General features: G+C 40.6%; 4 protein-coding genes and 1 long non-coding RNA gene across 13 annotated transcripts; 2 read left to right on the plus strand and 3 right to left on the minus strand.

Annotated features, from left to right (window-relative positions):
- Positions 1-9965: 9965 nt before the first annotated feature.
- Positions 9966-19244, plus strand: LOC120718399 (zinc finger protein 180-like). Of its 7 annotated transcripts, none has more exons than XM_040006949.1 (7): positions 9967-11252; positions 11333-11405; positions 11690-11822; positions 12045-12708; positions 15176-15439; positions 16563-17135; positions 17794-19244. In XM_040006949.1, exons 4-7 carry the CDS (start codon positions 12537-12539, stop codon positions 18447-18449), a joined length of 1665 nt encoding a protein of 554 aa, XP_039862883.1. In that variant the 5' UTR covers positions 9967-11252; positions 11333-11405; positions 11690-11822; positions 12045-12536; the 3' UTR covers positions 18450-19244. The 7 variants fall into 7 exon arrangements, with proteins under 7 accessions (XP_039862882.1, XP_039862883.1, XP_039862884.1 ...); XM_040006950.1 differs by having other exon boundaries at positions 11697-11822; XM_040006948.1 differs by having other exon boundaries at positions 9966-11405; positions 11690-12126; positions 12524-12708.
- A 3353-nt stretch (positions 19245-22597) lies between these two features.
- LOC120718394 (tripartite motif-containing protein 16-like) lies at positions 22598-25698 on the minus strand. Its single transcript, XM_040006942.1, has 2 exons — positions 25549-25698; positions 22598-24831 (listed from the first exon to the last, which is right to left on the minus strand). Exon 2 carries the CDS (start codon positions 24533-24535, stop codon positions 22862-22864), a length of 1674 nt encoding a protein of 557 aa, XP_039862876.1. The 5' UTR covers positions 24536-24831; positions 25549-25698; the 3' UTR covers positions 22598-22861.
- Positions 25699-29157: 3459 nt separating this feature from the next.
- On the minus strand, positions 29158-36786 carry LOC120718431. Its single transcript, XR_005692489.1, has 2 exons — positions 36697-36786; positions 29158-29187 (listed from the first exon to the last, which is right to left on the minus strand). It is a non-coding gene; the product is annotated as an uncharacterized LOC120718431 (long non-coding RNA).
- Positions 36787-37608: 822 nt separating this feature from the next.
- LOC120718397 (tripartite motif-containing protein 16-like) lies at positions 37609-41058 on the minus strand. The gene is made up of 2 exons (XM_040006945.1): positions 40886-41058; positions 37609-40167 (listed from the first exon to the last, which is right to left on the minus strand). Exon 2 carries the CDS (start codon positions 39869-39871, stop codon positions 38198-38200), a length of 1674 nt encoding a protein of 557 aa, XP_039862879.1. The 5' UTR covers positions 39872-40167; positions 40886-41058; the 3' UTR covers positions 37609-38197.
- Positions 41059-44490: 3432 nt separating this feature from the next.
- On the plus strand, positions 44491-55312 carry LOC120718410 (zinc finger protein 394-like). Of its 3 annotated transcripts, none has more exons than XM_040006966.1 (4): positions 44491-44810; positions 45803-45985; positions 46961-47215; positions 53573-55312. In XM_040006966.1, exons 2-4 carry the CDS (start codon positions 45814-45816, stop codon positions 54337-54339), a joined length of 1194 nt encoding a protein of 397 aa, XP_039862900.1. In that variant the 5' UTR covers positions 44491-44810; positions 45803-45813; the 3' UTR covers positions 54340-55312. The 3 variants fall into 3 exon arrangements, with proteins under 3 accessions (XP_039862900.1, XP_039862899.1, XP_039862901.1); XM_040006965.1 differs by having other exon boundaries at positions 44492-44810; positions 45797-45985; XM_040006967.1 differs by having other exon boundaries at positions 44493-44810; positions 45797-45985; positions 46982-47215.
- Positions 55313-60948: the final 5636 nt, after the last annotated feature.

Raw genomic sequence — 60948 nt, forward strand, 5'->3', positions numbered from 1 at the left:
TCCAGCAAAAACAAAAAAACAACTCAAGTGAGGGAACTTTACCTTAGTGCACAAAACAGATACTGACAACATTTAGATTTAAGGACATAATTTGCAGCTGGAAAAAAATGTGATAAATAGCAATATGCTCATATTGCAAAATGTTAAAAACTAATAGCAATAATATAGCATTGTGAGTGAAATATTGTGATGAAATTCGTTATTATGGCTGATAATGTGAGTTTAATTTATACTGGTATTTATATTCTTTAAATGTCTCAGCAGCAATCAAAATAATAATTATTATTATTTTAAAGAAATCTGAATCTGAACATATTTCAAAGCTTCAAAGTGAGTTCTTCATACATGATACGTGACAAACACTGACACACATTTCACTTAACATTAAGCCGCTGTGCTTAAATAACATGGATCTCACAACGACCAGCACTGTTAAAATAGAGCATGGAAAGGGCCAGTGTGCATCTAATGTGTTACATTTTTGCAGTCAAAGTATTTTACTGAATATATTTTAATGTATTGATTCTAATTATTTCAACTTTGTTTCATTTCTACTATATTTGTCTTGTATACATTGTAATTTGCACTCTCTAGTGGTGGAAAGATAAAGCTCCATGGAGCATTGAAACTTTTATCTATTTGCTTCGTTCATGGACTGAAGCTTTACGATGCTTTATTTGCTCTTTTGTGCCATCAAGTGGACAATAAATGTAAAACAGGCAGAGTGATTATAACGACACTCTGTGAGGTATCGTAATGAATAAATGAATGAATTATGTTTGTGATGCCAATATATAAATTGTGAACATATTAACTCTGTGTGTGTCTACATGGTACAATGGAGGGTTCAAAAGGGAAACTGAAACCAAAATGGCGGGAAGGTTTTGCACTTGTGCTACTAGGGACATAATGTAACACCTAAAATAAGAGCAGTATTTTAATCATTTCAAGCAACAAAAGTTTATACAAGTTGGAATTTACGTTTTTCTGTCCTTTCTAATACTCTAGATGTTTCTCTAGTCTTCCAGTGTTTGGTTGACCCAGCTATGTTTGAACCTCCACTGTTGTGTCCGCAGGTCTGCGGTATTCAAATGATGGGACAGTTTTCTACAATTACATTATTAGAATACATCAATTTACCTTGAGTCTGTGTGTGTGTGTGTGTGTGTGTGTGTGTGTGTGTGTGTGTGTGTGTGTGTGTGTGTGTGTGTGTGAGAGAGAGAGAGAGAGAGAGAGAGAGAGGTATCAGGAAGTGAAATAAGAACAGAAGTCGATGGCGGGAGAAAGAGCGGGGGTGAAAAAAGTTCGACAAGAGGCGAAAACACACACACACACACACACACACACACACGAGGGTCCACGAGAGGTTTGACCGGCAGGTCTGCGAAGGGACCGGAAACAGCAGAGCGACGTGACTCTTTCAGGAAGTGAAATAAGAACAGAAATCGATGGCGGGAGAGAAGAGCGGGGGTGAAAAAAAGGTCAAACAAGAGGGGAAAATACAAAAAAACCCCCAAACAAACAGTGAAAGTAAATCTGTAATGTGGATGAAACGGATAGTGAGCGCAATGTAACCGTGACAACGAGACACGAGGACGGATTTAAGTCGAGGTTAAAAAACTGTCTCCAGAAGAAAAAGTCTTCGGCTCGGTGAGTGGAACCAGTTTCAGCTACAACAGCGATAAATAAGCATGTAGGGAGGTTAAGAGTGATATAATACTGAGGAACGGCTCTCTGATGAGTGTTTGTAGGGATGTGGTTCAGCAAGGTAAAGACACACGACTGAGTCTAGTAAATGGAAAGGAGGTGCAGTTTGGGCAAAGTGTTCAAGCAGTAGGTAGAATGACAATGTGGTGGAAAAAGTGACAAGATGGTGATAAAGTGGCTGAAGTGATAACGAGCTCAGCATAGACAGGAAAACATGATAAAAACCTAACATCATGTGAAATCAGCTCATTGTTATTGTTATTAATATTTTTACTTCAGCTGGGGTAATTGATGGATGAAGGAAATAAGTTCCACTGAATTACAACAAGTAGATATAGGAAAATAAGATATGTGTTACTATATAAGCTATGGGACAGATTTATGAAGCAGGACAGATTATTGTGACGCAGCAGTTGCAGTGAGATTTAGAAACATTGTACTGTAATTTATTTAGAAGCGTGAAGCCAGTTCACTTGAGTAAAGAACAGCTCAAAAACCAACCGATCTGATGAGGGAAACAGTGATGGCCTACTAGCTAAATCAAGATGTGACCCTGTGAACGACTTCCCTAAACCTGCAGTCCAGCAGTTCATCTAAACAAAAGGCACCTAGACTAAAACAGATGTAGTTGTGTTTGCTATACCATAAAACAATAAAAGAAGGTACGAGCTCTTCTTGTGACTCCAGGATCTGAGTGTGAATGCCAGAACACTCTGGAAGACACACAGTCTTTGCAAACTACTAAGGATCACACATCCTATCACTACACAATCAATTATACACCTCTAAGCATATATGGTTTTATTTTTCTAAGCATAAATGACAATCAACAATATAAACCTGACAGACTTGAATGGCCCGCATTTGTGAGAAACACAAACTAAAGTATTGATCCCTTCACGTTAGTGTGGGTCTTATACCAATATGTCTGTATCATTTGTATCGATCCGCCCAGCCCTCAGCAGCAATGAGTTCAGCTCAGCAATCTGAGAGAGTTCATCAAGGAGAGACTAACTGCTGTTTGTGAAGAAATCTTCTCAGAGGTTCAAAAAAACCATCGTCCAGTATGAGATCAACCGTCAGCACAGACTGCTGGATATCAGCCGGAAACCCGACAGAAGTATAGCGCTTTTCTAGTCCATAGGACCCCAAAGCGCTTTACACTACATTCAGTCATTCACCCATTCACACACACACACACAGCCACAGCTGCCCTGGGGCGCACTGACAGACGGGGTTAGTATCTTGCCCAAGGATATTTGGCATGCAGCCAGGAGGCAGCCTGGGATCGAACCACCGACCTTTTGATTAGTGGCTGACCGGCTCTGCCACCTGAGCTACAGCCACCCTGATGGACTATGTTGGACTGGTGCAGGTCCATGGTCACTGCTAGATTAGGTGTTGTGCTGTTTGGAATAACACTACCCTCAGCCGTGATGAGAATATCCAGAATAAATCTAAACTATTTTATATCATTGCACAAAACCAGATTACAACAAATGATTAAATATGTTGACCGAAGTTTATTCTGCAGTTAAATTTAAATATAGTTAACGAAAAAAAAAAAAATTCACTATCTTGAATACACTGGCTGAGACGGTCATCCCTGTGTTTCGGTAGATTCACAGCCCTTTTCTTAATATAACTGCTTTAAACAAATTCCCTTTGGGGGGTTTGTCATGAAGGATATCTGGTGTAAAATCTTCACCAAATGTGGATAATTAAGAATTTGACCTCCGTACTGGATCGATCAGGGCCCCAGTTAACGACAGCCTTGAGTTCTTTTGGCCAACAAGGTGTTGGTGGAAACTGTGTTACTGTTGGCCAGAGACAAAAGAATCAGAGAGGGGGATGACATGTTAGGAGGCAGTAAGAGAGGAGGAAAGGCCACAGAGGAGGTTCATGGCTGTGGTGAAGGAGGACATGCAGAGAGATCGTGTGGTGGAGGCAGATGATCTCCTGTGGAGGCCACTAAAGAGGGCAACCTTTTAGGATGGCTGCCAAACGCACAAAGTGCTTTTTAAAAATAATTTTTTCACATTAATGACCTTTTTATTGTGTTTCTTTTCTCCTCAAGACCTCCCACAACAACATGTCTGTGAGGAAGAGGAGGGTCTGGATGAGCAGCAGGTCTGTAACCAGGAGAGGAACTCCAGTCTGAACCAGGAGGACCCAGAGCCTCCACAGATTAAAGAGGAACAGGAGGAGCTCTGCAGCAGTCAGGAGGGAGAGCAGCTTGGACTGAAGCAGGAGGCTGAAGGCATTATTGTCTGGACTGATGAAGAGCGACTCACACTGCTGGAGACCATCTGGAAACCAGAGTTAAAGTTGGATAGAATAGGTATGTAAAATTATTATTGCTTTTATATTATTAAAATGAATATGACTCATGTAGGATCCTAATCACAGGTTACAGGTTTTTTTTTCCTTTTTAGAAGCACAGAAAGAATTAAAAGTCCAATCAGCATGAATGCATCTCTTTTCTCTTAACATGTAACATTAAACCTCCACTTGGTATAAGTCAAAGAAACTGACTTGAGTCTGTATGTGTTTACAGTACCGTATCCATATGTTGGAGCTATTTGTTCTTTATTTTTTTCATTTTAAAATTTGTTTAAAGTTTGTTGTTAGTTGACTTATATTTGGGGTTTATTTACAAGTTTTATTTGTAGGTTAATATTTGTTTTAATGTTTGGTCTATTACACTGCCTCCTAGTGACACAACCTGAGGAGTTGTTTAAACATAGCAAAACAAACAGGGGTGAATGTACATGCAACAGGTGTTTGCCATGATTAGTTGTTTCATCATAAATGGATGGCGCAACATGCCGACTGGTGGGGATTGAAACCACCATCCTTGTGATTAACAGATGACCTGCTCTACCTCTTGCAAAGCCAGCTGTGTCTCCCCCTGATAGATTTTCTCATATAAAATTTGTAAGTATAGCTGTGTATTTGCAAATGATTTCTGTTGCACATTAAGCGTGTTTCATGACTGATTTCAATGCAGTGAAGCAGAGGCAGTGGCAACTTGTCAAGTGTGCTAATCTCCCTCACATATGATGCATTTTTCCACCGTTGTTGTCATTCTGACTACAAAAAATTTCATTTCAAAGATTCTATTGTAACAAGTGTCACCTGGCAGTTTGTTGCTCTCTGCCAGGTGATTGGTTGAAGAGCTGTGAAAAGGTAGTGGGTGTGTGGGGTGAAGTCAGCGGTCTTCTGGGAAAAAACCAGAGGCAATTAATTCACTCAGGTGCGAGTGGGTTACTGTCGGTAAGAGACTTTTGCCATTTTTGTTTGGATCGTTTGCTTGCATGTGCCTATTTTTAATGTGTCATTGGACTTTTTTAGTGTGACCACGATTTTAATGAAGAATTGATCAAGCCCTAGATCGACTGCGCGCAGGGAAACTGATCAATATTGTAGGTATATTGAGTGTTTGTTTTAGCTTCTATGATTTGAATGGTTTATAAAAATGCTTTTTATTGGGTAATATTTTAATTGATAATGTTGTTGTTTTTTTCAGCTGTGCTGTCTCTGCTGTCCTTTTTTTCGTTCTTTGATTGATTTGTATATTTTGTTTTGGTTAGTCCGTCCGCTGTAAAGGCGGTTATTGATTGAGAGTAAGTTGTGCAGGGCGGACTAACCTCCCTTTTGTTTTTTTTTGTTTATTGTTTGTGCCACTTCCCTTTTTCTCCCAGATCACCGGCCATGCCTAGCACTGTTCCCAGCTGCGCTGAGACCCGACTGTTTTGCAGTGTGTGCCACGATTGCAGTGTCGCTAAGCGGGGTGTGACGGGTTGCAGCGTTGTTATTTTCGCACAGTTTGGTTGTAAGTCTCATGTGCCAGCTGGGATATCAGCAGGATGTGTTGTAAGTCCTGTCTGGAAATGACTGGGAATTATTATGTCTAACTCATGTAATAAATAAACGATCCATTTATTTCTTTGCCCGTTTACTCATCCCTTGTCCTCGGTTACACTATTAAAGCTTTTATATGAAATAACTCTTTCTTCATTCCAGGATGTCACTCACTTTATTTTGTGTTAGCAGGAACTTCATGTTGAGCTCTGTGTGATTGACTTCAAATGTGGAGAAATCCTTACACACAACTGAACCAGCAGTAAACATTAAAGTGAGTACAGAGACTGAAAAAACAACTCTTCTTACTCATGGTTGTAGAAAAACTGTCACACAGAGCTGAAACGAGGGGGACACCTGGTGGGCAAGCATGACACGACACGAAGAATCACTAAAGCGCAGAGGAGCGACAAACAGCTGAAAACTTAAGAAAGGATTATCACGCACCATAAAAAGACTCAACTTACAAAGTCTACAGTCTTTTATTATCTGTCTTATAATGTGACCAACATGTAAATTAAAGACCGCGGCCCTATGGGACGGTTGGGATTGTCACGTGACTCGAAAGCGGGAACCGCTAGCTTAGACGACGTAAGCTTCATGTTTGATTTGCACTTAGCCGAGGATTTTGTTTGTTGATCTTATATGAAAATATTTCAGTTGTGAAGCAGCACATGAGTTCAGCTCAGTATCTGAGAGAGTTCATCAAGGAGAGACTAAACTGCTGTTGGTGAGGAAATCTTCTCAGAGGTTCAAAAACCATCGTCCAGTATGAGGAGGAGATCAACCGTCAGCACAGACTGCTGGATATCAGCCGGAAACCCGACAGAAACTCACACATCATAGGTATGGACATGTTTTAACTCTGTGCTGTTTCAAGCTCAGATTTTCAGTGTTGACTGACTTTACTAGAAGATGTTAAACTGGGTATTTATCAGTGCTGTGGGTCAGTGTCCAGTGATGGACTATGTTGGACTGGTGCCGGTCCATGGTCACGATAGATTATGGTGGAATAACACTACCCTCAGCCGTGGTGAGAATATCCAGAATAAATCTAACTAGTTTATATCATTGCACAAAACCAGATTACAATAATGATTAAATATGTTGACCGAAGTTTTCTGCAGTTAAATTTAAATATAGTTACGAAAAGCTCCTTTTTTGATTGACAATTTTTGATTCATTATTTAAAGTGTTGTCGACACGATTCCACTGAGTTCATCAAGTGTCGTTTTCCTCTCCAAGCACTGAGCGAGCAGAAAGATAAAGTAGATCTCCGATATACAATACCCATTTACAAGTTGTTACCGAAGTGGAATAATTTCTTTATTTAAAGGTACACTCAGTCATCTTTCACATTATTTAATAAGAAAAAGAACCTTGTTCTCATTCACATTTATTAGTGTCTTCTAACACAAGATTCTGTTAATGAATCCATTAGAAATAGGAGAATTGGTTGGTTTGTGGAATGTCCCTGAGCAGGGTGATATGACCAAAATATTATTCACAATATACATTTGAAAATTTGTCGGATAACGATCCAACTGACGATATAATTGACACACGACAAAATACTTTACAACTCCCCAACTTTGTGCCAGAAAAAACAGCATCAGTGTATTTTCACTTAAACAAGCAGCTGTTTTTTTTAGTGCATAAAGTTGTATAAAAATTAAGGTGCAAATGCAAATTCCTTGCTGACAGTTTAACCAAGACATTTCCAGTGGAAATCTAGACACTATCCTCGCCTAACCATTATAATCTCCACAAAACTAAAAAGAGGTTATACACACCACATACGGTGATATTATGTTGAAGCACAGTACGTATCACTCCACGAGGCCCTGCCTACGACACGTAATGCTCCACATCCATCAAGCGGTGCGGCTTCGTAGCTTAGCAAATTGTGCTAAAACTTGACAGATTTTCGAGCGCCGTGTCAACATAATCGTTTCGAGGTCAGTAAACACAACCAGAATTCATACATAAGGCCCATTGGATTATAAGGGGCGCTGTCGAAAGGATTGATTTTAAGTGTGCCGTATGTTCCAAAAAACCTCGGTAACAACAACAGCCTGCTAGCATGCTCTACCAAAAATGTGTGATAGGTTTAAGCTACAAACCTATTCGTTGGAACGTTCAAGACAATTTACTCCACAAGCAAAGCAACACACGAGTGGCAAAGTTCTTTGTTGCTCATGCATGACGGAGGCCTGCCTGGAGCCAAGTGTCGTTCCACCCACTTGACCTCCGTCAGACTCTCTCGCCAGGTTCCCCATAGCACTCCTTTTATTGTGGTTACATGATTATACATAGGTTCTAACATTGACATATACACAAAGATACTGTGTGTGTTGTGTGTGTGTGTGTGTGTCAGAGGTCTCCCACGACTACTAAGGATCAAACCTCTATCAATCTACAACTAATGTAAAACTCTAATGATATCGAGTAATATTTCTAAGCTAAATGACAATCAACAATACAAATCTAACATAGTGCTTTGTTGTGTTTTTGACCGACGAAAGCTAAACCGTTCCACACCACTGAAGTTGCAGCATTTTTACAAACCTTCTGGTTCATCCGTTTCATTCAACGATCCGCTTTTTTGCAATTTATCGCTACATGTTGTAGATGCTGTTCTGTGAAACAATGATTCAGATAAGCCCAGCACAATTTTAAACAAAGTTCCTTACTACACCAGGCGATCAGTAATTACGATCAACAGAACACAGGGTTCCAACTGTTTTTGGATTCAGTTGGCTTTGGTTTTTGCTCACAACCCACAAAGTTTGGTTGACATTTATAATTTCTAGTTCTACAACATCATCACAAGCATCAGTTCTACACTCTCAGCCAAAGGTAAACGCTGGCATAGCATTAGGTTCTAGTTTAAATTAATTAAAAAACATATATTGAAATGGAAAAAAAGACTAAATATGCTCTCCTCCTATATTAAAAAAAGTAACGTTTGTTATATTTTCATGGGCTTATTCTGACCAATCATAATAGTCCATTTCACATACATTTTAAAATAATTCTCTGTTGACAAGCGTCTGTCATCATCTATATGACAGAAATCACAGAATACGATTATTTATTTAATTACACTTCTAGTGATTCTAATGTTTAAGAAACTACATTTGTCTGCGCAATCTACAGCAAAGTAAGAGAGACAGTTTTCTTTTGCACATGCTCGTGTAATATGTCATTTTACAGAGTAATGCAAAAGTAATCAGTGTTGGGAAGGTTACTTTTAAAATGTATTTGACTACAGATTACTGAATACATGTCCCAAAATGTATTCCATTACGTTACTCTGAGTAACGTAATGGAATACATTGGATTACTTAATGTATTATCATGCTTTTTACAACTACATGAATGTACTCTTGCTGTGTGATTTTTTTTTTTTTTTTTTTTTTTTTTAAATTTTTTTTTTTTTTTACTATTACTGAAGGTTACTCGTTATACCAATACCAACTAGATTTTTAAATCCTAATATAAAATGAGTAACAGTAGGGTGGACATTAGGTAAGCCTGCACTTTTTGCAGTGATCTCGTATAGAAAACTATTCCGTGCGTATATAAACAGGTCCGCAGCTCCGAACCGTAGTAAAGGGACCTCTGGCTAATAGGTCGACTTCCGTGTCAGGCCGAAAACTATCTTTACTTGTTTGGGTCAACTTTGCCCAGCGAGACAGAGAGAGGCGTTGAAAGGCTGCTCCAAAAGAACTTATTGTCTCGAGAGAAAAAAACACGAGCGCAGCGTACAGTCGAGTCTTAATAGCTTACTTACAACTGGGCTTGTCAGGCTCTCTTCTTGGCTGCAGTGGTTATTATGATATTTACATGCTTCCATCTCCCGTTTCTGCTCGGTGACAACTCCTTTTTCTCCCTCCCTCGCTCACAGACACATAACGGGTATGGCAGTCCATTCTCCCTCAGCATGGACTACACTACCCATGAGGCCACATTCTTTAGAGCATTGCCTGTAACACTCTGCCTATTGCCTTCAATTAAAAATCAAAATTAAATATTTTTTGAATAATAATTTGTAAAAATATTTCATCAGGTCATTATGAGGGCCACAAGTAGAGGTGACATGAGCCACGAGATTGAGACACAGGCATACAGCCTCTTAATGCGTGTTTTGTTTGGTTTCCACCACCATGGAATTACCAAAAATAGAGAGGGTAGAGACTAACATATGAAACAGGAAAAGACCCTGTGTAATCCATTTATTTCAACAAAGTAACTGAATTCTGAATACCACCCTTTTAAACGGTAACTGTAACGGAATACAGTTACTCATATTCTGTATTTTAAATACGTAACACTGGTACATGTATTCCATTACTCCCCAACACTGAAAGTAATGTAATGAGAAGTGTAACAAATTACTTTCTCCTGGGAGAAGTTAAGTAATGTACTGCTTTACTTGTAAGAAAAATGTTCTGTGTAATATTTAAATGACATTATTTTTCTGAGTAATGACCCCAACACTGATCACAAGAATGAAGGGAAATGCGTCCAACATGCATAAACATTTGACCTGACAGCATGTAATTAATCGGCACAATGTATTTGATTTGATTTGCTGCTTGGTGATAGTGGTGACTCTCAAAGCAGAGCCAAGGAGATTTGATAAGAGAATCAAGAAGTGATGTTGGAATTCTGCCTTTATATCTCAAACCTTTAAACAGCACCGAGTCTGCACCAGAGAGCATAAGAACTCAAAGTGTCTGGAGCAGCTTAGCCTCATTTATTAGAGGCAATCAAGTCTTATTTTTAGATCCAGTTTAAAGTTTGCGCTTTTCCACTCTGAGCGCTCAAAGTGCTTTTTACAACTTGCCCCATTCACCCACTCAAGCAAGCTTTTTTTTTCTATGCTGTTCCTATGTAAGTACTTTCTAACATTCACACACAACTTTCACAAACACACACGCACTGATATTGTTTCATGCTTAAATTTCAGATGTACTGCTACACAATTTGCCTCACTGTTAGAAAAACCAAATGACAAACTGAGACTGAGCAGAGGCAGAAAGTTTGACCTTGTCTTGCCAGAGGTGTAAATGGGGAAGTCTGTTGTGCTTTTATACACTGCCTCCTAGTGACACAACCTGAGGAGTTGTTTAAACATAGCAAAACAAACAGGGGTGAATGTACATGCAACAGGTGTGTGCCATGATTAGTTGTTTCATCATAAATGGAATGGCGCAAACATGCAGACTGGTTGGGGATTGAACCACCATCCTTGTGATTAACAGATGACCTGCTCTACCTCTTGCAAAGCCAGCTGTGTCTCCCCTGATAGATTTTCTCATATAAAATTTGTAAGTATAGCTGTGTATTTGCAAATGATGGTCCTTGTTGCACATTAAGCGTGTTTCATGACTGATTTCAATGCAGTGAAAGCAGAGGCAGTGGCAACTTGTCAAGTGTGCTAATCTCCCTCAACATATGATGCATTTTTCCACCGTTGTTGTCATTCTGACTACAAAAATTTCATTTCAAAGATTCTATTGTAACAAGTGTCACCTGGCAGTTTGTTGCTCTCTGCCAGGTGATTGGCTGAAGAGCTGTGAAAAGGTAGTGGGTGTGTGGGGTGAAGTCAGCGCTCTTCTGTGGAAAAAACCAGAGGCAATTAATTCACTCAGGTGCGAGTGGGTATACTGTCGGTAAGAGACTTTTGCCATTTTTGTTTGGATCGTTTGCTATTGCATGTGCCTATTTTTAATGTGTCATTGGACTTTTTTAGTGTGACCACGAATTTTAATAGAAGAATTGATCAAGCCCTAGATCGACTGCGCGCAGGGAAACTGATCAATATTGTAGGTATATTGAGTGTTTGTTTTAGCTTCATGATTTTGAATGGTTTTATAAAATTGCTATTTTATTGGGTAATATTTTAATTGATAATGTTGTTTGTTTTTCAGCTGTGCTGTCTCTGCTGTCCTTTTTTTCGTTCTTTTGATTGATTTGTAATTTTGTTTTGGTTAGTCCGTCCAGCTGTAAAGGCGGTTATTGATTGAGAGTAAGTTGTGCAAGGGCGGACTAACCTCCCTTTTGTTTTTTTTTTGTTTAATTGTTTGTGCCACTTCCCTTTTTCTCCCAGATCACAGGCCATGCATAGCACTGATTCCCAGCTGCGCTGAGACCCGACTTGTTTGCAGTGTGTGCCACGATTGCAGTGTCGCTAAGCGGGGTGTGACGGGTTGCAGCGTTGTTATTTTCGCACAGTTTGTGTGGTAAGTCTCATGTGCAGCTGGGATATCAGCAGGATGTGTTGTAAGTCCTGTCTGGAAATGACTGGGAATTATTATGTCTAACTCATGTAATAAATAAACGATCAATTTATTTCTTTGCCCCGTTTACTCATCCCTTGTCCTCGGTTACACTATTAAAGCTTTTATATGAAATAAACTCTTTCTTCATTCCAGGATGTCACTCACTTTATTTTGTGTTAGCAGGAACTTCATGTTGAGCTCTGTGTGATTGACTTCAAATGTGAGAAAATCCTTACACACAACTGAACCAGCAGTAAACATTAAAGTGAGTACAGAGACTGAAAAACAAACTCTTCTTCATCATGGTTGTAGAAAACTGTCACACAGAGCTGAAACGAGGGGGACACCTGGTGGACAAGCATAGACACGACAAGAAGAATCACTAAAGCGCAGAGGAGCGACAAACAGCTGAAAATACTTAATGAAAAGGATTATCACGCACCATAAAAAGACTCAACTTACAAAGTCTAACAGTCTTTTATTATCTGTCTGTATAATGTGACCAACATGTAAATATAAAGACCGCGGCCCTATGGGACGGTTGAGGATTGATCACGTGACTCGAAAAGCGGGAACCGCTAGCTTAGACGACGTAAGCTTCATGTTTGATTTGCACTTAGCCGAGGATTTTAGTTTGGTGATCTTATATGAAAATATTTCAGTTGTGAAGCAGCAATGAGTTCAGCTCAGTATCTGAGAGAGTTCATCAAGGAGAGACTAACTGCTGTTGGTGAGGAAATCTTCTCAGAGGTTCAAAAAACCATCGTCCAGTATGAGGAGGAGATCAACCGTCAGCACAGACTGCTGGATATCAGCCGGAAACCCGACAGAAACTCACACATCATAGGTATGGACATGTTTTTAACTCTGTGCTGTTCAAGCTCAGATTCTTCAGTGTGACTGACTTTACTAGAAGATGTTAAACTGGGTATTTATCAGTGCTGTGGGTCAGTGTCCAGTGATGGACTATGTTGGACTGGTGCAGGTCCATGGTCACTGATAGATTAGGTGGAATAACACTACCCTCAGCCGTGGTGAGAATATCCAGAATAAATCTAAACTAGTTTATATCATTGCACAAAACCAGATTACAATAAATGATTAAATATGTTGACCGAAGTTTTCTGCAGTTAAATTTAAATATAGTTAACGAAAGCTCCTTTTTTGATTGACATATTTTGATTCATTTATTTAAAGTGTTTGTCGAACAGATTCCACTGAGTTCATCAAGTGTCAGTTTTCCTCTCCAAGCACTGAGACAGAGCAGTAAAGATAAAGGTAGATCTCAGATATACAATACACATTTAACAAGTTGTTACCAGAAGTGGAAATAATTCTTTATTTAAAGGTACACTCAGTCATCTTTTCAATTTATTTAATAAGAAAAAAGAACATTGTTCTCATTCACATTTATTAGTGTCTTCTAACAAACTGATTCAATGTAATGAATCCATTAGAAATAGGAGAATTGGTTGGTTTGTGGAATGTCACTAGAGCAGGGTGATATGACCAAAAATATTTATCACAATATACATTTGAAAATTTGCGATAACGATCCAACTGACGATATAATTGACACTAGACAAAATACTTTACAACTCCACAACTTTATTAGTGCAGAAAAACAGCATCAGTGTATTTTCACTTAAACAAGCAGCTGTTTTTTTTAAGTGCATTAAAGTTGTATAAAAATTTAAGAGTGCAAATGCAAATTCCTTGCTGACAGTTTAACCAAAAGACATTTCCAGTGGAAATTAGCCGACATATCCTCAGCATAACCATGTATAATATCCACAAAACTTAAAAAGAGGTTATACACACACAATACGGTGATATTATGTTGAAGCACAGTACGTATCACTCCACGAGGCTCCTGCCTACGATAGCCGTAATGCTCCGACAATCCATCAAGCGGTGCGGCTTCGTAGCTTAGCAAAGTCGTGCTAAAACTTGACAGATTTTCGAGCGCCGTGTACAACATAAAATCGTTTCGAGGTCAGTAAACACAACCAGAATTCATACATAAGGCCCATTGGATTATAAGGGGCGCTGTCGAAAGGATTGATTTTAAGTGTGCCGTATGTTCCAAAAACACGGTAACAACAACAGCCTGCTAGCATGCTCTACCAAAAATAGTGTGATAGGTTTAAGCTACAAACCTATTCGTTGGAACGTTCAAGACAATTTACTACACAGCAAAAAGCAACACACGAGTAGGCAAAGTTCTTTGTTGCTCATGCATGACGGAGGCCTGCCTGGAGCCAAGTGTCGTTCCACCCACTTGACCTCCGTCAGACTCTCAGCCAGGTTCCCCATAGCACTCCTTTTATTGTGGTTACATGATTATACATAGGTTCATTAACATATGACATATACACAAAGAGTACTGTGTGTGTGTGTGTGTGTGTGTGTGGTCAGAGTCTCCACAGACTACTAAGGATCAAACCTCTATCAATCTACAACTAATTGTAAAACTCTAAGCATATACGAGTAAATATTTCTAAGCATAAATGACAATCAACAATACAAATCTAACATAGTGCTTTGTTGTGTTTTTGACAGACGAAAGCTAAACCAGTTCCACACCACTGAAGTTGCAGCATTTTTACAAACCAATTCTGGTTCATCCGTTTCATTCAACGATCCGCTTTCGCCGCCATGCTTTTTCCGCCGTGTGCGTAGGAAAACAAAGGCACTGCGCATGTGCGTTTTACCCATATTCTATCACGATATTTCATTTTTCTATCGTTGACCAACATTATACCGGTATTAGCGTGAACGTGGGTAATAGGGCCCAGCCCTATTACCCACTATCTTGAATACACTGGCTGAGACGGTCATCCCTGTGTTTCGGTAGATTCACAGCCCTTTTCTTAATATCACTGCTTTAAACAAATTCCCTTTGGGGGGTTTGTCATGAAGGATATCTGGTGTAAAATCTTCACCAAATGTGGATAATTAAGAATTTGACCTCCGTACTGGATCGATCAGGGCCCCAGTTAACGACAGCCTTGAGTTCTTTTGGCCAACAAGGTGTTGGTGGAAACTGTGTTACTGTTGGCCAGAGACAAAAGAATCAGAGAGGGGGATGACATGTTAGGAGGCAGTAAGAGAGGAGGAAAGGCCACAGAGGAGGTTCATGGCTGTGGTGAAGGAGGACATGCAGAGAGATCGTGTGGTGGAGGCAGATGATCTCCTGTGGAGGCCACTAAAGAGGGCAACCTTTTAGGATGGCTGCCAAACGCACAAAGTGCTTTTTAAAAATAATTTTTTCACATTAATGACCTTTTTATTGTGTTTCTTTTCTCCTCAAGACCTCCCACAACAACATGTCTGTGAGGAAGAGGAGGGTCTGGATGAGCAGCAGGTCTGTAACCAGGAGAGGAACTCCAGTCTGAACCAGGAGGACCCAGAGCCTCCACAGATTAAAGAGGAACAGGAGGAGCTCTGCAGCAGTCAGGAGGGAGAGCAGCTTGGACTGAAGCAGGAGGCTGAAGGCATTATTGTCTGGACTGATGAAGAGCGACTCACACTGCTGGAGACCATCTGGAAACCAGAGTTAAAGTTGGATAGAATAGGTATGTAAAATTATTATTGCTTTTATATTATTAAAATGAATATGACTCATGTAGGATCCTAATCACAGGTTACAGGTTTTTTTTTCCTTTTTAGAAGCACAGAAAGAATTAAAAGTCCAATCAGCATGAATGCATCTCTTTTCTCTTAACATGTAACATTAAACCTCCACTTGGTATAAGTCAAAGAAACTGACTTGAGTCTGTATGTGTGTACAGTACCGTATCCTATATGTTGGAGCTATTTGTTCTTTATTTTTTTCATTTTAAAATTTGTTTAAAGTTTGTTGTTAGTTGACTTATATTTTGGGGTTTATTTACAAGTTTTATTTGTAGGTTAATATTTGTTTTAATGTTTGGTGTGGTTTTGGTGTTTACCTTGTTAAAGTCAGTCAGTAAGAGCTGTAGGGCCATTTGTTTGTATAAATATAGAGACTGGTATTGGACCAGCATGCACTGGCCTATGGGTTTTTTTTTTTTTTTGTTTTGTTTTGTTTTGTTTTTTACCAGAGCAGGCGAAGCAGCAGCAGGAAGTAATAAAAAATGAATCTTGCTATTACTTGCCAAACTGGACGAATAAGCCATAAAAACGCAACTTTCAAGTATGGATAGTGGACTGCTTTTGCCTGCGTACAAAATATTATCTCAGTGCAGTAGTAGCTTGTGGATTTGTAATTGTGGGATGCTTGGTTTGTCAAACAAAAGGAATTGCCACTACACTATATTTTAAAATACTTTGCACATATTTTATACTGTAGACAATAGCCCAGCAACCAGACCCTGAACTTCAACAGATAACAAACTGATAAGCAGTCAGGCCGAAGCCTCCATTTCTACCTGTTCATGTTTATAAAGTAAAATCACTATGACGACCACTTTAAAGTCTCTTTCTGTTGGTTTTCATTTTTAATTTGTGTTTTCGGCTTTGTGTTCATACCTTAATACTAAGAGAAAGATCATATGTGTGTCCTTATTAGGATAGGGATTTGTGTTGGTGTGTGGCTAATTAGTAGAAAATGGATTTCAGGTCATTTTCACAGAGAAATGTGAAAGTAATGAGAATATTCAGAGTTTACAAAATATTTTCGCCTGTTGTTCTATCATTTTTCTCTGTTTGTCTCTTCAGACCCCACACAGCAGCAGGTCTGTGACCAGGAGGACCCAGAGCCTCTACACATTAAACAGGAACAGGAGGAGCTCTGCAGCAGTCAGGAGGGAGAGCAGCTTGGACTGAAGCAGGAGACTGAACAAAAACTAAGCAGTGAGCAGCTCCTTTCTCACAGCTCTCCTGAAACAGAGAGCCAAGAAGATAAAACAGGTCACGATCAGAGAGTAGACAACACTCCTGCATCAGACAGTCAGAGTAAAACTGAAACAAAGACAAATGTTCTAACATGTGACAACTGTGGAAAAACGTTCAACTCTGAATCCGATCTGACTACACATCGGAGAGTTCACACACGTAAAAAATCATGTTGTTGTTGTTGGACCTGTAGGACAAACTTCTGTCAGTTCTTGAAACTTCACACAGGTAAGAAATCACATCCTTGTAGCACCTGTGGGAAGGAATTAGTTTCAAAGTCAGCACTAGAAGCTCACATAAGAACTCACACAGGTGAGAAGCCGTTTTCTTGCAGCACCTGTGGGAAAAGTTTCTGTCAGAAATCAGCACTGAAAAAACATACAAGAACTCACACAGGTGAGAAACCGTTTTCTTGTAGCACCTGTGGGAAAAGTTTCTGTCGGAAATCAGCACTGAAAACACATACAAGAACTCACACAGGTGAGAAACCGTATTCTTGTAGTACCTGTAAAAAAACATTCGGTCAGAACTGGACACTGCAAGCTCACGTAAGAACTCACACAGGTGAGAAACCGTATTCTTGTAGTACCTGTGGAAAGAAATTCAGTCTGAGCACACACTTAAAGAGACACATAAGAAAAAGTCATAATGCTTGAAATATTCATGCTTCCAAAGTGTGAGACAGCTTTGAGTCGTAGCAGTGTGTGGGTGGTAGAGCTCACTAACCAGAAGTCAAATCGCTGCACTGATTTAAATAAATGTAGAAACTGATGTTTTGACTCTTACAATCTTTTCACATTTGTGACCTTAATCTGGTCAGTCCTTGAGTATGGGTGCATAGTTTTATGTTTTATGATAAGTGTGGTTTGGATGATCCTGTGGCTGGACTCCAGAGTTGGATCAGTTTGGCAGCGACTGTAGTTGTAATGGCTCTGCTAACGTATCCAGAATTGAAGACGTGTTCCAGTTTTTTGTTCGATACTGAAATAAATATGTGTGTTTAGAAAATATTTTCGCCCGTTTTTCTATCATTTTTTTCCGTTCGTCTCTTCAGACCCCACACAGGAGCAGGTCTGTGACCAGGAGGACCCAGAGCCTCTACACATTAAACAGGAACAGGAGGAGCTCTGCAGCAGTCAGGAGGGAGAGCAGCTTGGACTGAAGCAGGAGACTGAACAAAAACTAAACGGTGAGCAGCTCCTTTCTCACAGCTCTCCTGAAGCAGAGAACCAAGATCAAGTAGAAAGCCAGCATGTGGACTCAGGATCAACTAGAAACATGGAGCTGAAGCAGAGAAGACATCACAGAAAGACAAGTCACAATCAGAGAGCAGACAACACTCCTGTGTCAGACAGTCAGAGTAAAACTGAAACAAAGACAAATGTTCTAAAATGTGACAGCTGTGGAAAAACTTTCAACTCTGAATCCGATCTGACTACACATCGGAGAGTTCACACACGTAATAAATCATGTTGCTGTTGTTGGACCTGTAGGACAAAATTCACTCAGTGCTTGAAAATTCACACAGGTAAGAAATCACATCCTTGTAGCACCTGTGGGAAGGAATTCATTTCGAAATCAACACTGAAAACTCACATAAGAACTCACACAGGTGAGAAGCCGTTTTCTTGCAAAACCTGTGGAAAGAAATTCAGTCAAAACACACTTAAAGAAACACATAAGAATTCATACTGGTTGAAATATTCATGAGACAGCTGTGAGTGATTTCAATGCAGTGAAAGCAGAGGCAGTGGCAGCTTGTCAAGAGTTCTAATCTCCACCAGTCTATTGGTGACCTCACTTAACATTAAGATAAATCCTTCTGTTGTGATTCTGTGATTTATAAAATGTAATTTTAATGAATATAATCAATGAAAATATGTTTGTTGTGAACAAAAAGCTTTTATATGAAATAAAACTTTGAACAAAATCTTTTCATCTTTCTTCATTCCAGGATGTCACTCACTTCTGAAAATGTGAAACTAATCTTTGGCTACGTTCACACTGCAGGCAAAAGCGCATCAAATCCGACTTTTTTGACCCTATGCGACCCATAGACTTTAGTGAGCAGGATTTGCAAAGGGGTTATATACAAAGTGTAAAAGTGTCTTTATGACTTTGCATTATTTTACCAACATTATAACCAATCCACTCCTTTTTGGCCACTTGAAATATGTTTACAGCCAGCTCGTGCTTAAAAAATACATTTTTAAAGTCAGTGAGGTTTTTTTGGCTGGATAAACAAATGATATATAAAAGTCACTTTGCAAATAACATAATTCAGTTTTTGGCACCATCAGCTCTCCTTGACAGTTGAGTGACATCCAACTCTTGAACTGAATGAATGCTTTATTGGCCATATGCAGGTTGCCCCGCAGAGGAATAGGACGCCTTGGTTATTCTCACAGACACTTCTGGTGCGACTATCATGCAGGTGTTGAACTCCAGGCCTCGAGGGTCGGTGTCCTGCAGGTTTTAGATGTGTCCTTGATCCAACACAGCTGATTTAAATGGCTAAATTACCTCCTCAACATGTCTTGAAGTTCTCCAGAGGCCTGGTAATGAACTAATCATTTGATTCAGGTGTGTTGACCCAGGGTGAGATCTAAAACCTGCAGGACACTGTCCCTTGAGCCCTGGAGTTTGACAGCCCTAGAGTATCTCATAACAACAGGAAGCCAGACATTTATTATAACCGAAACTCAAGACTCAGGCTGAGTAAAACATCATTCCAGTGATACACAGCGTCCAAAGCAGCAGCTATACATCGCAAATACAGTTGAGGAAAGTTTCTTCATCGTTGCTCCAACTGTTGCGATTGGTCAGGCGCACAAAAATACAACAAATGTGATATTTTTACATACAAGGCAGAGGTTCCAAAGTGGGGGGCGTGTCCCCTGGGGGCGCAGAGCCATTGCAGGGGGACTGCGGCATGAATAAAAAAAAAAGAAAAAAAAAGAATGCTTGGACACTGCTAGCATAATGGACAGGTTTTCTGACAGGGCTCCCACACAAATGCAAGGCAGAGGCTGAAGCATCGCCAAATATGTTTCCAAACCAACTTCTTTCCAAGCCAAAGACTAGAAAATATGATGAAGCATATCTTGCCTTTGGCTTCACCAGCACAAGTGCCGAGGTAGGTCTCTCGACAGAATTATTATTATGTTGTGTGATGAACTCTGGTAAACAATTGAACAAATAAAAGTAAACTGCAATAAATAACGAGGAATACAAAGGTTTAAGGTGTGAAATGACTGCAATGGAATTTGAAAACAAAATATGGGTGTGCGTTGTTGGAGGATGTGTTTGTTTCAAAGTTTTCTAAGCTTTCTGAACTGTTTGTCCTCCTCAATAGTAAAGGGCTGGGAATCCTCCATCATTATATTGACCAAGGCCTCATCCACATCATTCATCTCTGCTGATGATAAAACAAAAATACAATATTCATTTGGAGATGTCTGTAATTACTCATATTTAAAATATAAATTAAAGTTGTATAATACAAGCATACCATGTGATTTTTAAAGGTTTTAGCCAGGTTGGTCTCCTTGTTTTCCTGCAAGTCTCTCTAATACTGCAACAGAGCTGAGATTTTATTGTTCAACACAGCTAAGTATTTACAAGTATTTATTAGTATGTGCAGAACTTATTAGGAGACATCAGCTCCTAATAAGTATGCTCAGACAGGTCAAAAATACACCTTTCTTGCAATTTCCATTAGATAAAAAGAAGTTTAAAAAACAAACAAACAATAAAGTCAAAAGTCCACAAAGTGTAACTGCCCCCTATTTTAATGTCACGCCAAACGCGCTAACCCGTTCATAAATTTGTCACGTGGTATGGCCAGATTTTTTTTTTTTAACTTTATTTATCACATTTTAGACATACAGTCAAGTAAAACAGGAATCACATAAAATATAACATTGTGGTAGTACAATGAGGAACAGAGAGAGTGACAAGGACAGTGAGACAAAAGTGACTACAAAAAATAAAATAAATTAAGGGGAACATAAATAAACAAAAGTTTGCAAGAGCCAAAATCAAGTTAGCAGTTTCAATCGGTTGTAGATGTTAGCAGTCTTGAGAGCCTTAGTGTTTTTTCGTGGTATGGCCAGATCTCGAGACGTCGACGTCATGAAAGACGTCATCAAAAAGCGCCTCAATAGCTTCTAGTCTGTATCCCAATTCAGGGTCTGCAACCCGTGAGCCAGTCCTCACGGGCCGCGTACTTAAAGACCGCTAAGGCCGGAAGTGCGAGTCTTGTGAAATGGGATGGTCTAGCCTCCGTTGCCTAGCAACCATGATACTAACCACGAGACACGTTACATACAGCTTTGTTTGACAGAAATGAAGGAGAAAAATGTTTTGTTGGTCATTCATTTTGTCATGACCGTTCTCATGATCATTTTGACCCCACGGGATGAGATCTTGCGTGGAGCCCCAGATCGAGGGAGATTATCAGTGGTCTTGTATGTCTTCCATTTTCTGATGATTGCGCCCACAGTTGATTTTTTTCACACCAAGCTGCTTGCCTATTGTAGATTCACTCTTCCCAGTCTGGTGCAGGTCTACAATACTTTTCCTGGTGTCCTTCGAAAGCTCTTTGGTCTTGGCCATGGCGGAGTTTGGAGTCTGACTGTTTGAGGCTGTGGACAGGTGTCTTTTATACAGATGATGAGTTCAAACAGGTGCCATTCATACAGGTAACGAGTGGGGGACAGAAAAGCTTCTTACAGAAGACGTTACAGGTCTGTGAGAGCCAGAGATTTTCCTTGTTTGAGGTGACCAAATACTTATTTTCCACCCTAATTTACGAATAAATTCTTTACAAATCCTACCATGTGAATTCATGGATATTTTTTTCACATTCTGTCTCTCACAGTTGAAGTGTACCTCTGGTGCAAATTACTGACCTCTGTCATCATTTTAAGTGGGGGAACTTGCACAATCGGTGGCTGAGTCATTCTTTGTCTTGTTAATAAACTCAGGGCACTTGCTAATGTGGTGTTCAGGTGAGCAGCAATATGCACATGCTGCCTTAGCTGTTATGATGGGTTGTGCTGCCTGTACAGGATGGGATGCATTTGTCCCATGTAATATTGTTCTGAGTGGAGAGGTATACTTACGGGCAGGTCGTGGCTGGTTAAAGGATGAGACAGGACTGTCCTTTCTTGGTTGACACTTGCACTCTATTTGCAACCAGGACGAGAACAAAGGTAAGTCATACATCATATCTCCTTGTTTCCTATAAATGTGCCGTTTGAAGCAAGTAGAATTTGACAACCCACTACAGCAACTACAGAATAAAACCACTAACCAGACTGATGACAGATTTCAAACATGCTGAATATGAAGAGTAGTATAATGTAAACTCACATGATTATCAGCCATAAGAACAAATTCAGATTTATATTGATGATATATAAGGTATATAAATGTTAGTACAGTGTTATGGTCTGTCTAGGCGTGGCAAGACCATAACATAAGAGTGATCCATCCCCATCTGATCCAAAGCAGCACATCACGCAATTAATACTTTTTGACAGTGATTTATTTACAATGAGTGAACTTAGAAACAAAGGAAGGGAGCGAATTATAACTTCGGGGTGAACCTAAGGCCAAAATAACAAACAAAAGGGAGCCTATCTCAGGGATAAATCAAACTTACCTATTCAAAAGAATTAAACCAAACCACAACGACTTACCTCCCTAACTAACAAAAACAGGAGAAAACTGTAATCAAACAAAAAGGCGGTCCACCCCTACATGCTCCTGCATTAAACAAACATTACTAGACAGTGAACACACAGTCTGCCGGTTGGGATGGGCCGAGGATGAATGACTGGCCGTCCATGGCGGTGTCTTCTTATATGCTGCCTCCTGGTCATTAGCCAATCGGTACGATCCGTCCCTCTGGATGTACCAATCATGGAGAGGCACCTGCACACTCAGATTTGAATATTAAAATTACGACAACAGTCGTAACAAAAGTCTGAATCAGTCCAACATTATTTTCACACATCAATGGACCACTGAACTTCTCAGCTTCTAAAATGTAAAGCCTCGTTTAGAAACTACACAAGTACATATAATGGTCAGGGATCAACATGAACCTGTCTTCTCTATTTGACTTTAATCAACTCTGCAGTGGCTCCAAGTCCATAAAGAAAAAGTCCAGCATAGAGCGGCTGAGTGAATGTGGTCTGGACTCTGTGGAGGAGAGTCATGGTTTCAGAGACGCTGTAGAAAGACAGAATACCTGCTCTGTGATCCAGGTACACTCCTACTCTGGTGGACGGAGGACCTGAGAGGTGAGTTTGGACATTGTTATGGCGAAATTTATTATTGTCTGTGTACCAATATAATGCCCAAGATTTGTCGTTGCGTCCAAAGAAACATTCATTCACTCTCCCTACTCTGCCGATGTTCTTGTATGTGACTGCTATACAAACTCCTCCCCATCCCCACTCCACCTCCCAGTAACAACGTCCAGTCAGACTCTCTCTACTCAGGACCTGATAACATCCTGTGAATCTGTCTGGATGATCAGAATAAGACTGTTGTTGTTCCATAAATGTTGCTTTTCTGTTCCCCTCAGATAATAACAGATGTCTGTGTGCTGTGATTGGATCCAGTGTGATTTCACATGAATATTTTAAGAATCCAGCTCTGGTCTTTGGCTCTGGTGGTGACAGTAAAACATCCTCTTCAGTGACTGTCAGTGAGATGTTTGTCCATTCCTCTCTCAGAATGTCCTGTAGTTTATCTCTGGTCTCTGACACAGCTGCTGTCACATCCTCAAAGTAGCTCAGAGGACGAATATTGATGCTGGATGAGTGTGTAGACTCACTGAGTGCTGACAGTGAGGGGTAGTTGTGTAGAAACTGGTTGTGATCCTCTGTGTGTGAGAGCTGCTCCAGCTCGCCATCTTTCCTCTTCAGCTCAGCGATCTCCTGCTCCAGCTTCTCCTGAAGCTCTTTGACTCGACTCACTTCAGTTTCCTGCTGGGATCTGACCTTCTTCTTCATATTGGATCTTCTTTTCTGGATGAGACGGATCAGCTCAGTGAACATCTTCTCACTGTCCTCCACTGCTTTATCAGCAGAGCCATTGATTGCCTCCACCTCCTGTTGAAGCAGCTTCACATCTTTCCCTCGCTCCTGGATTCTCTGCTGGATGTTTAGTCGTCTCACCTCGAGCTCCTTCTGCTTCTCAGTCCTTTCTGCTGCAGCTGGGACTGTTTCATGGCCTTTATGTTCATCCATTGTGCAGAGATAACAGATACTCTGCTGATCAGTACGACAGAAAATCTTCATCACCTCATCATGACGAGAGCAGATGTTGTCCTGGAGCTTCTTGGAGGGGGCCACCAGCTTGTGTTTCTTTAACGGAGCTGCATCATAGTGAGGTTGGAGGTGTTTCTCACAGTAAGAGGCCAGACAGACTAAACAGGACTTGATGGCTTTCAGCTTCCTCCCAGTGCAGACATCACAGGCCACATCTTCAGGTCCAGCATAGCAGTGATCAGCTGGAGCAGCTTGGAGTCCAGTCTTCTTCAGCTGCTCCACTAAAGCTGCTAACATGGTGTTTTTCTCCAGGACAGGCCTCGGTGTGAAAGTCTTCCTGCACTGAGGGCAGCTGTGGATTCCCTTCCTGTCCTCTTCATCAAAGTGGGTTTTAATACAGTTCCTGCAGTAGCTGTGTCCACAGGGAATAGTCACCGGATTTATCAGTAGATCCAAACAGATGGAACAAGAGAAGGTTTCTCGGTCCAGCTGAACTCCTTTCTGCGCCATTTCTCCTCTCAGTGTCAGTGACTGTGTGAGTTTCTCTTCCTTATAACTGAAACTAGTCTGAGCTCTGATCTCAAAATGTGAATGGAGCCTGTCAGCTCTTACACATCACCACATGTTGACTGCATGTCAGAATGATAGAAGTGATACAGACGATGGTATCAGATCCACATTAACGTGATGGTATCAATACTTTAGTTTGTGTCTCTCCTTTAACTTAAGTCCGCTTCATCAAACAGCACCTCTCTTCTTCTTCAGATCTTAATGGCATTTGGCAAACACAGATCCATTTTCATCACCTGTGCAGACAAGGGTAAAGCAGTGAAAAGGAAAAAAAGAAAATCTTTGAATCAATCAATTACACAATTGGCCTGACAAATTCCTTCCAATTCTAGCAAACTGTTGCATCCAGTAATATGTGTTTTACTGATTTGATTGTTTTCCTAAACCAATGTTTCCAAGACAAGTGAGAATCAACAGACACCCCAACATAAAAATGCCAGTCCTTTACTCAGGACATGATATGTGCAATTTAGACTTTTTCATCTTTAAATCACGTCCTCACAGTGAAACCTTTGTCATTCTCTTAATAAGAAAGAAACAAGTAATCTGAGCTGCTTTGATACTTACAGCATCTCCGTGGTGGGGGGAGGCCTAACCCTCATAGCTAATTTATCCACATCTACATCTTACTTGGCTCATCAAACATAATAACAACAGACAAGCCGTCACATTTCTCGCTATAATATGCATTTTAAAACAGAACTTTTGTCCCCGTTTCTGTTTTCTTTTTTCTATTTCAGGTACTCCGGATAAAACCCCACAGACGCTCTTTTGTTGTCAGGCAGCAGACTGTGGAGTCCATTAACGCTTATTTGACTGAGTCGTGTGTCTTTATCTTGTTGAAACACATCTCTACAAACACTCATCAGAGAGCCGTTTCTCAGTATTTTAGCACTCTTCATCTCCCTACAGGCGTATTTATCGCTGTTGTTGCTAAATCTGGTTCCACTCACCGAGCCGAAGAGTATTTCTTCTTGGGCCATTTTTTTATACTTTACATCCCTCTTCGTGTCTCGTTGTCACGGTTACACTGTCCATTTTCTCCACATTACAGATTTCATTTTGCTCTTATTGTGGTTTTCGCCTCGTTAAACTTCGTCGTCGTTTCTTGGCGGTTAGCAAACAACGACGTGGCGCATTACCGCCACCAAGTGGCTTGGAGTGTGGACTAGCGTTAGCTCATAGCAAACAATCAAATAAAGAATACAGTTTATTATTATTGTTGTTGTTGTTGTTGTTGTTGTTGATGATGATGATAACAACAACAATAATAATAATAATAATGCTAGAATAAAACACATAACACAACGTTGACAAAAGAAGAGCAATAAACACAAAAGCACAAGATAAAATGAACAAACAGTGGGTTCACAGTGAATATGCAGATTTGAACAGATGGGTTTTGAGTCTTGATTTAAACTGGGGGAGCAAACCAATGTTTCTTATATCTGGGGGCAGAGAGTTCCACAGCCTGGGAGCAGAGCAACTAAAAGCTCTGCTTCCCGTGGTGGTGAGGCCATAAGAAGGCACAGAAAGCTGGATAGAAAAAGAAGATCGAAGTGAACGGGCAGAAGAGGTAGTGCTTAACAGGTCAGAGAGGTAAGGAGGAGCAAGGTTATGAAGGGCCTTGACGGTGAGCAGAAGAAGTTTGTATATTATCCGGAAGTTCACGGGGACCCAGTGAAGTTTAGTGAATTTTGAACCAGTTGAAGCTTATGGGGGGATTTTGGAGGAAGACCCTGGAAGAGAAAATTACAGTAGTCAATGCGGGAGGTAATTAGACTAGGACAAGAATGGATGTAGACTGGGTGGAAAGAGAAGGACGTAATCTGTTGATATTGCGTAGATGGAAGTAGGCAGAACGAGATTATTGATGTGAGATTTAAAGGAAAGTGAACTGTCTAGGATGACACCAAGGCTCTTAACCTGAGGAGAAAGGAAAACTGTGGAGTTATCAATAAGAAGATAGAAATGGTTTGCATTCAAAAGGTTGAATTTAGTGCCAATAAGGAGGATTTCAGTTTTATCCTCATTTAGCTTAAGAAAATTAGAGCTGAACCAGGATTTTAATTCAGGCATTCTGTAAAAGAAGAAAGTGGGAGGGAGGACGGATGGATGTCAGAGATGCTGAGAGAGGAAAGTCTGCTTAGAAGGACAGAGTTGAGAGATGAGATCATGAGGAAGACAGTTTCAGGGGGGCGGTATACAGTAGCTAAGATGGTGCGAATAGGTCCAGTCAGACCAAATTCAGACCAAACACATGGGTCAGCCACACGAGTAAAATAGGACCGTAATTTCCTAGCATGTACAAAAGAAAATGACTGTAGTCATTGTCAAAAGAGATTGTTAAAAGTTTGAAAATAGTTGCCGTCTAATTTTTAAATGGCGATAGATTGCCAACTGAATGACACTGTGCTGACCATCTATTTGAATTCTTGTTATATTCTTATACAGCAACATATATGTGATTTTTTATGTGTTAGCAAAGTTAATTGATAGATAATACAAGTATTTGCTAAAATGACCCCAACTGTAGGCAGATTTTAGACTGACAGCAGATATTATCGACAGCTTAATAATCTAATTTTCCAGCAAAAACAAAAAAACAACTCAAGTGAGGGAACTTTACCTTAGTGCACAAAACAGATACTGACAACATTTAGATTTAAGGACATAATTTGCAGCTGGAAAAAAATGTGATAAATAGCAATATGCTCATATTGCAAAATGTTAAAAACTAATAGCAATAATATAGCATTGTGAGTGAAATATTGTGATGAAATTCGTTATTATGGCTGATAATGTGAGTTTAATGTTCCAAGCCAAGACAAGAAAATATGATGAAGCATATCTTGCCTTTGGCTTCACCAGCAGCAGCGAGGTAGGTCTCGTCGACAGAATATTATTATTGGTTGTGTGATGAACTCTGGTAAACAATTGAACATAAAAGTAAACTGCAATAAATAACGAGGAATACAAAGAGTTTTAAGGTGTGAAATGACTGCAATGGATTTGAAAACAAAATATGGGTGTGGCTTGTTGGAGATGTGTTTGTTTCAAAGTTTTCTAAGCTTTCTGAACTGTTTGTCCTCCTCAATAGTAAAGGGCTGGGAATCTCCATCCTTATATTGACCAAGGCCTCATCCACATCATTCATCTCTGCTGATGATAAAACAAAAATACAATATTCATTTGGAGATGTTGTAATTACTCATATTTAAAATAAAATTAAAGTTGTATAATACAAGCATACCATGTGATTTTTTAAAGGTTTTAGCCAGGTTGGTCTGTTTTCCTTGATCTGCTCTCTAATACTGCAACAGAGCTGAGATTTTATTGTTCAACACAGCTATATTACAAGTATTTATTAGTATGTGCAGAACTTATTAGGAGACATCAGCTCTAATAAGTAGGCTAGACAGGTCAAAAATACACCTCTTGCAATTCCATTAGATAAAAAGAAGTTTAAAAAACAAACAAACAATAAGTCAAAAGTCCACAAAGTGTAACTGCCCCCTATTTAATGTCACGCCAAACGCGCTAACCGCTTCATAAATTGTCACGTGGTATGGCCAGATTTTTTTTTTTAACTTTATTATCACATTTAAGACATCGTCAAGTAAAAACAGGAACACATAAAATATAACATTGTGGTAGTACATGAGGAACAGAGAGAGTGACAAGGAAGTGAGACAAAAGTGACTACAAAAAATAAAATAAATTAAGGGAACATAAATAAACAAAAGTTGCAAGAGCCAAAATCAAGTTAGCAGTTCAATCGGTTGTGTAGATTAGCAGTCTGGAGAGCCTAGTGTTTTTCGTGGTATGGCCAGATGCGCGAGACGTCGATCATGAAAGACGTCATCAAAAAGCGCCTCAATAGCTTCTAGTCTGTATCCCAATTCAGGGTCTGCCAACCCGTGAGCCAGTCCTCACGGGCCGCGTACTAAAGACCGCTAAGGCCGGAAGTGCGAGTCTTGTGAAATGGGATGGTCTAGCCCTCGTTGCCTAGCAACCATGAACTAACACGAGACACGTTACATACAGCTTTGTTTGACAGAAATGAAGGAGAAAAATTTTGTTGGTCATTCATTTGTTCATGACCGTTCTCATGATCATTTTGACCCCCGGGAGGAGATCTTGCGTGGAGCCCCAGATCGAGGGAGATTATCAGTGGCTTGATGTCTTCCATTTTCTGATGATGCGCCCCACAGTTGATTTTTTTCACACCAAGCTGCTTGCCTATTGTAGATCACTCTTCCCCAGTCGTGGCAGGTCTACAATACTTTTCCTGGTGTCCTTCGAAAGCTCTTTGGTCTGGCCATGGGGAGTTTGGAGTCTGACTGTTTGAGGCTGTGGACAGGTGTCTTTATACAGATGATGAGTTCAAACAGGTGCCATTCATACAGGTAACGAGTGGGGGACAGAAAGCTCTTACAGAAGACGTTACAGGTCGTGAGAGCCAGAGATTTTCCTTGTTTGAGGTGACCAAATACTTATTCCACCCATTTACGAATAAATTCGTTACAAATCCTACCATGTGAATTCATGGATATTTTTTTCACATTCTGTCTCTCACAGTTGAAGTGTACCTCTGGTGCAAATTAGGACCTCTGTCATCATTTAAGTGGGGGAACTTGCAAGCAATCGGTGGCTGAGTTTCTTTGTCTTGTTATAAACTCGGGCACTTGCTAATGTGGTGTTCAGGTGAGCAGCAATATGCAGCTGCCTTAGCTGTTATGAGGGGTTGGCTGCCTGTACAGGATGGGGGCATTTGTTTTCCCATGTAATATTGTTCTGAGTGGAGAGGTATACTTACGGGCAGGTGGTGGCTGGTTAAAGGATGAGACAGGACTGTCCTTCTTGGTTGACACTGCACTCTATTTGCAACCAGGACGGAACAAAGGTAAGGTCATACATCATATTCCTTGTTTCCTAAAATGTGCCGTTTGAAGCAAGTAGAATTTAACAACCCACTACAGCAACTACAGAATAAAACCACTAACCAGACTGATGACAGATTTCAAACATGCTGAATTAGGAGTAGTATAATGTAAACTCACATGATTATCAGCCATAAGAACAAATTCATATTTATATTGATGTATATAGGTTTAATGTTAGTACAGTGTTGGGTCTGTCTGGGCTGGCACAACCTAAGAGTGATCCATCCCCTCTGATCCACGCAGCACATCACGCATTAACCTTTTTGACAGTGATTTTTCACAGAGTGAATTAGAAACAAGGAAGGGAGATATTAACTTCGTGGTGAACCTAAGGACAAATAACAAACAGAGGGAGCCTATCTCAGGGATAATCAAACGTCACCCTATTCAAAGAATTAAACCAAACCACAACGACTTACCGTACCCAACTACCAAAAACAGGAGAAAACTGTAATCAAACAAAAAGGCGGTCCACCCATACATGCTCCTGCATTAAAACAAACATACTATACAGTAAACACCAGTCTGCCAGTTGGGATGGGCCGAGGATGAATGACTGGCCGTCCAGGGGGGTGTCTTCTTATGTGCGGCCTCCTGGTCATTAGCCAACGGTACGAACGCGTCCCACTGGATGCACCAATCATGGAGAGGCACCGCCACACTCAGATTTGAATAAAAATTACGACAACAGTCGTAACAAAAGTCTGAATCAGTCCAACATTATTTTCAACACATCAATGGACCACTGAACTTCGCATCTTCTAAAATGTAAAGCCTCGTTTAGAAACTACACAAGTACATATATGTGCAGGGTCAACATGAACCTGTCTTCTCTATTGACTTTAATCAACTCTGCAGTGGCTCCAAGTCCATAAAGAAAAAGTCCAGCAGAGGCGGCGAGTGAATGTGGTCTGGACTTGTGGAAGAAGTCATGGTTTCAGAGACGCTGTAGAAAGACAGAATACCTGCTCTGTATATCCAGGTACACTCCTACTGCGGTGACGGAGGACCTGAGAGGTGATTTGGACATTGTTATGGCGAAATTTTATTGTCTGTGTACCAATATAATGCCCAAGATTTTGGTGCGTCAAAAGAAACATCATTCACTCCTCCCTACTGCCTGATGTTCTTGTATGTGACTGCTATACAAACTCCCCCCATCCCCACTCCACCTCCCTAACAACGTCCAGCCAGACTCTCTCTACTCAGGACCTGATAACATCCTGTGAATCTGTCTGGATGATCAGAAAAGACTGTTGTTGTTCCATAAATGTTGCTTTTTCTGTTCCCCTCAGAAAAACAGATGTCTGTGTGCTGTGATTGGATCCAGTGTGATTTCACATGATATTTTAAGAATCCGACTCTGGTCTTTGGCTCTGGTGGTGACAGTAAAACATCCTCTCAGTGACTGTCAGTGAGATGTTTGTCCATTCCTCTCTCAGAATGTCCTGTAGTTTCTCTGGTCTCTGACCACCTGCTGTCACATCCTCAAAGTAGCTCAAGGACGAATATTGATGCTGGATGAGTGTGTAGACTCCGGGAGTGCTGACAGTGAGGGGTATTTGTGTAGAAAACTGGTTGTGACCTCTGTGTGTGAGAGCTGCTCCAGCTCGCCATCTTTCCTCTTCAGCTCAGCGATCTCCTGCTCCAGCTTCTCCTGAAGTCTTGACTCGACTAACTTCAGTTTCCTGCTGGGATCTGACCTCTTCTCATATTGGATCTTTCTTCTGGATGAGACGGATCAGCTCAGTGAACATCTTCTCACTGTCCCCCACTGCTTTATCAGCAGAGCCATTGATGCCTCCACTCCTGTTGAGCGCAGTTCACATCTTCCCTCGCTCCTGGATCTCTGCTGGATGTTTAGTGTCGTCTCACCTCGAGCTCCTTCTGCTTCTCAGTCCTTTCTGCTGCAGCTGGGACTGTTTCATGGCCCTTTAGGTTCATCCATGTGGCAGAGAAACAGATACTCTGCGGATCAGTACGACAGAAAATCTTCATCACCTCATCAGGACGAGAGCAGATGTTGTCCTGGACTTCTTGGGAGGGGGCCACCAGCTTGTGTTTCTAACGGAGCTGCATCAAGTGAGGTTGGAGGTGTTTCTCACAGTAAGAGGCAGACAGACTAAACAGGACTTGATGGCTTTCAGCTTCCTCCCAGTGCAGACATCACAGGCACACATCTTTCAGGTCCAGCATAGCAGATGATCAGCTGGAGCAGCTTGGAGTCCAGTCTTCTTCGGCTGCTCCACTAAAGCTGCTAACATGGTGTTTTCTCCAGGAACGGCCTCGGTGTGAAAGTCTTCCTGCACTGAGGGCAGCTGTGGATTCCCTTCCTGTCCTCTCACAAGTGGGTTTAATACAGTTCCTGCAGTAGCTTGTCCACAGGAATAGTCAACCGGATTTATCATAGATCCAAACAGATGGAACAAGAGAAGGTTTCTCGGTCCAGCTGAACTCCTTTCTGCGCCATTTCTCCTCTCAGTGTCAGTGACGTGTTGAGTGTTCTCTTCCTTATAACTGAAACTAGTCTGAGCTCTGATCTCAAAATGTGAATGGAGCCTGTCAGCTCTTACACATCACCACATGTTGATGCATGTCAGAATGATAGAAGTGATACAGACGATGGTATCAGATCCACATTAACGGATGGTATCAATACTTTAGTTTGTGTCCTCCTTTAACTTAAGTCCGTTCATCAAACAGCACCTCTCTTCTTCTTCAGATCTTAATGGCATTTGGCAAACACAGATCCATTTCATCACCTGTGCAGACAAGGGTAAAGCAGTGAAAAGGAAAAAAGAAAACTTTGAATCAATCAATTCACAATTGGCACTGACAAATTCCTTATGTAGTACCTGTGGAAAGAAATTCAGTCTGAGCACACACTTAAAGAGACACATAAGAAAAATTCATAATGCTTGAAATATTCATGCTTCCAAAGTGTGAGACAGCTTTGAGTCGTAGCAGTGTGTGGGTGGTAGAGCTCACTAACCAGAAGTCAAATCGCTGCACTGATTTAAATAATGTAGAAACTGATGTTTTGACTCTTACAATCTTTTCACATTTGTGACCTTAATCTGGTCAGTCCTTGAGTATGGGTGCATAGTTTTATGTTTTATGATAAGTGTGGTTTGGATGATCCTGTGGCTGGACTCCAGAGTTGGATCAGTTTGGCAGCGACTGTAGTTGTAATGGCTCTGCTAACGTATCCAGAATTGAAGACGTGTTCCAGTTTTTTGTTCGATACTGAAATAAATATGTGTGTTTAGAAAATATTTTCGCCCGTTTTTCTATCATTTTTTCCGTTCGTCTCTTCAGACCCCACACGGAGCAGGTCTGTGACCAGGAGGACCCAGAGCCTCTACACATTAAACAGGAACAGGAGGAGCTCTGCAGCAGTCAGGAGGGAGAGCAGCTTGGACTGAAGCAGGAGACTGAACAAAAACTAAACGGTGAGCAGCTCCTTTCTCACAGCTCTCCTGAAGCAGAGAACCAAGATCAAGTAGAAAGCCAGGCATGTGGACTCAGTATCAACTATAAACATGGAGCTGAAGCAGAGAAGACATCACAGAAAGACAAGTCACAATCAGAGAGCAGACAACACTCCTGTGTCAGACAGTCAGAGTAAAACTGAAACAAAGACAAATGTTCTAAAATGTGACAGCTGTGGAAAAACTTTCAACTCTGAATCCGATCTGACTACACATCGGAGAGTTCACACACGTAATAATCATGTTGCTGTTGTTGGACCTGTAGGACAAAATTCACTCAGTGCTTGAAAATTCACACAGGTAAGAAATCACATCCTTGTAGCACCTGTGGGAAGGAATTCATTTCGAAATCAACACTGAAACTCACATAAGAACTCACACAGGTGAGAAGCCGTTTTCTTGCAAAACCTGTGGAAAGAAATTCAGTCAAAACACACTTAAAGAAACACATAAGAATTCATACTGGTTGAAATATTCATGAGACAGCTGTGAGTGATTTCAATGCAGTGAAAGCAGAGGCAGTGGCAGCTTGTCAAGAGTTCTAATCTCCACCAGTCTATTGGTGACCTCACTTAACATTAAGATAAATCCTTCTGTTGTGATTCTGTGATTTATAAAATGTAATTTTAATGAATATAATCAATGAAAATATGTTTGTTGTGAACAAAAAGCTTTTATATGAAATAAAACTTTGAACAAAATCTTTTCATCTTTCTTCATTCCAGGATGTCACTCACTTCTGAAAATGTGAAACTAATCTTTGGCTACGTTCACACTGCAGGCAAAAGCGCATCAAATCCGACTTTTTTGACCCTATGCGACCCATAGACTTTAGTGAGCAGGATTTGCAAAGGGGTTATATACAAAGTGTAAAAGTGTCTTTATGACTTTGCATTATTTTACCAACATTATAACCAATCCACTCCTTTTTGGCCACTTGAAATATGTTTACAGCCAGCTCGTGCTTAAAAATACATTTTTAAAGTCAGTGAGGTTTTTTTGGCTGGATAAACAAATGATATATAAAAGTCACTTTGCAAATAACATAATTCAGTTTTTGGCACCATCAGCTCTCCTTGACAGTTGAGTGACATCCAACTCTTGAACTGAATGAATGCTTTATTGGCCATATGCAGGTTGCCCCGCAGAGGAATAGGACGCCTTGGTTATTCTCACAGACACTTCTGGTGCGACTATCATGCAGGTGTTGAACTCCAGGCCTCGAGGGTCGGTGTCCTGCAGGTTTTAGATGTGTCCTTGATCCAACACAGCTGATTTAAATGGCTAAATTACCTCCTCAACATGTCTTGAAGTTCTCCAGAGGCCTGGTAATGAACTAATCATTTGATTCAGGTGTGTTGACCCAGGGTGAGATCTAAAACCTGCAGGACACTGTCCCTTGAGCCCTGGAGTTTGACAGCCCTAGAGTATCTCATAACAACAGGAAGCCAGACATTTATTATAACCGAAACTCAAGACTCAGGCTGAGTAAAACATCATTCCAGTGATACACAGCGTCCAAAGCAGCAGCTATACATCGCAAATACAGTTGAGGAAAGTTTCTTCATCGTTGCTCCAACTGTTGCGATTGGTCAGGCGCACAAAAATACAACAAATGTGATATTTTTACATACAAGGCAGAGGTTCCAAAGTGGGGGGCGTGTCCCCTGGGGGCGCAGAGCCATTGCAGGGGGACTGCGGCATGAATAAAAAAAAAAAGAAAAAAAAAGAATGCTTGGACACTGCTAGCATAATGGACAGGTTTTCTGACAGGGCTCCCACACAAATGCAAGGCAGAGGCTGAAGCATCGCCAAATATGTTTCCAAACCAACTTCTTTCCAAGCCAAAGACTAGAAAATATGATGAAGCATATCTTGCCTTTGGCTTCACCAGCACAAGTGCCGAGGTAGGTCTCTCGACAGAATTATTATTATGTTGTGTGATGAACTCTGTATTCCTCGTTATTTATTGCAGTTTACTTTTATTTGTTCAATTGTTTACCAAAGGTTTAAGGTGTGAAATGACTGCAATGGAATTTGAAAACAAAATATGGGTGTGCGTTGTTGGAGGATGTGTTTGTTTCAAAGTTTTCTAAGCTTTCTGAACTGTTTGTCCTCCTCAATAGTAAAGGGCTGGGAATCCTCCATCATTATATTGACCAAGGCCTCATCCACATCATTCATCTCTGCTGATGATAAAACAAAAATACAATATTCATTTGGAGATGTCTGTAATTACTCATATTTAAAATATAAATTAAAGTTGTATAATACAAGCATACCATGTGATTTTTAAAGGTTTTAGCCAGGTTGGTCTCCTTGTTTTCCTGCAAGTCTCTCTAATACTGCAACAGAGCTGAGATTTTATTGTTCAACACAGCTAAGTATTTACAAGTATTTATTAGTATGTGCAGAACTTATTAGGAGACATCAGCTCCTAATAAGTATGCTCAGACAGGTCAAAAATACACCTTTCTTGCAATTTCCATTAGATAAAAAGAAGTTTAAAAAACAAACAAACAATAAAGTCAAAAGTCCACAAAGTGTAACTGCCCCCTATTTTAATGTCACGCCAAACGCGCTAACCCGTTCATAAATTTGTCACGTGGTATGGCCAGATTTTTTTTTTTTAACTTTATTTATCACATTTTAGACATACAGTCAAGTAAAACAGGAATCACATAAAATATAACATTGTGGTAGTACAATGAGGAACAGAGAGAGTGACAAGGACAGTGAGACAAAAGTGACTACAAAAAATAAAATAAATTAAGGGGAACATAAATAAACAAAAGTTTGCAAGAGCCAAAATCAAGTTAGCAGTTTCAATCGGTTGTAGATGTTAGCAGTCTTGAGAGCCTTAGTGTTTTTTCGTGGTATGGCCAGATCTCGAGACGTCGACGTCATGAAAGACGTCATCAAAAAGCGCCTCAATAGCTTCTAGTCTGTATCCCAATTCAGGGTCTGCAACCCGTGAGCCAGTCCTCACGGGCCGCGTACTTAAAGACCGCTAAGGCCGGAAGTGCGAGTCTTGTGAAATGGGATGGTCTAGCCTCCGTTGCCTAGCAACCATGATACTAACCACGAGACACGTTACATACAGCTTTGTTTGACAGAAATGAAGGAGAAAAATGTTTTGTTGGTCATTCATTTTGTCATGACCGTTCTCATGATCATTTTGACCCCACGGGATGAGATCTTGCGTGGAGCCCCAGATCGAGGGAGATTATCAGTGGTCTTGTATGTCTTCCATTTTCTGATGATTGCGCCCACAGTTGATTTTTTTCACACCAAGCTGCTTGCCTATTGTAGATTCACTCTTCCCAGTCTGGTGCAGGTCTACAATACTTTTCCTGGTGTCCTTCGAAAGCTCTTTGGTCTTGGCCATGGCGGAGTTTGGAGTCTGACTGTTTGAGGCTGTGGACAGGTGTCTTTTATACAGATGATGAGTTCAAACAGGTGCCATTCATACAGGTAACGAGTGGGGGACAGAAAAGCGTCTTACAGAAGACGTTACAGGTCTGTGAGAGCCAGAGATTTTCCTTGTTTGAGGTGACCAAATACTTATTTTCCACCCTAATTTACGAATAAATTCTTTACAAATCCTACCATGTGAATTCATGGATATTTTTTCCACATTCTGTCTCTCACAGTTGAAGTGTACCTCTGGTGCAAATTACTGACCTCTGTCATCATTTTAAGTGGGGGAACTTGCACAATCGGTGGCTGACTAAATACTTTTTTGCCCCACTGTCTCTCTCTCTCTCTCTCTCTCTCTTTCTCTCTCTCTCTCTCTCTCTCTCTCTCTCTCTCTCTCTCTCTCTCTCTCTCTCTCTCTATATATATATATATATATATATATATATATATATATATGAATGCCCATACATACATACATATAATGGTCAAGGATCAACATGAACCTGTCTTCTCTAGTTGACTTTAATCAACTCTGCAGTGGCTCCAAGTCCATAAAGAAAAAGTCCAGCATAGAGCGGCTGAGTCATTCTTTGTCTTGTTAATAAACTCAGGGCACTTGCTAATGTGGTGTTCAGGTGAGCAGCAATATGCACATGTTGCCTTAGCTGTTATGATGGGTTGTGCTGCCTGTACAGGATGGGATGCATTTGTCCCATGTAATATTGTTGTGAGTGGAGAGGTGTACGTACGGGCAGGTCGTGGCTGGTTAAAGGATGAGACAGGACTGTCCTTTCTTGGTTGACACTTGCACTCTATTTGCAACCAGGACGAGAACAAAGGTAAGTCATACATCATATCTCCTTGTTTCCTATAACTGTGCCGTTTGAAGCAAGTAGAATTTGACAACCCACTACAGCAACTACAGAATAAAACCACTAACCAGACTGATGACAGATTTCAAACATGCTGAATATGAAGAGTAGTATAATGTAAACTCACATGATTATCAGCCATAAGAACAAATTCAGATTTATATTGATGATATATAAGGCATATAAATGTTAGTACAGTGTTATGGTCTGTCTAGGCGTGGCCAGACCATAACATAAGAGTGATCCATCCCCATCTGATCCAAAGCAGCACATCACGCAATTAATACTTTTTGACAGTGATTTATTTACAATGAGTGAATTTAGAAACAAAGGAAGGGGGATTATTATAACTTCGTGGTGAACCTAAGTACAAAATAACAAACAGAAGGGAGCCTATCTCAGGGATAAATCAAACTTACCTATTCAAAAGAATTAAACCAAACCACAACGACTTACCTCCCTAACTAACAAAAACAGGAGAAAACTGTAATCAAACAAAAAGGCGGTCCACCCGTACATGCTCCTGCATTAAACAAACATTACTATACAGTAAACACACAGTCTGCCAGTTGGGATGGGCCGAGGATGAATGACTGGCCGTCCAGGGGGGTGTCTTCTTATATGCTGCCTCCTGGTCATTAGCCAATCGGTACGAACCGTCCCACTGGATGCACCAATCATGGAGAGGTACCTGCACACTCAGATTTGAATATTAAAATTACGACAAAAGTCGTAACAAAAGTTTGAATCAGTCCAACATTATTTTCACACATCAATGGACCACTGAACTTCTCAGCTTCTAAAATGTAAAGCCTCGTTTAGAAACTACACAAGTACATATAATGGTCAGAGATCAACATGAACCTGTCTTCTCTATTTGACTTTAATCAACTCTGCAGTGGCTCCAAGTCCATAAAGAAAAAGTCCAGCATAGAGCGGCTGAGTGAATGTGGTCTGGACTCTGTGGAGGAGAGTCATGGTTTCAGAGACGCTGTAGAAAGACAGAATACCTGCTCTGTGATCCAGGTACACTCCTACTCTGGTGGACGGAGGACCTGAGAGGTGAGTTTGGACATTGTTATGGCGAAATTTATTATTGTCTGTGTACCAATATAATGCCCAAGATTTGTCGTTGCGTCCAAAGAAACATTCATTCACTCTCCCTACTCTGCCGATGTTCTTGTATGTGACTGCTATACAAACTCCTCCCCATCCCCACTCCACCTCCCAGTAACAACGTCCAGTCAGACTCTCTCTACTCAGGACCTGATAACATCCTGTGAATCTGTCTGGATGATCAGAATAAGACTGTTGTTGTTCCATAAATGTTGCTTTTCTGTTCCCCTCAGATAATAACAGATGTCTGTGTGCTGTGATTGGATCCAGTGTGATTTCACATGAATATTTTAAGAATCCAGCTCTGGTCTTTGGCTCTGGTGGTGACAGTAAAACATCCTCTTCAGTGACTGTCAGTGAGATGTTTGTCCATTCCTCTCTCAGAATGTCCTGTAGTTTATCTCTGGTCTCTGACACAGCTGCTGTCACATCCTCAAAGTAGCTCAGAGGACGAATATTGATGCTGGATGAGTGTGTAGACTCACTGAGTGCTGACAGTGAGGGGTAGTTGTGTAGAAACTGGTTGTGATCCTCTGTGTGTGAGAGCTGCTCCAGCTCGCCATCTTTCCTCTTCAGCTCAGCGATCTCCTGCTCCAGCTTCTCCTGAAGCTCTTTGACTCGACTCACTTCAGTTTCCTGCTGGGATCTGACCTTCTTCTTCATATTGGATCTTCTTTTCTGGATGAGACGGATCAGCTCAGTGAACATCTTCTCACTGTCCTCCACTGCTTTATCAGCAGAGCCATTGATTGCCTCCACCTCCTGTTGAAGCAGCTTCACATCTTTCCCTCGCTCCTGGATTCTCTGCTGGATGTTTAGTCGTCTCACCTCGAGCTCCTTCTGCTTCTCAGTCCTTTCTGCTGCAGCTGGGACTGTTTCATGGCCTTTATGTTCATCCATTGTGCAGAGATAACAGATACTCTGCTGATCAGTACGACAGAAAATCTTCATCACCTCATCATGACGAGAGCAGATGTTCTCCTGGAGCTTCTTGGAGGGGGCCACCAGCTTGTGTTTCTTTAACGGAGCTGCATCATAGTGAGGTTGGAGGTGTTTCTCACAGTAAGAGGCCAGACAGACTAAACAGGACTTGATGGCTTTCAGCTTCCTCCCAGTGCAGACATCACAGGCCACATCTTCAGGTCCAGCATAGCAGTGATCAGCTGGAGCAGCTTGGAGTCCAGTCTTCTTCAGCTGCTCCACTAAAGCTGCTAACATGGTGTTTTTCTCCAGGACAGGCCTCGGTGTGAAAGTCTTCCTACACTGAGGGCAGCTGTGGATTCCCTTCCTGTCCTCTTCATCAAAGTGGGTTTTAATACAGTTCCTGCAGTAGCTGTGTCCACAGGGAATAGTCACCGGATTTATCAGTAGATCCAAACAGATGGAACAAGAGAAGGTTTCTCGGTCCAGCTGAACTCCTTTCTGTGCCATTTCTCCTCTCAGTGTCAGTGACTGTGTGAGTTTCTCTTTCTTATAACTGAAACTAGTCTGAGCTCTGATCTCAAAATGTGAATGGAGCCTGTCAGCTCTTACACATCACCACATGTTGACTGCATGTCAGAATGATAGAAGTGATACAGACGATGGTATCAGATCCACATTAACGTGATGGTATCAATACTTTAGTTTGTGTCTCTCCTTTAACTTAAGTCCGCTTCATCAAACAGCACCTCTCTTCTTCTTCAGATCTTAATGGCATTTGGCAAACACAGATCTATTTTCATCACCTGTGCAGAAAAGGGTAAAGCAGTGAAAAGGAAAAAAGAAAATCTTTGAATCAATCAATTACACAATTGGCCTGACAAATTCCTTCCAATTCTAGCAAACTGTTGCATCCAGTAATATGTGTTTTACTGATTTGATTGTTTTCCTAAACCAATGTTTCCAAGACAAGTGAGAATCAACAGACACCCCAACATAAAAATGCCAGTCCTTTACTCAGGACTTGATATGTGCAATTTAGACATTTTTCATCTTTAAATCACGTCCTCACAGTGAAACTTTTGTCATTCTCTTTAATAAGAAAGAAACAAGTAATCTGAGCTGCTTTGATACTTACAGCATCTCCGTGGTGGGGGGAGGCCTAACCCTCATAGCGAATTTATCCACATCTACATCTTACTTGGCTCATCAAACATAATAACAACAGACAAGCCGTCACATTTCTCGCTATAATATGCATTTTAAAACAGAACTTTTGTCCCCGTTTCTGTTTTCTTTTTTCTATTTCAGGTACTCCGGATAAAACCCCACAGACGCTCTTTTGTTGTCAGGCAGCAGACTGTGGAGTCCATTAACGCTTATTTGACTGAGTCGTGTGTCTTTATCTTGTTGAAACACATCTCTACAAACACTCATCAGAGAGCCGTTTCTCAGTATTTTAGCACTCTTCATCTCCCTACAGGCGTATTTATCGCTGTTGTTGCTAAATCTGGTTCCACTCACCGAGCCGAAGAGTATTTCTTCTTGGGCCATTTTTTTATACTTTACATCCCTCTTCGTGTCTCGTTGTCACGGTTACACTGTCCATTTTCTCCACATTACAGATTTCATTTTGCTCTTATTGTGGTTTTCGCCTCGTTAAACTTCGTCGTCGTCGTTTCTTGGCGGTTAGCAAACAACGACGTGGCGCATTACCGCCACCAAGTGGCTTGGAGTGTGGACTAGCGTTAGCTCATAGCAAACAATAAAATAAAGAATACAGTTTATTATTGTTGTTGTTGTTGTTGTTGTTGTTGTTGTTGTTGTTGATGATGATGATGATGATAACAACAACAACAATAATAATAATAATAATGCTAGAATAAAACACATAACACAACGTTGACAAAAGAAGAGCAATAAACACAAAAGCACAAGACAAAATGAAAAAAATGTGATAAATAGCAATATGCTCATATTGCAAAATGTTAAAAACTAATAGCAATAATATAGCATTGTGAGTGAAATATTGTGATGAAATTCGTTATTATGGCTGATAATGTGAGTTTAATTTATACTGGTATTTATATTCTTTAAATGTCTCAGCAGCAATCAAAATAATAATTATTATTATTTTAAAGAAATCTGAATCTGAACATATTTCAAAGCTTCAAAGTGAGTTCTTCATACATGATACGTGACAAACATTGACACACATTTCACTTAACATTAAGCCGCTGTGCTTAAATAACATGGATCTCACAAAGGCCAGCACTGTTAAAATAGAGCATGGAAAGGGCCAGTGTGCATCTAACGTGTTACATTTTTGCAGTCAAAGTATTTTACTGAATATATTTTAATGTATTGATTCTAATTATTTCAACTTTATTTCATTTCCACTATATTTGTCTTATATACATTGTAATTTGCACTCTCTAGTGGTGGAAAGATAAAGCTCCATGGAGCATTGAAGCTTTTATCTATTTGCTTCGTTCATGGACTGAAGCTTTACGATGCTTTATTTGCTCTTTTGTGCCATCAAGTGGACAATAAATGTAAAACAGGCAGAGTGATTATAACGACACTCTGTGAGGTATCGTAATGAATAAATGAATGAATTATGTTTGTGATGCCAATATATAAATTGTGAACATATTAACTCTGTGTGTGTCTACATGGTACAATGGAGGGTTCAAAAGGGAAACTGAAACCAAAATGGCACTTGTGCTACTAGGGGCATAATGTAACACCTAAAAAAACACCTCGTCCTACACACCACTCTCAGCCATGTGGACAAGAAACAGGGTAACTATGTGCGAATGCTATTTGTTGATGACAGTTCAGCGTTTAACACAATAGTGCCCTGCAGACTGTTCACAAAGCTGAGGGATCTGGGACTTAACAGCCGTCTGTGTGCATGGGTGTTGGACTTCCTCACTGGCAGAACTCAGGTGGTGAGGGTGGGCAGGTGCTTCTCCAACAGCATCACCATCAACACAGGAGCACCTCAGGGATGTGTCCTCTCGCCACTGCTCTACTCCCTCTACACTTCAGACTGTGTGGCCACCCATGGCTCTAACACCATTGTGAAGTTTGCTGACGACACAGTGGTGTTGGGTGCCATCTCCAACAACGATGAGCCGGCCTACATGGATGAAGTGAAGAATCTGGCATTGTGGTGCCAGGACAACCACCTCCAGCTGAACGTCAGCAAGACCAAGGAGCTGGTGGTGGACTTCAGAAGGGGTCAGCACAGAGACTACAAGCCCATTATCATCAATGGAGCTCCAGTGGAGAGGGTGCAGTCCTTCAAGTATCTTGGTGTCCACATCTCCTCAGACCTGACATGGGCTGCCCACATTCAGGTCCAGACCAAAAAGGCTAGGCAGCGCCTGTATCACCTACGACAACTGAGGAAGTTCAGGGTCTCTCCAAAGATCCTCAGGATTTTCTATACAGGCGCTGTGGAGAGCATCCTCACACAGAACATGACATCGTGGTTTGGGAACAGCTGTGTGAAGGACCAAAAAGCTCTCCAGAGAGTGATCCGTACAGCAGAACGCTGCTGCAGGATTGCTCTCCCCCCGCTTCAGGACACCTACACCAGGAGATGCCGGACTAGAGCAGCGCAGATACTGAAGGACCCGTCCCATCCTGGAACAAACTGTTCCAACTCCTGCAATCTGGTAGAAGGTTCCGCATCATCCGGGCAAGGACAGAGAGACTCAAGAGGAGCTTCTATCCCCAAGCCATCCGGGCCCTAAACACACACACCCGCCCTCTCACATCATCTATAATTGACTGAGACAGGACTCTCTTCCAGACACTAAACCAAGGCACAATGTACATTTCAATTCCTTTAATTTTAAATATGTTTATATTGTCTATCCTGTAAAATATTCAGATGTCTATTCATATTAATGTACAGAATTCACCTGCTTGCTGCTACTACTGCACATTCACCCAGTGTATATACTATATGTCTGTATATATATATATATATATATATATATATATATATATATATATTTTTTTTTTTTTTTTTTTTCCCTCTCCCCCCCCCCCCCCCCCCAATTTTTTTTGCACATGTCGAGGAGCGTGTCAGGCTACATTTCACTGTGTGTTATACTTGTATAACTATGCATGTGACAAATAAAGAACCTTAACCTTAAAAAAAACCTTAACCTAACCTTAAAATAAGAGCAGTATTTTAATCATTTCAAGCAACAAAAGTTTATACAAGTTGGAATTTACGTTTTTCTGTCCTTTCTAATACTCTAGATGTTTCTCTAGTCTTCCAGTGTTTGGTTGACCCAGCTATGTTTAAACCTCCACTGTTGTGTCCGCAGGTCTGCGGTATTCAAATGGTTTCATTTGACGTAGACGTGACGTCGACGTAAAGCGCGAAATTTGACTGGCGGTCGGAAGTGAAAAAGATAAGCGCAAAATCACAGACAGACAGTACGCAAAATGCCTATGTCCTGTTGTGTTTACGGATGCTCCAGTAGGTCGACCCGAGAAACTGATAAACGGTATTTTAGGGTACCAAAAATAGCCCAACGAAGAGGAGAAAAATGGAAAATTCTAACCGAAAAACGTAGGAAAAAATGGATTTTAAATTTACGTTTACAGTCGGGAGGAGCAGAGTCTGCCAATGCCCGTGTCTGCAGCGACCACTTCGTCAGAGGTAATGTTATGTTTGCAAACGAACTTATTAGCATTAGGTTGTCGTTAAATTCTCGTTTACTTAGTGCTTTTAAGTTAGTAGTCTAATATTGACTTGATTGGGACTATAGGCTGCCCAAGTGCTTTGGATGACGAAGAGTCGGAGGACTGGGCTCCGACGGTCAATCTCGGCTACGAACGAAAACCCAGATCGGAATCAGTTCTCAAACGAGAGAAAAGAATGAAGCTTAAGGCAGAACAGCATCGATGTGCAGAGGCGATTTTGGATATGCAACAGACGGCTGAGAGCCCGGATTTGAGCCTAGTGACAGTGGAGAACCCCGAACTGCAGCTTCCAGCTGAGAATCCACAACCAGAAGACTTCAGTGTGAATGAGACATTCACTTATCCAGGTAAGATAAGTAGTTGGTGATATCCACAGCCTCGATAGTAGGCAAAAACACACACACACACAACAGCAGAGGAGGGGGCAGGGTCCACGAGAGGTTTGACCGGCAGGTCTGCGAAGGGACCGGAAACAGCAGAGCGACGTGACATTTCAGGAAGTGAAATAAGAACAGAAATCGATGGCGGGAGAGAAGAGCGGGGGTGAAAAAAAGGTCAAACAAGAGGGGAAAATACAAAAAACAAAAAACCAGTGAAAGTAAATCTGTAATGTGGATGAAACGGACAGTGAGCGCAATGTAACCGTGACAACGAGACACGAGGACGGATTTAAGTCGAGGTTAAAAAACTGTCTCCAGAAGAAAAAGTCTTCGGCTCGGTGAGTGGAACCAGTTTCAGCTACAACAGCGATAAATAAGCATGTAGGGAGGTTAAGAGTGATATAATACTGAGGAACGGCTCTCTGATGAGTGTTTGTAGGGATGTGGTTCAGCAAGGTAAAGACACACGACTGAGTCTAGTAAATGGAAAGGAGGTGCAGTTTGGGCAAAGTGTTCAAGCAGTAGGTAGAATGACAATGTGGTGGAAAAAGTGACAAGATGGTGATAAAGTGGCTGAAGTGATAACGAGCTCAGCATAGACAGGAAAACATGACAAACATCATGTGGAATCAGCTCATTGTTATTGTTATTAATATTTTTAATTCAGCTGGGGTAATTGATGGATGAAGGAAATAAGTTCCACTGAATTACAACAAGTAGATATAGGAAAATAAGATATGTGTTACTATATAAGCTATGGGACAGATTTATGAAGCAGGACAGATTATTGTGACGCAGCAGTTGCAGTGAGATTTAGAAACATTGTACTGTAATTTATTTAGAAGCGTGAAGCCAGTTCACTTGAGTAAAGAACAGCTCAAAAACCAACCGATCTGATGAGGGAAACAGTGATGGCCTACTAGCTAAATCAAGATGTGACCCTGTGAACGACTTCCCTAAACCTGCAGTCCAGCAGTTCATCTAAACAAAAGGCACCTAGACTAAAACAGATGTACTTGTGTTTGCTATACCATAAAACAATAAAAGAAGGTACGAGCTCTTCTTGTGACTCCAGGATCTGAGTGTGAATGCCAGAACACTCTGGAAGACACACAGTCTTTGCAAACTACTAAGGATCACACATCCTATCACTACACAATCAATTATACACCTCTAAGCATATATGGTTTTATTTTTCTAAGCATAAATGACAATCAACAATATAAACCTGTTGATTTATATTGATCCCTTAAAGTATTGATCCCTTCACGTTAGTGTGGGTCTTATACCAATATGTCTGTATCATTTGTATCGATCCGCCCAGCCCCAGCCTCAGCAGCGATGAGTTCAGTTCAGTATCTGACAGAGTTCATCAAGGAGAGACTAACTGCTGTTTGTGAAGAAATCTTCTCAGAGGTTCAAAAAACCATCGTCCAGTATGAGGAGGAGATCAACCGTCAGCACAGACTGCTGGATATCAGCCGGAAACCCGACAGAAACTCACACATCATAGGTATGGACATGTTTTTAACTCTGTGCTGTTCAAGCTCAGATTCTTCAGTGTTTGGTTGATTGGTGATAAATCTGAAAGTTTATCAGCATCTCCAGGATTTCTCTAAGCTGATGTTAGCTGAGAGCAGGAAGCTGTTACTTTGGTGATCAATTCAGAGGAGCAAACTGTGATAGTTGAGGAAGAGCACACACAGTCTTAATGAGACAGTGTGAAAACTATTTATCAGTGCTGTGGTTCAGTGTCCAGTGATGGACTATGTTGCACTGGTGCAGGTTCATGGTCACTGATAGGTTAGGTCCTAGTAACAGCAGAGACTTTATAAGAGAGAGGTAAACGTTTTAATGACACATGTTAGTGATGTTGATAGACTCAGTCAGTCTTATCATGCTGTGCAGCCTCCATTACGATAACATATGTGTGTGAAATGGGCCGGCGAGCTACTCAATTGGTGCATCTCTAGTTTGCAAATTTGAGCATTTGCATAATAACAGTGAAGTCCACCAATCTCAGACATTGCCTTTTTCAGTTTAGGATTGTGGGTGGAGTAGTTCTTTGAAGAAAAGTCTCTTTTGTTATAACAAGCTTGATATCATACAGACATTTGGTTTCTACAGGAGCTCATACCATCGTTTCACAGTGTCATAATCAAAATCCCAGAATGGCATTTTTACTTTGTGAGCTTCAGTGTTGAGCTCTGTTGTGACAGTGGTTATTAACTTTCCCTGTTGAGACAGTATTTCTGCTTGAGGCTCTGTGTTTGCTCCCATAAAAAGAACTGTTTGATGCACCTTCTTTCTGTCTTCTTCATCATAAAATGGACCAACTAAAGAACGCCTGCTCTGATCAGGACATTATCACATGACCTGGTGATGAAGATCTACAGGGAACATACAAGAATAACACCAAAATGCAACATTTTCATTACAAATATAACAAGAGAATCTTGTCACTCTGTTTTTCCTCAAAACCTCACAAAACAACATGACTGTGAGGAAGAGGAGAGTCTGGGTGAGCAGCAGGTCTGTAATCAGGAGACGAACTCCAGTCTGGACCAGGAGGACCCAGAGCCTCCACAGATTAAAGAGGAACAGGAGGAACTGTGCAGCAGTCAGGAGGGAGAGCAGCTTGGACTGAAGCAGGAGGCTGAAGACATTATTGTCTGGATTGATGAAGAGCAGCTCAGGCTGCTGGAGATGGTCTGGAAACCTGAGATGCAGTCACACAGAATAGGTATGTAAAACTGTGATGGTCATAATAAAACTAAATATGACTCATGGAGAAGGCCTGCAGAATTAGAGAATGGGGGCAAAGAGAGCATTGCCTAACACCAAATTTTATAGCGCTGTTTATCTCTAGCAGAGTGAGCCTTAAAGCTTTGTACCTTCTGGTGACATCACTAGTCCAGAGAGACCTGCCCCATCAAATTCCTCAGAACACTTCTGTCTGTTTCTGCTAGTGTCAATGTGCAGTCCACTTCCAATACATATTTGTAGAATAAAAGATAAAACATAAATGTGTGATACAAATCATGAGGTAATTAGGTAATATAAAGAAATCAGGGTATATGAGCCTTAAAGATAAAACAATACATTTTAAGATTATACAGAGTGTTAAAGCAATGGCTTCAACCTACAGCCTTTAAAGTGGAGATTAAAAAGCTGTCTGAATGCAAATAAGTCTAGATGTTTCCACATAGTTTTCTTTTTAAGTATCAGAAAGCTAAGATGGGGTGATTAAAACATTAGCTTACAATAATGGTTGCTAGCTTATACTTTTTTGAAATAAGATCATGTGACCCTTTAACCCTTTCATACATGAATCTGGATTTTTTTCCCCGTATTTTTGTTCATCTTTAAACATGGGAAAAAAAATTTTTTTTTGAACTTCATTTTTTTAAACATGTACTTTTCACAGAGTTTTTTACATGTCCACTTAGGTGGACAATATAGGTTTTGACAAATTAATGAATAATATACACTGTGTAAAAACAATAACATAACAAAAATACTTTTTCATATATTTCAATTATATTTTATAATAATATAAGAATATATGTAACAAATATAACTGGTCAGCCAGTGGGTGGCAGGGCATGGAGTGACACATCAGTGTAGTGGTTCATGTGCAAGTACACCATCAACACTTACAGAAATACAAGAAAAAACCTTTGAATAGCTGTCAAATGTAGTGACCACTATACAAACAGCTGTCGTGTCTTTTAGGAAAGTCAATAAAAAGACAGCTGCAGTAGCCATCTCCTCAAGAAATAAATAAATGGATCTCTCAGTTTAACTACATTTCTAATTTCTATTCAATTCAAATTTGTGTTATTCATACAGAGCACAATCCTAACAACAGTTGCTTCAATGCACTCCTACAGTAAGAAGGGAAAACTCCCTTTTAACAGGAAGAAACAGGTTCACAGCAGGGCAGATATCTGCCCTGACCGGTGGGGGTGAGGGCAGGAGGAAAGGACAAAGAGATGCTGTTAAAGAGAGCCAGAGATTAATAATTTGTAATGATTCAATGCAGAGAGGTCTATTAACACATAATGAGTGAGAAAGGTGACTGAAGAAGAAATACTGAGTGTATCATGGGAATCCCACAGCAGTCTACACCTATTGCAGCATAACTATGGGAGGATTCAGGGTTACCTGGGGCCCGTTCTTCGTACCTCGCTAAGTAAGTTAGCTGGATGAGATTGTTGACGATTTCGCGTGATCCTGGATCGTTCGGTTCCCCGAAGCTCATCCGGGACTTGCTGTCATAGCAACAGAGCCGTAAGCGTAAACCTGTTCGGGAGCAGGTTTACTTTATGTAAACAGGATTAGATCGCGGCCACGCAGGTATGTCCGCTTCATTTATACGAAAGCAACAGCGATATTCCACCACTGTTTTACCATAAATAAATATTATCAATGTAACTAAAGACAATGCAGCACTTGATCCTTTTATTGATGTCACACAGATACATACAGGTCATATCCTAAAAAAGGGAAATGTACTATTAACATTCTATTACATCTATGTGATTATTACAGATGTAATTCATATTTCAGAGTAGTAATTGTAAATCACTTCGTGTAATCAAGATGTGAGACCACGGCTATAAAAGCGAAGGTGGATTTGGGAAGTCTGTCACAGCCATGTCCTGTCCGTTTACGCGAGCCACCCATTGAGGAAGGTGCAAGATTGATAAGGAGAGTTCTCAGAATTCAGCGTATATTGCGGGACAGACAGGATCCTTTAGCTCAGCGCGACAGTGTGCTCATTGAGAGATATCGATATTCCCGTGAGGATATTATTTACTTAACCAACTTGTTGACGAGGGGGTGCAGGACCTCCACCTGTCTTTTTTTGCTCTGCCCTTTTCTTGGTTGCTGTTATGAACAAACAAACAGATTATTTCAGGGTCTCTTTTCAAGAGACGAAAAGCAATATAAGTGATAAATATTACCATTCTGTGTAATATTCTTATATTTCACTTTTACTTGTTCCCATGTTCTAGTGGGTCCTGTTGTGGCTCTAATGTGAAAGAGGATATAATATAACAATATAATATAATGTAAAATAATATTGGATAATATAGTGTAATATAATAAATCTATAAATAAATAATAAAGTGAATGAATAGTGTCATTGTAAAGCGCTTTGGGTGCCTTGAAAAGCGCTATATAAATCCACTCCATTATTATTGTTATTATTAAATTACTTACGAGTTTAATTTGTCAGCAACTTTCTGCCAGCCCTCTCTCCTTGCTTTTGCAGCCTTTGCAGTGTTCTCTTGCGTTTTAATTAAACTCTGAAACTCCTGACATCCCTCAATCAAGAGTTCTTGCTCTGCTGCCGGAAAATACCGAGCGCGCCCCTTCGACATTTTCGTCGACCAATCAGCGGGTTGCCGATCAATGTTTCTACTATCGATGCGTAGCCCCTTTTACGACACCCAGTGATGTCACATTACTTCATCCAGCTGTACTAATCGTCAACAGCAGGTGTGTTCGGGGAACCGGATTAGCGCGCTCACGGTTAGCGCGATGGTTTGGTCTTGGATGTTTCATTTGATCTTGGATGTAGTAAGCGACGTACGAAGCACAGGGCCCTGATCCAGCCCTAACTGTATGCTTTCTTAAAAGTAAAGAGGTTGTCTGTCTCCTCTAGCCAAATATTCTAGAAAACACCAGTAAATCTGCAGCCTGAAGACAAAGTGTTTTAATGGAGTGATATGGTACTATAAGCTCATTAAGATAAGATGGAGCCTGATTATTCAAGAACTTGTGTGTGAAAAGCAGGATTTAACAGAACGCTAATGAAGAGACCCCGATATAGTAGAAATATGCTCTCTCTTTCTAGTTCCTTTCAGTACACTTGCTGCAGCACTTTGGATCAACTCAAAGCCTTACATGGAGTTTTAGGACATCCCAGTAATATCAATTTACAGTAGTCCAAACTAGAAGTAATAAATGCATGAACTAGCTTTTCTAGAGAGGATATTGGTATTTTTGTGAGTTACTATGCAAAGGTAAGAAAGCATTCCTATGTATTTGTTTAATATTGCCATAAATAATTTAATGGTTTGGATTTAATTCAGCCTTCATTTATTTATTTATTTATTTATTTATTTCACACTTGGTTCAACAGTTTCAACAGTTTTATCCTTTCATACACACAAACCATGCTTTCCCTTGATATAGCACTCCAACCATGCGTGAAAAGGAGCAGGAAGAAGAAAATATTCTTATTAAACTCCGCCCTCTATCTGCGATTCAACTAATATAAGTGGGCACCATAAACCAGGGAACACACTAGCATTTATCTCCAGATCCTAACACAGACCAAACAACACATTTACAATCAGCAATATACCACATCACATAATAACAAGGAGAAGAAAAAAAGTAAATAGAATAAAATAAGGAGAAAGAAAGAGGGAGAAAAAAAATCCCCTTCTTCTATGAACTCCAATTTCTTTCATATTCTTCATATTGATTTATCGTTTTAAACATGTAACACTTTTTAAAACAATGTAAATTTGTACAACTCTTTAGATTATAATGAAGAGAGTTCAGCACAGTCGTATACCCCTAACCGTTGACTCATTAATCTTTGTGTAGTCCTAGCTAGCTGATGCTTAAAATTATATTTTCTTCTGCTGTCTACACACTTCCGGGGGGAGGGGGGAGGTCAAAAGGTCGTGATTAGGGTCATCAATCAAATCGGATCAAATTTTGTCATAAACCGTATGGGAGTATCTCTCTTACTCAATATGAGATTTCCAAGTTAAATTTTCATATACTATTACACCGAAAAAGCAAAATTTCATTAACTCTTTCAATCAATTCTCCAATAGTAGACATAATAACTTATTCCTCCTTTACACCATTACCAAATATCACAAATTTTGTTTTTGTCAGATTCAAAGATAATTTATTTACATCAAACCATTTTTTAAATATTACCATCTCAGAAACCATAATTTTAACCAAATCTTTCAAATTCTCTCTTGAGCAATAAAAATTTGTATCATCTGCAATTAAAACGAAATGTAACCTTTTTGATACGTCACAGATATCATTGATATATAAATTAAAAAGTTTAGGTCCCAAAATAGAACCTTGAGGAACGCCACATACAATCTTCAATCTTTCAGAGGTGTTGCCTTAATATGGCCATTGAAAGTAAAGCTTGATTTAAACCTATGCAAGAAATCTACGCCCCGATTTACTTTGTAATTGGAAGCTCCTTTTAACCTTCCATGCCATTCAAGATGTTGAAGGCTGCATTGATATGATGTGTAGTTAGGCGTGGGAAGGTTACGGCCTAGGGTTAGAGCAGTTTCTGGTTACGACATTGTTTTCCTGGATAGGCTCTGTAATTTTTTACACATGTCTTCAGTGTCTGAAGTCTGAAGATGGTAAACTAAATGGATTTGTCTTTTTTTTTTCTGTTTAATTGAAGGAGAATGGATGAATGGAATTAAGTTTTAGTTGTGTCCAGACATCCACTTTTCCAAGGCACAAACATAATGAGAGCACAGAAATGAATCTGGGTATCATTTACATATTTGATAGATGGCTTATCACTGCTAACTCCTAAAAGATGTCATGAAGAGACAGCATATGCAGATTAAATAGGACAGTCCCATGAATTGGTCATTGTGGGACTGCACACAGCATCATGGTGTTTTGCATTTCATAAAGGGGTGCTGCTATCCCTTAGTGTTTGTCAGTGTTGCCAACTTAGCAACTTTGTCACTATACTATACTATACAAGTCTGTTCTGCAGTTTCACATTCAGTTGTTTTGAAGGTTTGTTGTTAACCTTCCTATTCACGGTTGTCCAGTCCTGTTTCCTCTCGTATACAGGGGTAGAAGAGCTTCTCTGTCTCATAGGAAGTGAAGGCCAGTCGGTTTCAGAGATTTCAGCTCGCTGTGCTCTCCTTCCAGGAGACATGATTTATGTCTTGGTTTTGCACCAAGACAGTCCAAGGGGGGATTATCACTTGAGGATTTATAATAATGCACAGAGTCTACTTTCTTGGTCATGTTATCTGTGCTCCTTAGCTGTGTACTAGCTTGCTCATCGCCATTGTTTTGAATCAAAGGCAAGGTTGTTTCATTTCCACACAGTCCATTTACCTCCACGTTTACTTCTAAGCGATGATTTTTTTGTCTCCAGTACTGCAATCTTCTGCAGGAGGCTGTGGTAGTTATCTGTGGAGAGGGAAGGCATCTTGTTGCTAGTTAGCCTAGCGGTTAGCACCTTTCCAGGCTATTGAGGCTGCTCGGTGCCCAGACGCTGTAATCAGGCTTCAGCTGTGTCTAGGCCTCAGACACAGAGCGCTGAGGATAAGGTAACTATAAAATGTTGCTGTTTCTGTTAAGAACACTTTAGTCCTAATGATCTATAAGTGTCCAGAAGCTATCGCAGGTAAGCTCATACAGAAAAAAGGGAAAAAAATCAGCATAAAAATCAATAAAAGAAGCAAAGCATTTAAAGAGCAAAGAGATGAAGCGTCCACACTCACAAAAGGGGGAGGAGTTGCCAGCCTTGTTCCTGGGAGATAAAGTGAATTTTGTAATCTGTCTAATAGGACATTACAATTTTCACTGTAGAAAAACTACTCAAGTTGTTATTTGTTTCTGATTGGTTCATTGGTTTACTTTTCCCCCCCAAATGAGTGAGACACTGAAATGCTAAGAAACTCCTGCTTACTTATACTGGATTAAGAAAAAAGCCACATTAAAACGATAACACTCAGTAACAAAGCTTTGACACTGCGAGCACAAAGAAATGTTTCTGAAGCAGCACAAATGTGTAACACTTAAACTGAGAAATCCACTTTCATTTACCAAAAAACACACCAACATCACTACATTTCACACATTTATAGACATCCACACATTTAACTGATCTTTATTAATAAGAAATAAGTCATTTGCATCAGTGCCCAAATAATTTGTCACTTTGTACTCTTTAAATTTCACTGTTACATGGTCACTACATAGAGAGCTGCTAATGATTCAGATCAGAATACATTTTCTCAAATGTTTGTTATTAGTTAATTTATTCCCTATTTCTTTTCAGACCTTCACCAGCAGAGTGTCCATGATGAGGAGATGGTCACCAGAGAGAAGCAGGTCTGTAATAAAGAAAGGAACTCCAGTCTGGACCAGGAGGACCCAGAGCCTCCACAGATTAAAGAGGAACAGGAGGAAGTGTGCAGCAGTCAGGAGGGAGAGCAGCTTGGACTGAAGCAGGAGACTGATACTTTCAAGGAGACTCCGACTTATGGGGAAAGTGCCTACAGTGAACCAGAACCAAACAGTGAGCAGTTCATTTCTCACATCTCTCCTGAAGCAGAGAGCCGAGATCATGACGAAAGCCAGCGTGTGGACTCAGGATCAGCTAGAAATGCAGAGCTGAAAAAGAATAGATATGACAGAAAGAGAAGTCACAGTCAGAGAGTAAACAACACTTCTGTGTCAGAGAGTCAGAGTAAACCTCAGAACAGGCATAAGCATCTGATATGTGACATATGTGGAAAGCTTTGTCAAAAGAAATCCAAATTGATTAACCATCGGAGAAGTCACACAGGTGAGAGACCGTATTCCTGTAACACCTGTGGGAAAAGATTCTTACAGAAATCACATTTGAGTAATCATGTAAAAATTCACTCAGATGAGAAGCCACATCTTTGCAGGACCTGTGGAAAAAGATTCAAACTAAACTCTGTATTGCAACGTCATGTAAGAATTCACACAGGTGAGAAACCGTATTCCTGTAGCAGCTGTGGGAAAAGATATAGGCGGCTTGACCATGTAAAGATTCACATGAAAATTCATGCTGTTTAAAGTGTCTTCCTCAGAAAATGGGTTGTGATTCGTCATACTTCTTTTTGACAGATGGAGGTTCTGCTGGGTTTTTTTTGTTTTGTTTTTGTTTTTTTGTTATGCACTGAAACTGAAAACTCAGAATTGCTGATGTCAAAATTAATCAGCTCTTGAATATGCTTCCCAGAATAGGGCAGTTTATTACCTCATTATTATATAGTCAGGGAAAAAAACCTTTTGAACCTCTGCTGAAATCTTTAGTCTGCCCACTAACAAAGGAATTATCAGTCTATAAATTTAATGGTAGGTTTATTTGAACAGTGATAGAACAACAACACCGAAAAATGCAAAAAAAAGTTATAGATCAATTTGCACGTTATTTAATGAAATAAATATTTGGTCCCTTTGCAAAACTTTTGAAACCTTTGCTTGGTGGCAAAACCTTTGTTTTCAATCACAGAGGTCTGATGTGTCTTGTAGTTGTATACGAGTTTTGCACATATCTCAGTGGGGATTTTGTCTCACTCCTCGTTGCAGATCCTCTGAGTAATTAATGTTTCATGGCATCTCGAACCTTCAGCTCCTTCCACAGATTTTTCTATGGGATTATGGTCGCTGAGCCAATCCTTTGTAGCCTTGACCATGTGTTTTGGATCACTGTCATGCTGGAATACCCACTAACGACCCATTCTCAATGCCCTGGCTGAGAGGAGGAGGTTCTCAACCAAGATTTGACAGTACATGGCCCCTTCCATCCTCTCTTCAATGCGGTGCAGTTGTCCTGTCCCCCTGGCAGAAAAACATCCCCAAAGCACAATGTTTCCACCTCAATGTTTAACATTGGGGACGGTGTTCTTGGAGTCATAGGCCATATAGTTTTAGGCCGTATGTTATAAGTATGTTGTTTTATGTTTTTATTGCCTGTTTCTATTGTAAAGGACTTTGTAGTTTTTCACCTGCGAAAGGTAATGTATAAATAAAGTTTGTTTACTTACCTTGTTTCTCATGTTGTTTTATATACTGTAAATGCAGAAATTGATGTTTTGACCCTTTTGGATAAACATGCCCCATTCCATATCATTGTTCTAGTTTACCTTTCTTCTTTTTTGTTTGGAAAACAAACATGGCCCTATAGAGAATGATACTAGGATTCACTGATCAGAATATGGTCTTCCAGTAGAAATGACTACATAGACACACTAACACTTACAAAGTCTCAAAGTATATATTTCAGTTTCAATTTTATTTCTATAGCACATTTAACATCAAATTGCTTCACACAATTGCTGTGTTGCAGGATTACAACAATAGAAGAACAAAGAAAATACAGTTATCATTACAAAATTGTTAGAGGTAAGTGGCGGGCACAAGCGTGAACTGGGTGGAAGTTAAAGTCTAATTTGTTTCGACGCACAGACATAGATCAGCAGGCTATTCCAAAGTTTAGCTGCAGCAACAGCACAATCCTCCCTAGTCTTCTGTCGGGACATTGGTTGCTGTAAGAGCGATTGATTAGAGGATCTAAGTGCACTCTTAGGGGTATATAGGTCAAGGAGGTCAATCAAGTAGCTGGGCGCCAAGTTATTTAAAATTTTAAAAGTGTACAAAAGGATTTTAAAAACGATACGTTATTTGACGGGGAGCCATTGAAGGTTGGCTAAGACAGGTGTAATATGATAATGTCTTCTGGTGCCGCTTAAAAGATGTGCTGCGGCATTCTGGACTAGTTGCAGGCGTAGGATGAGGGAAAGTTGGAGGCCTAGATGAAGACAATGTTCAGATTTTCACTGGGAGTGAGCGAGTACATCAGAGAGAGAGAGAGAGTGAGTAACGTCTTAAATGATTAGACTAATTTCCAAAGAATCAGTGATACCTCATTTTGAAAATAAAGCCTCATCCCTTCATCATTGTGCCAAAGTTCAGAAGGTTTTACTGCACAGTTGTTGAGGACGAAAGAAGAGGAGGAGGACAAAAAGTAGAAATGTGACAAAGAAGCTGACTTTGCTGCTCGGCCTGTTAAGTATAGAAGGATACGGGATACTACTGCATCACGGTATGGTACGGCAGCTGCACCAAAGCAGATAGAGTGAGGCTTCAGAGTGTGGTCAAGACAGCACAAAAGATCATCGGCTGCCCTCTCCCGTCCCTGATGGACATCTATTCCTCCCGCTGCCTCACCAGAGCAGCAAACATTAGCAAGGACAGCTTCAACATGTTCAGCCTGCTTCCCTCAGGGAAGCGCTACAGGTGCATCAACACAAAAACCCACAGACTCAAAAACAGTTTCTTCCCCAAAGCGATAACCACCCTGAACTCACACATGCACAGATAACACAGCCCCCCCACTTCCCACTTCCTCTATGGACCACCACTGTGCAATACCAATTCTATGTGCAATAACTCAACTGTATATACATAACACTATTTATTACATATTACTTACGTCTTGTATATTGTACATTTTATATATACAGTGTGGCAAAAAAGTATTTAGTCAGCCACCGATTGTGCAAGTTCCCCCACCTAAAATGATGACAGAGGTCAGTAATTTGCACCAGAGGTACACTTCAACTGTGAGAGACAGAATGTGAAAAAAAAAAAAATCCATGAATCCACATGGTAGGATTTGTAAAGAATTTATTCGTAAATCGGGGTGGAAAATAAGTATTTGGTCAATAACAAAAATACAACTCAATACTTTGTAACATAACCTTTGTTGGCAATAACAGAGGTCAAACGTTTACTATAGGTCTTTACCAGGTTTGCACACACAGTAGCTGGTATTTTGGCCCATTCCTCCATGCAGATCTTCTCGAGAGCAGTGATGTTTTGGGGCTGTCGCCGAGCAACAAGGACTTTCAACTCCTGCCACAGATTTTCTATGGGGTTGAGGTCTGGAGACTGGCTAGGCCACTCCAGGACTTTCAAATGCTTCTTACGGAGCCACTCCTTTGTTGCCCGGGCGGTGTGTTTTGGATCATTGTCATGTTGGAAGACCCAGCCTCGTTTCATCTTCAAAGTTCTCACTGATGGAAGGAGGTTTTGGCTCAAAATCTCATGATACATGGCCCCATTCATTCTGTCCTTAACACGGATCAGTCGTCCTGTCCCCTTGGCAGAAAAACAGCCCCATAGCATGATGTTTCCACCCCCATGCTTCACAGTAGGTATGGTGTTCTTGGGATGCAACTCAGTATTCTTCAACCTCCAAACACGACGAGTTGAGTTTATACCAAAAAGTTCTACTTTGGTTTCATCTGACCACATGACATTCTCCCAATCCTCTGCTGTATCATCCATGTGCTGGCAAAGTTCAGACGGGCCTGGACATGCACTGGCTTCAGCAGCGGAACACATCTGGCACTGCGGGATTTGATTCCCTGCCGTTGTAGTGTGTTACTGATGGTGACCTTTGTTACTTTGGTCCCAGCTCTCTGCAGGTCATTCACCAGGTCCCCCCGTGTGGTTCTGGGATCTTTGTTCACCGTTCTCATGATCATTTTGACCCCACGGGATGAGATCTTGCGTGGAGCCCCAGATCGTGGGAGATTATCAGTGGTCTTGTATGTCTTCCATTTTCTGATGATTGCTCCCACAGTTGATTTTTTTCACACCAAGCTGCTTGCCTATTGTAGATTCACTCTTCCCAGTCTGGTGCAGGTCTACAATACTTTTCCTGGTGTCCTTCGAAAGCTCTTTGGTCTTGGCCATGGCGGAGTTTGGAGTCTGACTGTTTGAGGCTGTGGACAGGTGTCTTTTATACAGATGATGAGTTCAAACAGGTGCCATTCATACAGGTAACGAGCAGGGATGGGTATTGATAAGATTTTCACGATTCCGATTCCATTTTCGATTCTGTTTAACGATTCGATTCTTTATCGATTCTCTTATCGATTCTCTTTTAAAAAGGAGAACACTAAGGTCGATTAGCTTAGAACTTTGTTTTATATCTTCTCTTTGAACAAGATAGAAATTTACAAGTAACATGGCCTTACAAACCCAGCAGTGAGATCTTAAGAGATCCAGCCTACGACTCTTCAATGGGGTGTCACAGGGTCCCCAGGAAAAAAAATTGTAAATGGAAAATAATAAAATAAATATTCTTCTGTAGCAATAACAAAGTATAACATAAATTATTCTGTAGCAATTACACAAGAATATCCAGTAATGTCCCTGCCTACAATTAAACACATTCACTTACCGAAAATCGGGGGCATCTGCTGTGGCAAATGGGTGCAAGCCTTTTACCACAAACTGAGTCACTGCTCGGTGACATTCGTCTATCCTGGCCTGAAAGGAGACGCTACCGGTAGACTGCAGCAAGAACTGCCAGCATCTGAGCCAGACAGACTCTGTCTCTCTCATCATGATCACCTAAATGCACAGTAATGTCAGGTTTTGTAATAAGACAGATCGCGCTAACATAATATGCACTGTTAGTTGATTATTTACCTGCCGCATTAACGGGAGAGGACGTGCAAACGTTACCGCTGCTGCTGGGTTGAGACTCACGAGTCCGGAGCGGAATTAAAAACACGACAATTCATTTAAGGTCATGCTTTTGCATATTCGCAGTGTTTCCTCCCTTAAATGAAATATCTACTTTTCAAGTACTGCAAGTTGCCCTGTTGTCATCCGTTCTCAGTAAAGTATAACCAAACTTTTGAGCGTTTGAGCCGCTTTCGCGCCGTGTTTCCTGCCAGGTAAATGACGCTCCGCAACGTGGTGACGTCATTCGGGGTAACTGGAATCGATAAGGGAATCGTTTGCAAAAATGGCAAACAATTCCAAGGAATTGAAACAGTGGGAACCGGTTCTCAACAAGAACCGGTTTTCGATACCCATCCCTAGTAATGAGTGGGGGACAGAAAAGTGTCTTACAGAAGACGTTACTGTGAGAGCCAGAGACATGGAAGTTTGAGGTGACCAAATACTTATTTTCCACCCTGATTTACGAATAAATTCTTTACAAATCCTACCATGTGGATTCATGGATTTTTTTTTCACATTCTGTCTCTCACAGTTGAAGTGTACCTCTGGTGCAAATTACTGACCTCTGTCATCATTTTAAGTGGGGGAACTTGCACAATCGGTGGCTGACTAAACACTTTTTTGACCCACTGTATATATGTTTTTTCCTTTGTTAATACTGTCCATATGTACATAGCGCTGCAGAATTGTACCCCCCCCCCCCCCAGCATGTTTACACTGAGTAGGAGATGCTCTGTATCTCATTGTACAAGTGTATAGTAGGGCTGCCACGATTGGTCGACTAGTCACGATTACGTCGACTATTAAAATTGTCGACGACTGATTTAATAGTCGACGCGTCGTTTGAAGCTTTGTAAGATCCCAAAAGACGCAGGAATGAGTAGTAGGATTTAAGAGTGTAATAACAGAGTGAAACAGAAGATGGCAGCACTGCATGTACAAGGATGCCAGCTGCCGTTAAACCCCGAAGAAGAAGAAGTAGCTCTGTCCCAGAATTCATAGCGCAGCCCATTCATAGCGCAAACCTCAAATATCTGCTCAGTTTATCAAGACACCGCATATTTTCAAAAGTGCTCCGACGTTTTCAGAGATGTCTGTTACCCACTAGCTCGATAGCGAGCCGGGGGCAAGGCTAGCTAGAGCCGTGAGAACACCGGACTCCCGGCAAATCGTTTTCAAACCCACCGCCGTCTTTCGCTGCTCAGGTTAAACATGATATATAAGTCACTTAGATAACTTAAACATGTTATTGTTTGGCTTTTTTTTTTGTATTTTATTTGTTCCTGTTTGGCTGAGATTAAAGTTATAGTTTTTACACAGCTGAATAAACGTCAAGCAGACAGCTGATCATCAGAAGTGTGAGATGCTCGAGAATTTACTCCGGTGTCCTGTTACATTTTAGACAGCAAGGAGTTTATTAAACTTCACCGAAACAATCTGCAAATTTCATTAAAATTTAACAAACTATCATCTTGTCTTTATTTTTAGTTAGCACAGACCTGAAACACTTAAAGCTAATGATAGTTATATAAGAGCAGATGCTGCTGGTGCAATAAGATGTACGTTTTACGTCCAATTGATACATGATCTGATTAGTCGACTAATCGCAAAATTAATCGGTGACTAGTCGACTATCAAAATAATCGTTTGTGGCAGCCCTACTGTATAGTGACAATAAAGGCATTCTATTCTATTCTATAGGAAAGGGAGAAAGAAAGAAAGAGAGGGAAAGATAAACAGAGGGGAAGAGGGGCAGTGAGAGAGGACATTTAAAAAAGAAGAAGAAAAAAATCACCTGGATCACCTGTTTAGGGGGGGGGAAAAGAGAAAACATAAAAAAGCATAAAAAAGAGCAACACAATAAACACAACATCATTGCAATAACCTAAATAAATGTAGATAACGGTAAATATTAAATATTGAATGTTATTGTGCAGCACGCAAGACCAACAGTGCACAGTGTGCTTCGAGGTAGCAGCCAAGAAAAGTGTAGTTTGTGTCTGTGAACACATGTGTGGATGGGCATGCTTGTATTCAAAAGGTTTCTCCATGTAACAATCTGCTAGAGGTTGTGGGGAGCCACAGCCCTGTTCCTCAGGTCATGAAGCAGGCATGGAGGAGATCCAGGCCCCAGACATC

The sequence above is a fragment of the Simochromis diagramma genome, unplaced genomic scaffold (assembly GCF_900408965.1).
Source record: "Simochromis diagramma unplaced genomic scaffold, fSimDia1.1 OVJJ01000141.1, whole genome shotgun sequence".
In the NCBI taxonomy this organism is placed as follows: domain Eukaryota; kingdom Metazoa; phylum Chordata; class Actinopteri; order Cichliformes; family Cichlidae; genus Simochromis; species Simochromis diagramma.

What these genes read in the sequence shown, in the direction of transcription:
- LOC120718394 (XM_040006942.1), bottom strand. Translation starts at nt 24,535, where the DNA reads ATGGCGCAGAAAGGAGTTCAGCTGGACCGAGAAACCTTCTCTTGTTCC.
- LOC120718397 (XM_040006945.1), bottom strand. Translation starts at nt 39,871, where the DNA reads ATGGCACAGAAAGGAGTTCAGCTGGACCGAGAAACCTTCTCTTGTTCC.
- LOC120718410 (XM_040006966.1), top strand. Translation starts at nt 45,814, where the DNA reads ATGAGTTCAGTTCAGTATCTGACAGAGTTCATCAAGGAGAGACTAACT. An exon ending in CAGAAACTCACACATCATAG is followed by an intron (nt 45,986 to 46,960) that starts GTATGGACATGT and finishes AAAACCTCACAA; the next exon opens with AACAACATGACTGTGAGGAA. An exon ending in GATGCAGTCACACAGAATAG is followed by an intron (nt 47,216 to 53,572) that starts GTATGTAAAACT and finishes ATTTCTTTTCAG; the next exon opens with ACCTTCACCAGCAGAGTGTC.
- LOC120718399 (XM_040006948.1), top strand. Translation starts at nt 12,537, where the DNA reads ATGAGTTCAGCTCAGTATCTGAGAGAGTTCATCAAGGAGAGACTAACT. An exon ending in CAGAAACTCACACATCATAG is followed by an intron (nt 12,709 to 15,175) that starts GTATGGACATGT and finishes TTTCTCCTCAAG; the next exon opens with ACCTCCCACAACAACATGTC. An exon ending in GTTAAAGTTGGATAGAATAG is followed by an intron (nt 15,440 to 16,562) that starts GTATGTAAAATT and finishes TTGTCTCTTCAG; the next exon opens with ACCCCACACAGCAGCAGGTC.